This window comes from Orcinus orca, chromosome 15, assembly GCF_937001465.1.
Source record: "Orcinus orca chromosome 15, mOrcOrc1.1, whole genome shotgun sequence".
Lineage (NCBI taxonomy): Eukaryota > Metazoa > Chordata > Mammalia > Artiodactyla > Delphinidae > Orcinus > Orcinus orca.
This window is the reverse complement of record NC_064573.1, coordinates 9,391,844-9,463,932: the sequence shown is the minus strand read 5'-3', so window position 1 is coordinate 9,463,932 and position 72,089 is coordinate 9,391,844. Positions and strand designations below refer to the sequence as shown.

The 72,089-nt window shown below is 38.6% G+C and overlaps 1 protein-coding gene across 2 annotated transcripts; it reads right to left on the bottom strand.

Moving 5' to 3' along the window:
- Positions 1-16,807: 16,807 nt before the first annotated feature.
- Positions 16,808-33,839, bottom strand: DSEL (dermatan sulfate epimerase like). Of its 2 annotated transcripts, none has more exons than XR_007471693.1 (3): positions 33,455-33,839; positions 20,721-32,630; positions 16,808-20,253 (listed from the first exon to the last, which is right to left on the bottom strand). XR_007471693.1 is itself a non-coding variant. In XM_004268076.4 (3 exons), exon 2 carries the CDS (start codon positions 31,750-31,752, stop codon positions 28,114-28,116), a length of 3,639 nt encoding a protein of 1,212 aa, XP_004268124.1. In that variant the 5' UTR covers positions 31,753-32,630; positions 33,455-33,839; the 3' UTR covers positions 16,808-20,253; positions 28,105-28,113. The 2 variants fall into 2 exon arrangements, 1 of the variants encoding a protein (XP_004268124.1); XM_004268076.4 differs by having other exon boundaries at positions 28,105-32,630.
- Positions 33,840-72,089: the final 38,250 nt, after the last annotated feature.

Below are 72,089 nucleotides of genomic sequence, written 5' to 3'. Positions count from 1 at the left end.
GAAAGCTATTTGAACAAGTGGTAGAGCAGATTATTTGGAAAATTACTTCTTACAGTTCAATTTACTGGTGTATGCCTTGCTATTTCCTGACATATTTCAGTATAGTTAAAATACTATATAATGTTACCAACTTTCTTTTTAACTGACTTTAATAGGTTTCTAAAAATTTGTATTTATATTCAAACATAAATGCTCGTTTGTCTTTATCCACACTGGTTTTAACGTTTTTTTTTTTTTTTTTTGCGGTACGCGGGCTTCTCACTGTCGCGGCCTCTCCCGTTGCGGAGCACAGGCTCCGGACGCGCAGGCTCAGCGGCCATGGCTCACGGGCCCAGCCGCTCCACGGCACGTGGGATCCTCCCGGACCGGGGCACGAACCCGCGTCCCCCGCATTGGCAGGCGGACCCCCAACCACTGCGCCACCAGGGAAGCCCGGTTTTAACGTTTTGAGTGAAGAGATAGATTTGTATTTCTAATGAAATGGCTGGTCTTTGGGTGGAGAGGGGAATTCTTCCAACCCCCTGTGGTGGTTCCACGGGGAGGGGCTTTCACTGTGCCTGGTCAGTGGTTCTACTCTTACTTCTCCCCGCGGGGAGGTAGTGGATCTGAGAGGGGAACTGGCACATAGCCCACACTCTGTTGCACCCAAGAGTAGATGCTCTAATCTCTCCCCCCTGTGCCAAGAGTACTATCAGGGTGGATTCCCACGAGAGGTTTCCAACACCGCTTGGGAGCAATGGGAAACTTTGCCTGTATCCGGCCATAAGGATCAGGGAGCCCATTTCTCCCCATATTCCTCCAGCCTAGTCATTCTCACTAATAAAGCTTCCATTTCGATCTTTAGCTGCCTATTCCTCTGTTGACTCTCTCTCTCTGTCTCTCTGTTTCTCTGTCTCTGTCTCTCTTTCTCTCTCTCTCAGTAGAATCAGAACTTAAGCAGGGAAATAGAAATGCAGTGCCTATTCCTCTGTTGACTCTCTCTCTCTGTCTCTCTGTCTCTGTCTCTCTCAGTAGAATCAGAACTTAAGCAGGGAAATAGAAATGCAAAGTACGTCCCTCCTCAAGACTTACCAGTCTAGTCAATAAAGTTGCGTCCATGTAGATTAAACCTCAGGTTTTCACTGGACTGTGACCTAACAAAACCTGGGTCCTCTTGCCCACCCACTGCAAAGCCAGTCTACTGACACCAGCTTGTGGTGAAGGAAAGGGCAGCATTTACTGCAGGCACAACCAAAGGAATCCAGGCAGCTAGACTTAAAAGACCTGAACTCCCCTATGGCTTTCAGGGAAAGGTTTTTAAAGATGGGTGAAGGAGGGGGCTTGTGGAGTGTGTGATCAGCTTGTGGACACTGTTCTGATTGGTTGGTGGTGAGGTAATCGGGAGTCAACATCATCAACCTTCTGGTTCCAACTGGTCTGGGGGGTCCACATGCTTGTGGGCTGTGTACAGTTAACTTCTTCTGCCTGGTGCGGGTTTCAGCATCTGCGAAACAGCCTAAAGGACCATGGCTCGGAATATTATCTATAGCCTTTGAGGAGGAACAGAAGTTTCTTGACTTTAGGGGCTAAACTGTTAATATTTTGTCTTGCTTGACTGTTATCCTTTGTTCTGCATTTTCTCGCTTCTCTGATTAAATTTACTCTTTGGAACTCAGGGAAGGCCTGGGAGGCTAAAGTTTTTCTACAAACAAGAGACAGGCAGAGGATGGGGGAATCTGTCCCCAGAAGGCCCCATAGGGTCCTGCTTGGTTAAAAGACTTGATTAACACATTTACATATGTATATATGTCATGTGCGTATATGCATTGTGTAAAACACAAATTGTGGTGTGGAATGTCAGCAAACTTTCAAATATATTTACTAAGCTACAAATGGTGCCGCCTATTAAAACAAAATGGTGGAAGAGTCCCTGCTATCAAGAATCTAATAATTTATCAACCATGACAGCACTTGGGTAATGGTATTACATACAAAATAAAATGCATGGTGACAGGCAGGATAATGCCCACTTAAGATGTCCACATACCAACTCCAGAACCTGTGAATATGTTAGCCTATATGAATATGTTAGCCTATATGGCAAAGGAGAACTAAGGTTTCATATTGAATTAATGTTGCCAATCAGCTGACTTTGGGATGGGGGGATTATTTTAGATTATCCAGGTGGGCCCGATGGAATCCCATGGATCCTCAAAAGGAGAAGAGGCTGAGAGAGGAGGCAGGATTAGAGAGATGGCAGTGTGAGAAGGACATGGCCCAGTGTTGATGTCTTAAAGATGAAGAAATGGGCATATGAGTCAAAGAATATGGGTGGCCTCTAGAAGGTTGAAAAGGCATGGAAACAGATTCTCCCCTAGAGACTCCAGGAAGAAACACTGATCTGCCAGCACCTTTATTTTAGCCCCGTGAGACCTATGTCAGACTTCTGACCTCTGTAATATAAAGGTAATAAATTTGGGTTGCCTTAAGCCACCAAGCTGATGGTAGTTTGTCACAGCAGCAACAATAACCTTATACCTACACCTACAGTCAAACTTTTATGAAAGCACAGAAAAATGTGTACCCAGTCTTTCTTCGATGCTTCGTGAATATTGGCCATAATCAAGAGTCAATCACAAGCAGAAATTTTCTCTCATTTTAGGTATGATTTTGTTAAGAGTTTCACAATTACAAGCCTCATTGCCATTACAGATTAAAGGATTTAAATTCAAGTGGCAAGAATTTATAGATGGGTAATTTCTGTAACATGTGCCCTCTGGTTTTCTACACGACATGATTTTGTGTATCAGCTACATGAAAATAAAAGCAATTTGGGCACATCTTTAAAAAATGTTTAAGTAAACATTATAATTTAACAAACTCTGCTAGGAACTGTCAAAAGAAGCAAGAAAAATGAACACTTTTTAATACCACATTTGAAGTAGTTTCTCCTAGCATGAAGCCAAAATATATTAGTGACTCAGCACTGTGACAGCTAGCACCCTGAAGATTAGCTCTTTAAAGTGTAGAGACGGACTGAGGAAATTAATGGTATTTTTGTCTCATTCAAACTAAATGTCTGCATATAGAGTACTGCAATAATATTTCCTAGCACATAATCACATTTTCAAATTTAGTCAGATAATATGGTAAGGAATGCTAATTTTACTTTCAAATCTCCTGTCTTGCATAGCTAACTGATCAGGGCACCAAATACAGTTTTGCCCTGTACCAAAGTATTTGAATTTTTAAAATCATCTTAATACTTCCATGCCTGGAAGGAATTATTCACACACACTTACTAAGTGAATCTTGATTTTGCACATTTGTGAAAAATTATCACCGAACACAAATGTAATAGAATATTTTGAATTTTATTCTTTCATCAAATATCCACACCAGAAAAAAGATGAACTCCATTTCTTTTATCAAAGTGTAACTTTAATTAAAGTTTATAAGGTTTATAAGATTAATGGCCGGAACTCACTACTGATCAAGGATTGAAGATAAATTTTTAAAATACAAAATCACTTTATGTTAAATAAAAGTGAATTGCGTAAACTTACTGAATTCACTTCAAATTCTTGTCTTCCAGTCCAGTCAGCACACCTCTCTCTGAGACTGGCTTCTCTACTATGAGTTCTGTGAAATCAAAACATTGAGGTTGGGCTTCCCTGGTGGCGCACTGGTTGAGAGTCCGCCTGCCGATGCAGGGCACACGGGTTCGTGCCCCGGTCCAGGAAGATCCCACATGCCGCGGAGCGGCTGGGCCCGTGAGCCATGGCCACTGGGCCTGCGCGTCCGGAGTCTGTGCTCCGCAACGGGAGAGGCCATAGCAGTGAGAGGCCCGCGTACCACAAAACAACAAAAAAAAAACACTGAGGTTAACCTCCATGGGTGGTGATGCCATTTATCCAATCTAAATTATATCAATTAACAAGCAAAATGCAAGTTCGTCTGTCACTTTAAAAACATTATTGACAAACACAGAATTGATTCAAAATGTGCATACAGGAGTTTAGTACGGGGATTGTTAGTTCAGTAATAATCTTTGGTGAAAGTTGGAGGACAACAAAAAGTTACAACTGTAACAATATTTCCTTTATTAATTACTTATGTGCAAATTTCAATGAATAACGTGTATAGTTTTGCAACAGTTCTTTTTTCCTACTATATATTTGATTGGATTACTGAAATGTGATCTTATGTCTGTTGAGTCTAATAATAAAATGGTTCTGGTTTCATTTCTCTTTTTTTTTTTTTTTTTTGGTACACGGGCCTCTCACTGTCGTGGCTTCTCCCGTTACGGAGCACAGGCTCCAGACGCACAGGCTCAGCGGCCATGGCTCACGGGCCCAGACGCTCCGTGGCATGTGGGATCTGCCCGGACCGGGGCACGAACCCGTGTCCCCTGCATCGGCAGGCGGACTCTCAACCACTGCGCCACCAGGGAAGCCCTAGTTTTTTTTTTTAAGATTTCAAATATTGAGGTTTTTAGCTATAGAATTTCCTTTTATTTTTTAGTTTTTATTTCTCAACTGAAATATTCCATTTTTCAGGTATTGCAAATTAAGCTCCCGTTATGCCATGGAGCATGGTTAAAACAGCTGCTTTAAAATCCTAGTCTGCTAACTCAAAAATCTGGATCTTCTCATAGTCAGCCTCAAAAATATTGTCTTTAACTTTGAGTATGGGTCACATTTCTCTGTTTCTTCATATATTGTGCAATTTTAGATTGTATCCTATGTGCTATGAAAAGTATTTTGTTGGAGAATTTAGATTCTGTTACTTTACCCTAAAGAGACATTTTTGTTTCATTTTTAGTAGGCAACTAGTTTAGTTCTCAGATTGAAAACTCAGTCTTTTGAGTATCAGGTATTAACATTAAATACAAAATGGAGACCAGACTTGAGAATTCCCTGAGAAGACTAAACCATTTAAGCCATGCAGACAAAATTAAATCTATTTCATGAACATAAGGGAAACAACTTAGGTTATTTCCTGTAAATGCCTCTGACAATCATAAAAGAAACTTAAGTCATCTTCCTAAAAACAATATGAAATAATCACTCTTAACCAATCCCTTGCCATCTGGAAACCCCCGTTGTAATAACCAATCTCTGTAAAGGGTAAACAACTTCCTCATTTTCACGTTATAAGCCATCCTGTAATTTAATGAAGCCCTTTGAGCTTCACATCAGTTTTTACTTTTGAAAGCTCCTGGTTTGCAAAATGTTCTTATATGCATGATAAACTCTTACTAAAGACTGTGCATTGATTTAGTGGCTTTAATTCTGCTAATTTCTGGATTTTTGACACAGATCAAATCTTTGCTCCATAATTTCATTTTTATGTATACAGCCAAGACTCTGCCCTTAGCTCTTGTGGTTTAGGGATAGGCCAGATATGTAGGCAGAGTTTATGCATGTAATTTGTGCCCCCAATCTCTGGCACTCCCTTTTTCCAGTTTCTTCTTTCACTGGAAAGTGGCATTTTATCGTCTATTGGCATTTTAACTTCCGTGTATCGTGCAGGCGAGGCCTGCCTTCAGGTTAGAAGTGGTGAAATGAGAAAATCACTAGTGCCACTTCCTTTTTCCAATGGTGAACTTCTTTCAAGTTTCTGCTACTCTTGGATCACTGTGCGGTGTCTGCCAGTAGTTTTGTGTGTGTTTGTTTATTATTTATTTTTTAAATTTTTCTCCAGAGTTAATAGCTGCTGTCTGTGAGAGGGTTGAGGCGATCACAGCTTCCTTGGCCCTTATCAAAAGCGAACTAAGTATATTTTGGAGATTAATCCCTTGTTGGTCACTTCGTATAAAACAAGTCTATTCAATACTCTGTAATGACCTATATGAGAATAGAATTTAAAAAAAAGTGGATATATGTATATGTATAACTGACTCACTTTGCTGTACACCAGAAACTAGCACAACATTGTAAATCAACTATACTCCAATAAAAAAATTAATTAAAAAAAAATAAATAAACTCAGGCATGTAAATGTTGAGTCATAGTTAGAAAGCCTTTTCCTGTACCCAGGTTGAAGAAAAGATTCTAAAGTAATCAGATAACTCTAGCACGGAGACATTTATCCTAATGCTTTCTCAAATATTTATTTTCTCCAATTCTCATTACATTTTAGTTTTTTTAAGAATTTACAATCTATGCTCTTACTTTTTCCCATATTTATTGAGATGCAATTGGCATGTAACATTGTATAAGTTTAAGGTGGACATCATGACGTACATGTTTGAGAATATGTACATATTGAGAAATGAGTACCACGGTACGGTTAGTTAACACATCCACCACCTCACATAGTGATCATTTTATTTTTGTGGTGAGAACATTTAAGATCTCTCTTAGCAACTTTAAAGTATATAATAGAGCGTTATTAACTATAGTCCCCATGTTGTACATTAGGTTCCCAGAACTTATGTTATAACTGAAAGTTTGTACCCTTTGATCACCTTCACCCATTTCCCCCATCCCCATTCCCCTGGCAACCACCATCTACTCTCTATTTCGATGAGTTAGACTTTTCTAGTTTCCACATATAAGTAATATCATACAGTATTTGACTTTATCTGACTTATTTCTCTTAGCATAATATCCTAAGTTTCATCCATGTCATCGAAAATGGTAGGATTCCTTCTTTCTTATGACTGAATAATTTTCATATATATATATATATATATATATATATATATATATGTCGCATTTTCTTTATCCATTCATCTTTTGACAGATACTTGTGTTGTTTCCATGTGTTAACTGTTGTAAATAATGCTGTAATGAACATGGGGGAAGGGTGCATATTTCTCTTCGAGACACAGATTTCTTTTCCTTTAAGGCATATGCCCAGAAGTGGGAATGCTGGGTATTATGATAGTTCTATTTTTAATATTTTGAGGACCCTGCATACTGTTTTCTATAGTGGTTGCACCAATTTACATTCCCATCAACAGTGTACACGGGTTCTCTTTCTCCACATCCTTGCCAGCCCTTTGTAAGTCTTATGTTTTAGTAATAGCCATTCTAACAAATGTGAGGTGATATCTCATTGGGTGTTTTTTTGTTTTGTTTTGTTTTGTTGTTTTTGTGGTACGCGGGCCTCTCACCGCTGTGGCCTCTCCCGTTGCGGAGCACAGGCTCTGGACGCGCAGGCTCAGCGGCCATGGCTCACGGGCCCAGCCGCTCTGCGGCATGTGGAATCTTCCCAGACCGGGGCACGAACCCGTGTCCCCTGCATCGGCAGACGGACTCTCAACCACTGCGCCACCAGGGAAGCCCTCTCATTGGGTTTTGATTTCCATTTCCCTGATGATTAGTGATGCCAACTACATTTTCATGTACCAGTTGACCATTCTTCTTTGGAAAAATAACCTATTTAGACCATCTGCCCATTTTTTAAACAGATTAGTTTTTACTATTGAATTGTACAAGTTCCTTATATAGTTTGGATGTTAACCACTTGTCAGAGATATAGTTTGCAAATATTTTCTTCCATTCCGTAAGTTTCCCTTTCATTTGGTTGATTGTTTCTTGTGCTTTGCATAAGCTTCTTAGGTTTATTTAGTCCTGCTTGCTTATGTTTTCTTTGTTGCTTGTATTTTCAGTGTTATATTTAAAATATCATTGCCAAGCCCAATTCAAGGAGCTTTCCCTTGAAAAGGGAAAAAAGTTTTATGTTCCTCTTCTAAGAGTTTTAGAGTTCCACGCATTACATTTAAGTCTTTAATCCATTTCAAGTTAATTTTGGGGAGTGATGTAAAATAAAGGCCCAATTTCATTCTTTTGCATATGAATATCCAGTTTTCCCAACAATATTTATTGAAAAGATTATCTTTTCAATAGTAGCCTTGGTTCCCCTGACAAATATTAGTTGACCTTACATGCACGGATTTATTTCTGGACTCTCGATTCTGTTCCATTGTCTGTTTGTATGTTTTTATGCCAGTAACAATATTGTTTTCATCCCTGTAGCTTTGTAATATACAGTTGACCCTTGAACAGCATGGGGGATAGGGGTGCTGACCCACTCACTGTCAAAAGTCCGAGTATGGCTTTACAGTTGGCCCTCCATATCGTTGGTTTTGTGGATAAGGCTATGGTTTCAGCCAACCACAGATCCTGTAGTAATGAAATAATGTATTTTTTTAAAAACATCCAAACATAGGTGGACCAGTTCAAACCCATGTTGTTTAAGGGTCAACTTTAGTTGGAAACCTGGAAATGTGATGCTGCCAGCTTTGTTCTTTCTCGAGATTGCTTTGATTATTCAGGCTCTTTTGTGGTTCTATTTGAATTTTAGGATTTTTCCATTTCTGTGAAATATACCATTGCAATTTTGTCAGGGATTTGCACTTAATCTATAAGTGGCTTTGGGTAGTATGGGTATTTTTAAAATATTAATTCTTCCAATCCATGAACATGATAAACTATATCAGTTAAAGTCTTATTCATTTTCTATCATAAGCGGCTTATAGTTTTCAGTGTACAGATCTTTCACCACCTTAGTTAAATTAATTCCTAAGCATTTTATTATTTTATATGCTATTGTGAAAGAATTGTTTTTCTTATTTCTTTTTCAGGTATTTTATTGTTAGTGTGTAGAGATGCAACTGATACTTGTGTGTTGATTTTGTATCCTGCAACTTTACTGGATTCATTGGTCATTTTCAAGTTGTTTTTGCTGGAGTCTTTATGTTTTTCTGTATATAGCATCATGTCATCTGCAAGCAGAGATGATTTTACTCCTTTTCTGATTTAGATGCCTTGTCTCTCTTTTTCTTGCCTGATTGCTTCTGACTAGTACTGTGATGACTAGGAGTGGTGAGAGTGGGCACCCTTGTCTTCTTGTTCCTGATCTTAAAAGATCTCAATCTTCCACCATTAAGTATGACGTTAGCTTTGGGCCTGTCATATATAGACTATTAATGTTCTTGCACATTCCTTTTACACTGAATTTGTTCAGATTTTTATCACGAAAGGAATTGAATTTTGTCAAATGCTTTTTCTGCATCTACTGAAATGATCATATGATTTTTATTCATTCTGTTAATGTGGTATACCACACTTATTGATTTTTGTATGTTGAACCATCCTTGCTATCCAAGGATGAATCCCAGCTGATCATGGTATATGATCCTTTTAATGTGCCGTTGAATTCAGTTTGCTAGTATTTTGTTGTGAATTTTTCCTTTGTATCCGAGAGATTGCCCTGAAGTTTTATTTTCTTGCAGTGTTCTTTTCTGGTTTTGGTATTAGGGTAATTCTGGCCTTGCAAAAGGAGTTTGGGAGCATTCCCTCCTGTTTTATTTTTTGGAGAAGTTTGAGAAAGATTGGTGTTAATTATTCTTTAAATGTTTGATAGAATTCCAGTGAAATCATCTGGTCCTAGACTTTTATTTATTGGGAGTTTTTTGGTTGCTGATTCAATCTGATTATTGGTCTTTTCAGATTTTATATTTCTTCATTGATTCAGTCTTAGCAGGATACATGTTTTTAGCAATGTATCTATTTCTTTGAGGTTGTCCAGTTTATTGGTATATAATTGTTCACCATAGTCTCTTAGGATCCTTTGTATTTCTGTGGTATTAATTTTAATTTCTCTCCTCTTACTTCTGCTTTTATTTATCTGAGTCCTCTCTCTTTTTCTTGGTAAATGAAACCTAAAGTTTTATCAATTTTGTTTATCTTTTTGAAGAATTAGCCCTTAGTTTTGTTAATCATTTCTATTGTTTTCCTATTCTCTATTCCATTTATTTCTATACTAATCTTTATTATTTGCTCCTTTCTTCTAACTTTGGGCTTAATTTGTTCTTTTTCTAGCCCCCCTTGAAATATACTGTTAAGTTGTTTATTTGAGATTTTTTTCTTAATGTAGTCATTTATGGTTATAACCTTTCTTCATAGAACTACTTTTGCTGTATCCCATGAGTTTTTATATATTGTGTTTGTCTCAAGATATTTTTTGATATCCCTTTTGATTTTTTCTTTGAGCAGTTGGTCTTTCAGGAGTGTGCAGTTTAATATCCAGGTATATGTGAATTTTCCAGCTTTCCTCCTGTTACTGATTTTTGTTGATTGGTTCAGCTCTGCAGATGTGCATGGCCACTGGCTGGGATCTCTACTCAGATACCACTATAAGCAGGAATGCGGTCCACCAAGATCTGAACACTGGTTGCTGTTAAGTCCCACCCCTCTTCTCCATTTCTGATCCCCAGTTATTGAGCTCCACCTATTCCTCCAGTGATCCCCATGAGGTGAGACCAGAGTAGGCCCCCTGGAAAGTGCCCTGCAATGACAGGGAAGCTGGATATCCACCTTGGGCTTTTTTCCCCCACTGGATAGCTTGCAGGCCCAGGGCGCCCTCTTCATGCAGCAATGTGCCAGCCTTGGGGCCCAGTTATGTGGTCAGAGTGTAGCCTCTCCCCTTACCCTTCTAATGCTGTCCCTTTTCAGTCTCTGGAGTCCAGAGGGCTGCTTCAGCCTCTCCCCCACCCCAGTTCTTGGATTCTTATAATGGTATTTTGTCTACAGATCATTGCTAGTTGTTCTTCTTGTGAGACGGACTGAAGTCGGGAATGACCTTTGTCGTCACCTGCCTTGAGGACTGACTTGCAATGCACTGTGGTTGAGTCTCTGGACACAAATCTGGGTGGTGGTCTTCCTGTCCTGAGTGGCCTGCTGCCCTGCAGGCTGAAGTTGCTCAGCATGAGAAGGAGCTGAATTCCCTGAAGCAGAGGCTTGTGGCACTGTGTTGGCAGAGCCAAAGCTGGAGCCGAGCCAGAATGCATGGTTCTGGTGTTGCAGCTGCCACCAAAGGCCGCCATATTCTCTTGTTGACTTTTAGTACAAAACCAATTTCATTCAATTAAGAAAAGAAACATGAATACTTTTGCTGCTAGTTGCAAAAGTTCAATCTCTTTTTAACAGCCTTATGTTAATAGCTGAAAAGTAAGTTACCTGCTACAATGCCTTATAAAGTAATATTTCAGTGACTCTCAGAGATATCCTAATCACCAATAACAAGTTACCTAGGTTCATCTTTACTGAAAAATTTGGACAAAATATTATTTAGTCAATAATAATCTGTGCTCAGGAGGGCATGCATACATCATGAAGCCTCTAAATGATTCAATTTGGGAGTTACTTTTTCATTTATATGAAAGATGAAAAAAAAAAAAAACCTAGGAAACAAAAGTGGCAAAGTTAATGATGACACCTGGGATTCATCCTATTCCTTTGCATTGAGTGTTCCAGTTCTTTACTGATGTGAGAGAGTACTTTCAAGGATACTTGTTTAACTGGAGTCTGTTTGATTAGGTACGAGTCTCCATGCTGAATGGTCCCTAAATGCTGTGAATAGTTATCACTAGCATATCAAAAAAACCCCAAAGTGTTTGGGAGATTTTTTCTTTCTTTTATCTGCAGGTTTCCTCTGGAAGAGGCTGGTAAGGAGTATGTCCTGGGATATGAGTTTTATTTCAAGGTTACTGAAGTATCACAAGAGTGCAGTCAAATGAAAAACTGATGAATAATATTCAGAGGGCACTGACAGCAAGATAACTCTGTAGTTTCAGGAAACTTGAGAAATGGCGATAAAGAAACACTTTACATCTAGTTTGTTGTTAGTGAGAATAAAAATATATCTTGACAGACAACCAACATTTTTGTCCAAGTTTAAGTTAACTTATTTGTAACTGTCTAATTCACAATGAATACCTATCATTTTGTGGTAATAAAGTCTTATGTTCAAGAGATATGTAGTCTTTAAAACACAGATTTGTTGCCTAAAAAATACTATAAAATGAAATACATTCAAGACCATTTAGGATATTCATGTATTTTCCTTTAATAGTAAGTACTGGGGTGACTTTCAGGGCGTTCACTACCAGTTTTGTCATTAACAATGTGCCAGTTAGAAAGATCACTCATGTTACCTAGGTATTATTTTCTTACAGCCAGACTAGGTGATCATAAAGATTCTTTTCAACTCAAAAATTCTTTCCTTCTACTTTAAGGCTGTCTACTATTTACTCTTGTCTACTAAGTTGAAAACTCTAGTAAAGCAGCCGTAAGATATACGAATTAATAAATAATCGCACAAGAAAATAAATGAAAAAGCGAACATACATGTTCTCATCACTCAGCTTAAGAAAAGTAAATATTATTTTATGTTTATAAACCCCTGTGTGGCTCTAAGCAAGTTAGCCTTATATTCAATGGCTAAAACTGAGCCAGAAGCCTGCGTGTTTACTCTCAGCTGCTGTCAACAGCAGGGAGACAGAATTTGCAATTTGAGTTTAGCCAGGTTAACCTTTAAAAATGAAAGGTTATGTACTCCCTGTAAATTTAATCCTAGAAGAATAGGAGGGAAAATATATTTGAAGAAATAAAGGACAAAATTTTCCTCTATTTGGCGAAAGACATAAATTTACAGATTTAAAAAATTCATCAGTCTGAAGCAGAATAAATACAAAGAAAACAACCTGTACTCACATCATCATCAAACTGTTGACCATTAAGCTTAAGGAGAAAAATCTTCAAAGGAGAGATTTTTAAAGAACATTTTAAAAGTACATGGGAGAAGTGATATGAATGCAGACTTTACATCAAAAATTGTGGAAGACAGAAAACAGTGTAATAACATTTCAAGAGTCTAGAATATTTTTAACCTAGATTTTTATGTCCAGTGAAAATATCTTTCAAAAAGTAAAGCAAAATGAAAATATTTTCCAGTGAGAGAGAGAGAGAGAGAGGGAGAGAATGCTTTGTCAGCATATCTGTACTGCAGGAAATTTTAAGGAAATTCCACAGGCTGAAGAGAAATTAGTAACGATATATATATTATGAACTGACTTAACCTAAACAACTATAAAATATTTCACTCAACAGTGTCAGCATATTCATTTTTTCCAAGTGCACAGAGCACATTTATCAAGACAGACCATATTCTAGGCATAAAGGAATGCTCAGTAAATATAAAAGGATTGAAATCATACAAAGCATCTTCCCTAACCACAATGAAATTAAATTATAAAATAAAGGAAGATTAGAGATGAAAACTCTTAAGTATTTGAAAACTAAAGACACACTTCTAAATATCCTGTGGTCAAATAATGAATAATAAAGAAAGAATCAAAAAGTCTAAGAGCCAAGAGCACTTAACCTAGTCATGTCTGGGTCTGCTGCAGTGTAGCCCTTTTAAAAGCAGCCGACAGAGCACCCAGAAGTAAAAAGCTAAAGGAAGCTAGGACGGTAGAAAAATCCTATCCTAAGAACAAAACACAAAATAGTAAATCAGGAGTGACAATGGTTGTCAACTATATTCTTGATGTACTACTTCCTTTTTCATTCACAATACCTTAAAAAAAAATAAAACAACAACAAAAGTGACAACCTAGCTCATTTTCTGAGTTTGGTGCTAAGTACTTACTTTGCTTATTTTTGACCACTGGATGGGCTTGGAATTGGGTTGGGTTGTTTTCCGGCCATTTTATTTTTCTAGCTATTTCCTGGAATGATCTGTATCGATTTCCTTATTAATCTTTCATTTTATCCATCCATAATTGTCATTTCATCATTTCATAAATAGTCATTGAAAGAGGATAGGAAGAAAAAAAGAAGGAAAGAAGAAATTAAATGTCTCTATTTCTAAAATTTATAAAGAAAACTTCACAAGTCTAATTATCTAAGCTTTGAATTACTTCCTCTGAAATATTTTTATATTAATGAAATAGATTTATTTGGAACTTTGTATTGGAAGTGCTGAATGAAAAAGTATTCACATTTTTAAGCTTTTAATATTTATTGCTATTTATTATTTATGAAAGTTCTGTGAAGAGAAGCAGTATTTAAAAACCCAATTTGATCCATAATAATCAGAAGTGTGTGTGTGTGTGTGTGTGTGTGTGTATGTGCATAAAATGTTACTGTATAAATAGATAATATGTGGATATGTGGATATAAACATTAGATTGAATAATTTGAAACTACTGATATTTGATCACTGTTGACCTATTATAAAGACCATTTGACATAGTTCATTGGACTAGGTGGATATAAATTTTATTTAATATAAAAATAAGATCATTTTGTAGTTGTTTTGTAATCAATTAATTTTTTAAAGTATCAGGATTTTTCTAATAAGCTAGTATGCATCTTCACTGATTTTTTTTCCACCTTTAAGAAGTTTTCATGTCCTGATATTATAAATGATGCTATAATGAACATCCTTTTGTATACATCTTTCTACATTTTTTTTCTCTTTTGTTTTCCTATGGGATAAAATGCTTGAAATAGAAGTAGTGGGCCAAAAGGCAAGCTTTGCTGGTGGAAGAGGGGAATCTTGAAAATATCTGGCAAACAGCCAACTTGTTTTTTGTTTTGTTTTGTTTTTTTGGTACGCGGGCCTCTCACCATTGTGGCCTCTCCCATTGCGGAGCACAGGCTCCGGACGCGCAGGCTCAGCGGCCATGGCTCATGGGCCCAGCTGCTCCGTGGCATGTGGGATCTTCCTGGACAGGGGCACGAACCCGTGTCCCCTGAATCGGCAGGTGGACTCTCAACCACTACGCCACCAGGGAAGCCCCCCAACTTGTTTTTAATGAAGAATATACATGTATATTACCAAAGCAGTAGCCAATAATTTATTCTTTGGTATATTCACCAAAATGGATTTTCTTTTTATTGGTTTATAAACTAAGATACAATATTGATTTCTTTTTAAGTTAAATTTATATAGTTAATAATGAGATTTATGGTGTGTTCATATTTCTTAGTCAATTGTATTTTTTTGACTTTCCAAATTGCTTTTTATCCAGGCAGGTGTTGTTTTCTACTCCCATGCTGTGTAAACTAAAAAATAAACAAAAGAAACACAGTTTTGACATAACTTTAGAGTTAACATAAATTTGTGTCTATTAACTTGAGAGAAGGAAACTTTAGTGGGTTGAAAAAGTAAGTCCCTCACCTGTGGCTGGGTACCAGGCTGGTCACTGGTGACTGCTGATTTCTTTCCTGAAGGAGCGCAGGACATTTGTGGACGTGAAGTGACCTGTAACCAATCCCTCTTTTTCAAAATTTGAAAGTAGAGAGCCCTTGAAAGTTGGTTCAGCCTGACCCTCAAAACAATTAAGTGTGCAAGAAAGGACAAGAAAATATCTGAAATAATGTTCCCCTGAGAGGGGATTTTAGGCTGGTAATCCAGGCACAATAAAAATGTCTAATGGTTTTTGCAAGGGATAGGGTAGGGGGTGGGGGGGGTGATTTCTGCATAATATAGACCTAATGTAGGCAGCTTTTCTAGACCCAAGAACAGTGGACCAGTAGATTGTGCTTTTGAGAATAAAATTAAGCAAAAAAAAAAGGAAATAAAAGGTGAATTAAAATGAACTGGCCTTTTGTACACGGGTCACCAATGTGAACTGTGCAGAAACAGTATAAGCATGTGATTCTAGTCTCTGTAGAAAAGTGTCATTTGTTGAGTTGGGCAGGACTGATCTTCTACAGTGACACTTTATACCAGTGAGAAACAGGGAAAGTTTTGGTCACATGGGATTATATAGTTCTTTCTTCATTTGTTTGGAAGTAGTCCTAAACCTTTTGATTAAATCCCAAGTAATTTTAGACTTTTTTTTCCCCTGTATTTCTTTCTTTTTTCCCCCATTTATTTAGTAGTTGGAGGACAGGTCTTAAGTAGAAGTAATTTGGAGGCTGAGATATGAATTGTAAAATAAAAGGAAAGTGACAGTATTTGTACTCTGAATTGGTGAAACAGATTATCTGCTTTATGCATGTTCTATCGCTTTTAACTTCTCTCTTTTAAAGTTGTAATCACTTTTGCTTACAGATATGTAACATCTTTTCCACATTAAAGATATTAAATCTGTACTTGTGTATAGTAAAATCATGTTTTCTAATTGGTGCTCTTTTTTATTTTTTCCCGTTTTTTTCTTTTCTTTTTTTTTTTTTTTGCGGTACGCGGGCCTCTCACTGTTGTGGCCTCTCCCGTTGCGGAGCACAGGCTCCAGACGCGCAGGTTCAGCGGCCATGGCTCACGGGCCCAGCCGCTCCGTGGCACGTGGGATCCTCCCGGACCAGGGCACGAACCCGCGTGCCCTGCATCGGCAGGCGGACTCTCAACCACTGCGCCACCACAGAAGCCGAATTGGTGCTCTTTTTTAATGCTGTTATTAGTTTGTTTTTTGATATACAGCAGAGCAAAGCTGTACTATTTAAATACCTCTTACTGTAATAAACAATAAATCCAGTTTGCTCCTGGTGGTTTTGGCTGGTGGAGATTGACAAAAAATAATGGGGCATATAATTAAAGATAAAAAAGAGAAACAACAGAAGTTAGAGTAAATAAAGGAAATATGTAAGATCAGGAGCCAGTTATGCAATGCCAAATAAACATAAAATATTAGGTAAGAACAAAAAAGGCTAAAAGTTAGTCTCTGAAAAGGCAATTTAATTTATGTAACTTATATAGAAGGTAATTTTTGGCCTATTATTGTCAATATCTACCAGCCAAAACCCACCAGGAACAGAAAGAAATAAGGCACACATACTCAGTATTAGGGATGGAAAAAACATGTGTAGGGGATGAATATTTAGAGGCAACAGAATGCATTTTGAGCAAATTTAGGTCAATAAATGTGAAAAAATAAAAAAAAAAGGACAAATTCTTTAATAACATAACTTGCCAAAATAGGCTTCAAAATAAATACATGAGGTAAGTAATATAAGCCTATAACCACCAAGTAAAATCTTATATTTAGTTAAAATGTTCCCACAAAGAAAACAGAATGCTCAGATGATTTACAAATGAGTTTTAACAAACATTCTTGTATTAGATCATTTTCAATCCTATGCAAACTCACCTATAAAATATAAAAATAGAACATCCTCAACTTACTTTATGTGACAAGTATGTTGACTTCAAAATTAGACGAGTTTATTATGAGAAAAATCACAATTACAAATGTTGATATAAACATCTTAAATTAATTATTAGCAAACTCAATCCAGCAACAAATATAAATTTAATGAATCATTCCCAGGCTGGTTTTATCACAGCAAGCCAAGTTTGGTTTAATCTCAAAAGAAAAAAAATTTCACAAAATACACTACCTTAACAGATAAAGGCAAAGAAACATGATTATCACAATAAATGCAGCAAAAGCATTGAATAAATCTCATCATGCTTTGATGATAAAAAGTCACTTATCAACTGGGAGTACAAGGGAATACAACGTCCTGATAAAGTGAGTCTTTGAAATACACACGGCATCCATTCATTTGCTCAGTGGTGAAATGTAGAAGCACTCCATTCACATTAGGAACAGTACAAGAATATTCACATTACCAGACTCACTCAGTATTTAACAGGATGTCCTAACAAATCCAGTAAGAACATTAGAAAGTTATAAGATTAAAAGGAAGGAAATATATTCTCATTACTTGAAGATTATAAAAGCATCTGTATAAGTATTTTGAAAAAATTTACAGGTAAATTATTAAATTAGTAAGAGGATTTATAAGTTCCCTGATACAATATAAATACACAAAAATCAATCGTATTTTCTATATACTATCATCAGTTAGAACATATAATTAAAAATAAATATCCACTGTAATAACAATATATAAAGTGCTCATACTTAAATCTATCAAAGGATTAAGAAATATTGTATAAAAGGAGAGATATACCATGCTGATGAACGGGGATTAATGTAAAGAGGTCGATTCTCCCACAATTGATGTAATGCATTTACCATTAACATGTATTGTTGCTTGCTTTGGGGGACTACGCAAACTAATTCTAAAATGCACATAGAAGAACAAAGCCTAAAGAAATGAAGAAAAAGAAAGGAAAAAGCCTTGCCAGATTTCAAGGCTAACAAAATGACTATAGTAATTAAGATAGTGCGGTGTTGTCACTGGGTAATCAAATTTGCCAGAAGAATACAGTAGAGAACTGAGAAATCAGCTCACACAAAATATAAGGACCTGATACGTAGGGAAGACGGCATTGAAGATTAGTGGAAAAGAAAAGGTACTGAATCTCTTCAGTCTAGGACAGCAGGTTATTTATACAGAGAAAAAAATCTCAGAATAGACATAACAATATAAAGCAGATTAAATATTTAAATATAAAAGACAAAATCTGTGGCAGGGACACTCTAAAATAAGCCCGTTCTTCCATCTCCTGGGATTCATGCCCTCGTGAAGTCCCTTTCCTTTGGGTGTGGGCGTAGGGGGACCTCTGACTTGCTTCTCACCGAAGTTGACTGGGTGTCACTTCCATGATTATGGTAATGTGTTAGCAGTTTCTCTATTGATTCTCTCATCTTGGCTTTTATGAAGTTACCTGCCAATGGAGAAGCTCACATGGCAAGTGACTCAGGGTCTCCAGCCAACAGCCAGAAAAGAACTGAGGCTTTTAGTCCAGCAACCCACAAAGAACTACATCTTGCCAACAACCACGTGAGCTTGGAAGTGGATGCTTCTCAGAGGAGATCCCAGACCCAGCTACTTCACTGCAGCCACATATAAGAGCAGAGGACGCAGTTCAGCCACGCCTGGATTCCTGACCCACAGAAATTGTGAGATGATGAACATGTGCTGTTCTAAGCCATTACATTCGTGGTAATATTGTTTTGCGGCAATAGATGATGATGAGAAAATTAAAATGCTTGGAAGAAGATAGAGGAGAACATCTTCAGTGCCAAGACCTTAAGAAAGATTATTTAATAAGATGCAAAAAAGTACAAGTAATAAAGAAAAACACATATTTGTTTACATTCAAATTAAGAACACCTGCGTGTCAAAATATATCACAAAAGTCCTAGTAGAAAGATCATGAAAATATAAACCAAGAAGTTATTCAGGAGTATAACCAAAAAAGGATTAGTATTATTAATATACTATAAATGTCAATGAATCAATGAGAAAAAAAAGAATGCAATGGAAAAATGTATAAAAGACATGAACATGGATTCCATTTCACAAAAGAAGAAACACAAATGGAAAAAGTAAGGACTACTGTGTGTGTGTGCACGTGTGCGCATGAGTGCGCATGCTGCATGTGTGTGCCATGTTATTAACAGAACTTCAAAAAAAAAAGAAATGTAACATTCTTTTACCCCACTAGACAGAAAAACATCTAAAAGTATGAAAATGTCAAGTACAGGAGAAATTTTGGAGCAACACAAACTTTTCTACAATGGCTAGAGTGTCGATTTGTACAAACAATCTGTAAAAATAATAATTTGGTACCAAGAATAGTTGAGGATGTGCTTTGAGCCCTCAATATATATACTAGGCTGTAGTGCGGCTGGGTGGGAAGGTTCTGGGTACAAACAAAACACAATGACAAAATTCTTGTATGTGTGCATTATACAGCATCTATAAACAGTTTTATATATAATGTTTGAAATTGCAAAAATTAAAAATATTCCCAAAATCCAACAAGATGAAAGATACATAAAGTATGGTATTTCAGATAATAGCATATATTGGAACCTACCACGATGAAAATAAGTGATCTCCACCTACAAACATCAACATGCATTAGATAAAATTTTGAGCAAAGAAAAGCAAGTTGCACAAGAATATATGCAATATGTTACTGTTTACGTAAAGTATACAAACATGCAAAAATATACAATATGTTGATAAGGATAGAGACATATGTGGTGGAGCTATAAAGAAGAGCAAGGGGATGGTAAACACAAAATCCAGGATAGACGTTACCTCTGGGATCGCTGGTGAGAGCAGGAGAATACGGTAATGGAAGGTCAGATATATATGCTTTGTACCATATTATAGAGTGTGTGAGTATAGGAATTCTGACTCTAAGCCCCAGCTCTGGCCACAGTTACTTATCAATATCATAGAGGGGGGCTTCTGATAGGGTCAGCACATCTTTTCAGTGTCAACATATTGGCATAACTTATCTTGCTTATCCATAATACCTACAGTTTGATAAGTAGGGGGCAGTAGAGCTGGCATATGCAAGAATCAGCAAAATAGTGTCTTCTAATTTGCATACAGTGAACCTCAGCAGGGATGTGGACAGCAATATCCAAGGAAAACCAATGAAAGAAAGAAAAGGAATTTCTCTCTTCAGTGGTATGAACCCTACTATCATAGATCTGTGGCACCTGGTCCCAATGCAGAGGTGCATGCTCTCTTGCACTCCTTGCTGGAAGGCTGAGTTTCTGGCTGGAGGCTGTGGAGTTTGCTGCTCAGTTGTTATCTACAGGCATGGAAAAGAGAAAGCATCCAGACTTACAAAGCACCAAGCAGAATATAAAGGACCGTAGAATTTTACCCCAACCCAAAGAATATGTGTGAATGACACATGAATTAAAAGAAAATAATATTCTATAAAGATGAGATAATTTTATATTGATAAAATCATTTGTTATGTATGGTGTTAAGGTATATAATCATGATATGTGTAATTTGGATATGCTACCTCAGATTGGTCTGCACTTATTCCATCATAGCCAGTGGAGTAAATGTCATGTTCACACATAGTCTTAGACACCCCCAGCTTTTATGCATATTTCATAATAAATAAGTGGAAAAATTAAAATAAAAATACAGTGATTACAATCTATAAGATCATAATTATCTACTGAAGTTATGAACATAAAATTATGATTGTTATACAAATGGCACTTGTAACATGAAATAAAATTTCAAGTAATAGCATCATACTTAAATTCAAAAAAGTCTCTATCTCGGGCTTCCCAGGTGGTGCAGTGGTTGAGAGTCCGCCTGCCGATGCAGGGGACACGGGTTCGTGCCCCGGTCCGGGAAGATCCCACACGCCGCGGAGCGGCTGGGCCTGTGAGCCACGCCGCTGAGCCTGCGCGTCCGGAGCCTGTGCTCCGCAACGGGAGAGGCCACAACAGTGAGAGGCCCGCGTACCGCAAAAAAAAAAAAAAAAAAAAAAAAAGTCTCTATCTCAATAAAACTCAGAAGGAAATACGATATTCTCTGGAAGAACTCAAACCATACTCTAGAAATAATGAAGACATTGAAGTACATGAAAATTTGAATAAATTTTTCTCTTAAAACGTGAACATGAAAAAAGCACTATTTCCAAATTAATATATGAATTGCATAAGTGTGATTTTACATGTTTGTGCAACTCAGCTGATATATGGAATACTAAAATAGGTGTCTATTTGGTCTACATACTATGTATGCTCAAATTCTCTGGAAACATTTTTATATTTTCTTACTGGGAAAATGGTGCATCACATTACATATGGGTTTGATATATAATGAATTGGAGATGATCACAAAGAGGAAACACGTATCTTCTATTAATTTTCACGTGTGATTTTATTTAATCCTTATATCAACTCTGGGGGAGTTTTATTGGGGAAATGGAGATTTAAAATTAAGAAAATTGCCCAACACGTCACAGCTGGTCATTATTTACTGACCTAGGGATTTGTATTCAGTTTTATCTAATTTCAAAGTTCATATAATATATAAAAGTGTTGTGAATATAACATTTTTAATAGAAATCTCCCTCTTCAAATTAATCAAGGAAATGGGAGAAAGATGCAAACAAACCTTGTGAAAAACCCACCAGTGCAATCTGTTGTTTATACACAGAAAACCTTCCACCTCCTATCATAATGGAATCCTGCCAAGTTCTTATGTGTGGATACAAGCAAATACCTTTTTACTCATGCGTTCAATAATGGGAGTTTTGAGAGTTTTATAATTAATGTGGGGTGAAAGATAAAGTATAACTGAATATATGTACATTTCATTTTGGTAAATCTCGAGAGAAATAACACGAGTTCCTTGGCGCACGAAAGCCCACCGCAAGCGTGCTGTGCTCTAGTTAGCACTGAATTAGCCAGGGCACCCACGTTAATGTCTGGAGTAAAAATGAAGAGCAAAAATCACCTATTTTGTTTGTGTAGGGTTAACTTTTATTAACTGCATTATTTATATGCAGTTGTCTTTTCATGGGTATTTTATGGAAGCAGTTTCATCACTTCTTGGTTGTACTGTGTTCTTATTTTAAAATCCCAAGAACTTTAAACAAATCTACAACAAAATTAATCTTTTGAAACAAGCAATGGAATAACTGAATACATAATTAAAATAATAAATACTAATAAAATTGGGCAGTAATATTTCACTGTAGTATAACAAAGGTTGGGAGCATCATTTGCATTATGCAATGAATAAGGTAAGAAGTGCCTTCAGCGTTGTTCATAGAAGGATGTCAGATTTTAATGCAGAGATTAGAAATTTTATGTTGTTCATTTACTAAATGAGAAAAGTGACAGTGATGGGAGCTGAATTAACTTCCAAAAGAAGAAATGGAGAGCATCATGGGTGTCACATGTGCGTGAACGTTTGCTTCCTTAAATCATTAGGAGCAAGGTATATACCCATGTTTGGAAATAGAGAGGAAGACAATATATGGGAAAACACCACATTATCTAGGACGTTGGAAAACCTGAGACACTTATAGGTGGAATTCATCAGTGTTAAGACACTTGAAAGAAACATTTCATCTCAAGAGTCACAGCAATACAGAAGTAGTTTAAAGAAATAAAACAGAAAGAGCAATTGCAATGTACTGTAGAAAAGATTTGCTCAGATTACAATTTATCCTTTTTTTCTCAAGTTTTAGCTATAATAAGGTTTCAAAGAGATTCTTAAATAGTTCATACCATAATGAACACAATTGTTATAGGAATGATTCTCCTTGTGCACCTTACTTTGTGTTCAAATTTAGGTTCAGAGTTCCTTCCTTCCATTCTTTGCTCCTTTGTTCCTTCTTTCCTTCCCTCCCTCCTTCCCTTCCTTCCTTTTTGGTATTATTTACATGGTAGGGAACAGAACAGGTGGGATTTTTTTCCCAAAACGAATTCTTTTAAAATATATTTGATTGACTGTCAGCTCCATAGGTTTTGTTCACTGCTGCATTCTCAGGATCGGTTAGCTGTGCCTGGTAATGTGAATCTGGAGGTGCTGAGAGGGGAGGGAAGGGAAAAGAGATGCTACTGGCCAAATGGAGCCTGGATGAAATACACTGAGGTATCCTCCTTCGTAGTGTTATTACTAGCAGTGATCTGCATGCAGCCCAGTCAGACCGCACTCACACATCCTTTTCTCTTCAGGGCATCCCTTGATATTCAATTATGGACCACATTTCTTTGTGATAAATGTGCTGGGGTAGTTAAGTGAGGGGGTGGGGGAATTGGGAAAGAGCAAGTGTCAGCGGTTTTGTTCTGTTTGCGCTTCTCTTTTGCAAGGGCTACTCGTTGATGGGACATCCTGTGACAACTATAGAGTCAAACCTAATGAGGAAAAGCACAGGTGGTGACCTCTGTCCAAATTTACTGAAACTCCATAACTACTCCCTTTCCTCGTAACCACTTTTTCAGAGATAAATCCTGTCTACTACAGAGTAGATAACACTTTGCGGTGCCTTTCCTCGGGTGGTAATGGCTACCTGGCATGCCCTTCCTCTCCTTCTCTTCTTGATGAATTCTGGAGAAACCATCAGTTCTTTGGGGCAGGGTCAGAGTCAACCAGTTTTTGTGTTCTCCCCTCATGCTAATCAATATCTTGACAGTAGATACCCCAAAATTACTGTGAATAAGTGAATTGATAACAGAATTGTAAACCTGCTCCAAATTCCTTCACAAAAACATATTCCCTAGAGAGAGAATATGGGCTTCAGATTAATCTGTAAAATGAATACCAGTGAGTTGTTGTGAAGATTGTAATGATATACATGAAAACCTTACAGTTCTGTGCAGCACATACTAAGAGACTAATTCATGATAGATCCTTATCTTTCTTAAAAAAAAAAAAAAGTCTTCACTCTGCCAACCCTGTGCACCACCTACTAGAATATCTCAAGGGGCCTGCAGGTACCTTCCTTTTAGAGATCTCCTGCTTGAATAGATACCCCACCAGTGGCAGAAGGGGCAAATGTGGAGCACAGGTGCATAGTACGGGATGTTCTTGCCACTTAGTAAGTTGGGATGATGTACATAGAAGAGTGAAATGGACTGAGGGCAAGTCAAAGACAGGACTTGGAATTAAGATAAGGGAGTAGAGGCATGGCTCACCCATCACTAAGGGTGCTAGTGGCCGAAATTGTGGGACTGCATTTTCCAACTCAGCTCCGTACAAAATCCTAACACAATTACCCAAAGTCCTAAAGAAAAGGGCTGTTACAAATTATCCCAACCATAGCCAAGTTGCTTTTAGCTTTTTATTTGTTTATTAATAGAGGAGTTGTGTTATACATATAGCTTGAATAAACTTCATAAATGATCTTCAGTACAGGTTTTCTTTGCTGCATAACTGGACAGGTGTGAAAGAAAAACGAAAATCAAAAACAAAAGCAAAACCCCCATGGTGTGGAAGGCTTAGCCGAACCTATCTTTGGAAATAGAATTAAACATGTTACTTGGACTAAACACAAGCTCATGTAAATTATAGCTAAAGCAGCTACAAGTTAACTAGAGAATGTGAGAATCTACTGTTTGATGTTCCTACCATCCTTTGTGCAAAAAAAAAAAAATTCAGTTTAGTTCTTAAAATATTATTTGGATTTTTCTGCCAACGTGAAGGGAAATAGAGATATTAGTCAAGTACTGAAAACACTGCCTTAGCAGCTATTTTGACATACTTTGGTTTGCATTTAAATAAGCAGTAGGCAGCCCGCATATTAAATTCCTTGATCTGTCTTAGATTAGGCTCCCTTACCTCTGTAAGTGGTGTTATAACATACTGCCTTCTATTCACATTTTTTGCTAAATTAGTGATTTTTTGTAATTATGATCAGAGTTAAGTCAATCAAACAGATTCTAAAACCACTGTTAATGTTTACTTATAGGTAACTGAATGTGATAGACTTTATATCAAGAACGTCTAGGATCTATGATGCACCAAACTCTGCTGATAAATGACACCAATCAAAAGTCAGTGGCAGACAGAAGGGGTGGCGTTTCCACAAAAGGGAAAGAAAATGAAACATAACTAGTGTGTGTGTGGAGAGAGGTTTTTCTTCAAATATGAAGATATTTGTGCCAGATCCCATGCCATGGCTGGGTACTGGACATAAATAATGATCCCATTCTTGCCAGGCCACTTACAGTGCTAAGTCTTCTGTTTGTCCAAAGCGCCAGCCAATCAAATGTCTAATATTGCGGGTTTAGGCTGAGTGTGTATGAGTTGTTGTGCCACCTGCCTAAAACTCATGCCTTTCTGAGTTTCTAAAGATTAAATTTAAGTATAATCATAGATTTATCTTCTTTCTCCTGAACAGATTCTCCCATTTCCTTCCTTTCTGGAATTGACATTACAGTAAATTCATCTCTGGATATGGCCTATTTCATCCTAAGTGAGTAATTTGCATTATTTCAAACTTTTGAAAACTAGATCAACATTACCACTATATTTATGTTACTTTTGTCAGCAAAACGGACACATTCTTTCAAAATTTCAACATTTCAATGATATTATCTTAATAGAAGCTTTAATTCCAGTTGGGCCTAAGTTTGGGGAAGTTAATGAGGAAAGGAATTGATTTTATGGAAAAGACATTTTTTAAAGTGTTTCCTTTGGAAGTGTCACACAGTGATAATCGTTGTTTTAATTATTTTCAAGACGATCAGAATGAAAATAAGTGTAGAGTCTATTCACACTTCTTCCCAGGATAACACCCTAGGAATGTAGGACTTAGACGTTCTGAGATTATAATTGAGATTATAAGGCAGGGGCTCCCAAGCATGAACAAATGGATGCATATGCAACGGCTGGGCCGTCCCTCACCCGTGTAAAACATTGCTCAGAAATAGAACCTGTGAATAGAAGTCTTCTCCTCCAGCTAAGTTTCCCTTGGGGTGGGAGTGGATGAGTGGACAAGGAAATTCACCTTGACCTTGCTGTGTTGTAAAAGTTAAGATACACTGTGAAGATCATCTTAAATGTGTTCCTTTCTTTAGCTATACATAAGATCTTCCCATATTGTTCCCGTATCCATTCACAGAACTGCTCTTTCTTTTCCATTTTCTCCCCCCCAAGCTGCTCCATATACTCACCCTGGCTCTCTTCTGCCTGTGGGCATGTTTCTGTACAAAGTTAAAGGAAAGGCAGTGGTACAGTTTCTGTCTTCTCTGCTGTTACTTGCACACGTTTGTAATTCTTACCTTGATCAGGCCTAATATTACCTGCAACCCAGAGCCTTTTTATTTGATCTGATTTAAGATCACACATCCTGGGAATTGAAAACAAACACCGAGACTCTGACCAATAATGGAAACAGTGTTATCATCCATGTAGAAATGTTACATGCTTGTTGATAACCCTGAGATAGGACGAATAATCTTCCTTGAGAATAATAGTGTGGATTCAGGTCTTCAGTTGCCCTCTCAACCTGTATTAATAGGATTTTCATTCATTTTGACACTGTAAAGAGAAAGCAGGGAAAGCTACGAGAGGAAGCAGATGGGGTTGGGGGGCGGGAGTGGTCAGTCTGCTTTCACGCTGTAATGGAAGAAAAATGACAGCCCAGTTAGCTTTAGCTGGAATGTAACATATCCACAGCTTTATCACCCTGGAGGCACATTTTGACATAATAACAAACTACTGAGAAAGAACCACTTTTACCTAGGTCAGAATGACAGACTCCCAAGTGTTAGAGCATGGGCGACGGGGAGGGCGTGTGGAAACTACAGTCTGAAGCATTAGGAAGGCTGCAGTCTGTACAGAGATTTTCATCAGGTCTCCACACTGCCTAATAGTTTTCATCCAATACCTTGTAATTACTCCTCTGGCTTCTAATGGCATAGCATTTTGATTTCAGAGCCTACCAAAATAAGATGAACCATACTTTATGACGACTATATTTATAATAAGATGCAGATGGTAAAGGAAACAGATGCCTCTGACATCATCTCCCATTCGCCTTCAACTTTTGCCGACACTGGCAGTCTGTGGACTCATTCAAAGGGATGCAAGATAAGTCAGGCAGTTTTCCAATTCTGTTTCCAGTCTAAAAAAACACTGGCAGCAGTGGCACTGCTTTCTTTGAGTCATACAGTGATAATTCCACAAGGAGAAATCTGATTCTAAGGCTATGTCAGGCTTTGATGCAAAACGAATCATCAGGACAGAAAAAAAAAAAAAAATTCCCACAAATAGTGGGAGTTTAGCCATTAGTAACTACTGACTGTTTTGCGTGACAGCAACAGAAAGAAAAGGGTGGGAGTGGTGATGGTGAACAGCTACAGCTTCAAGGGAGCAAGAAAGAGAGCGTTTTAAAAAGACAAGCAGGTCTAAAATACCATACCGGTCCTTGGCAGCCACCGTTCCAAGACTGATTCTTCATTACTTCTAAATAAAAAACTTTGAGGATTTTCAGGTCATTGTTTCTGATCTCAAAAAAAAAAGAAAAAAAAATCCATTCTGTATTTCCATCTATATTTTCCAGAAGGGATCCTATAATTCTGATAGGAGTTTTCTCCATTTCCCCAGTGATATCAGTGAACATTATACACAGTAAAAGGATGTATGTGTGTGTGTGTGTGTGTGTGTGTGTGTGTGTGTGCATTCAAGATAAATGCATTAGGACACCTTCTGAAAACGATAAGGAACTTTTGCAGTCCATCTTGAAAGCAACAGACGCTTGGGTATAGCAGCAACTGCAAGGCCTTTAGCAGTGTGTGAGGTTCGAGATAGATCAGCACAGTTACAGATGAAGGAGAGAGTTAAGACAAAAACCTTTAAAATATTCCTATCTCCCCTGACCACTGTAATATAACTTCATCTACACCTCTGCAGCAGAAAACATTTTAGCAGAAAAAAATTCAGAAACAAAGGCAAGGAAAAGTGGTGACATGAAAATGAATCCTGCTATAGGCCAAACAGGTTGCTTATTTTAAACAATCTCTCTGTGCAAGGAGCAAGCTGATCACTCACTCCACACACACACACACACACACACATACACATACATACACACACACAGTACAAGAATATACAAACTCTTCTAATTCATATCCACAAACTGGGTTGGAAATTATTAGTGCAAATTTCTGCTGACCTGCAGCATTTAGTCCATAAACTTTGGATATCCTAGACGATCCATCAGTGTCCAGCAGATGTTTTCAATCAGTTTAATTTCATCTCTAGGCAAGTTCTGTTTCCAAACATTCGTATTAGTTGGTGATATTTCCCCTTCATAGGGAAGATAGAAAAGGTTCGTGGAGGTGGCAAACAATATTTGGTTTAAACTAGCAGGAGACAAAGGAATTCCAAGAAAGGCAAAAATCCTTTCAGTGGTTTTCTGAGGAAAATGCACAATATCTTCAAACTTGATCATCTGGTAGCTGGTAGGCAGCAGGTCTGTGTTTATCCTCAAGGCTGCTGCAGTGTTTGCTAGCCACACGTGAGCCAGCAGAGACACTGCGTGTGGCTTGGATTTTGATAATTCTTTCCTCAATGATTCATACTCGGAAGCATAGCCCGAATTTAAGTTACATTTGCCTTTACCTCCCTCTATTTTAAACAATTTAGCTAAGTGCTCTGGTATATTCTTCAAAGAGTAAAGACTTGGTTTACTACTGTACAGCATCGAATAAATCCACGCCCGAGGGTCCCTCACCACGTACAAGGCCCTCATCGAAGCTCCTAAAACTTCGTGGAAGAAATGCAGCTTTAAGGTCCAGCTCCCACTGTTCAGGCTGAGCACGGGCCGCGCGCTGGGGTAATGGACCAGGTGTCTTCTCAGAGCCCGAATGTATTCAGCGTCTCTATCAAAGGCGCCTTTCATTCTGCTTCTTTGTTCTGGCAAAGACTCTCTCCTTTTCAACTTCCTTTTTTTGTCCTTATTCGTGGTAAAATATTGGGCCAGTTTACCCCTGCTGGGTTCATGCAGATGGATGTTTTGCAGATGGAGTTTTGTGTCTTGGACCAAGGACTGCAACCAGCCTCGGAGTAAACGGAAATGCACACCATGGACATCCGACGCCTTCCATTCACAGGCATCCACAAAGGAGTCGATCTCAAAGTCAGTTTCAGGGATGTCAATGTAGGCTGTGGGAACCCTGATGTAGAGAAAGTCACTGCTGTTGAAGAAGAGTTGTTTGAGAATTTCAGCTCCTGAGCCAGGAAGTGAGGTAATGACGATGTCAGGAAGATCGATGCGGTGCCCTTGGGGAGACAAAGGCTTTGGGCTCGCTTCGGCCTCTGGCCTCGCCCACTTTGCACAGATGGGCTGAGTGCAAGTGCTCCACACATCCACCAGCTCAACGAACCACAAGGCAATAACAAGGGTGAGGATCCACCGCATTAGCTTTCTAAAAGAAAGGTAAAACCGCCACTGAAAAGTTAAGATCACCAAGCTGACGCACAGAATCAACCCAACTGCTACATTAAATTTAAATCCAAAGGGAAAAATCACTCTGTCACGTCTTACGGGCTTCACTATGGCTTGAGTGCCCAAACCAAATCGGGTTATTTGGACCTGATCAGCCACACTGGCAAAGCCGCCAAATCCCAGGTAATCGAACCTTGTTTTCAAGTTGTGGTAGTCAGTTACAATGGAAACAACGTGTTCAGTATTATTGACATTGAGAGAAATCTGAAGTCCAGAATTGGAATTATCAATAAATCTGCAGCTGGAAACATTGACATATGGCCCATAAAAGACATATACGATTCTTGTGATTGTGGATTCCATCTGAAATGTAACATTAACAAATTGAGTCCACCGTTTCTTAAATTCAGCGGCTTGCTCTGCTTCCTGTATACTAGCAATGGGGCTACTGCCACGATGATCAAACCAAAACATTTTGTAATGTGCATCCCACACATCCATCATGGCGCCGTTATACCTGTTCATGAACCTATATGGGATGTACTTAAAATCAATATCCAGATTATGGAAGAAGGCACTGACAGATTTTATTGGGGAATCTTCTTGCCTCTCGACATGATCAACAACTAGCAGAGTCTGAGAGTTTAAGAGAAGCAAAGCCCGATACACACTTTTCAGCTTCATTGCTGAGGAATAAGCTGACACTGCTTCCCCACTCACAAATACCATGTCCCCATGTTGAGAGGCAGTAATGATTTCCCCCGCTGCATCACCAACCTCCTCGCCGGTCCACTTAAGCCACTGTGCACATTCTCCCAGCTGGCCTTCCCAGGGCTTATTACATTGGCTTGTGGGTGATGGTGCAAACACCAGTACGTTGTTCAGGTGGCTCAACTTGGGTCCATAGAGAGCTTCGGAAACAAATACCTGCCCATTGGGGGCAAAAGTGAATGAGTTCTGATCTGGATGTTCATGTCCTGGGTTAAAGCTTCTCCACCCATCAATCCAGGAGTATGGCTGGAAGTGAACTATGTCATAGACAGCTCGCCCTCCTAGCTTCCCAGATTTAAAAGACACAAAGGTATTGGTCTGTGTGTTTGGCAACCCAGCCCCATAAGTGACAACACCCCAGTTAGGGAACGTGTGCATTTTTGCAGTACCATATTCCGCAGGAGGCCGTGGGGTGAGCTGGGGATCATACCAGATGTATTCAGTGTGAAGAGTACTCCATCTCTGGGCAGTGGAGGGGACCATCGGTCCATCTTTAGGCCGGTGCCTTCTGATTTGCTGAGCTAACCAATTGCCAGCTCCGTTCTTTAAGATGAACTTATCCAAAAAAACTAACTGGCTCTCGGGACCATAAAACCAATTATAATTGGAATCTGCTATACCCACAGTTCTTTGGAAGCCTGGCAAGAGGGTGGCGTAATAGAACCAAAAGTGCATTTTTAACCAGTTATTATCCAAGTTGTTGATATTAAAATGGCGCTGGGCCAGAAAAACGTACTGTGTGACTGACTTAGCCGTGTAGCTTCCATAGGCAACACCTTCATCCAAAGTACCATCGACAATATGATTCAACAGAAACATCATCTTTTCCATCACATCTACTACAACCTGTTTCCATAGATTTACTTTAGATCCTTTATCCACCCCAGTCACCAAGGCCCCAGTGAGTAACGCTATCATATTAGTAGCTTGGTGGTTATGAAGAAGTTGTTTGCCCCATGAGCGGACCTTGGAATACTCATACATTTCCTCAGTAATAACCCATATTTTTTCTAGGTATTTTTGCCTTCGATGATCATCTAATAAGTTATATAAAAAGTCAAAGGCAGTGGCAAAACCTGTTAAGGAATGGCCAACTGGAACCTCATCCCCTGGTGCATTCTCCACCAGCCAGTCTTTGTAGCCCACCATCCTGTCCATATATTCCAAAACAAATTCAAAGGCAACTTTGTCTTCTGGGCATAACAAACAGTACAGTGCTAAAGGGGGCAGATTGTTACCATAAATTTCATTCCACTTGGCAGCAAAATCAGCATGCTTGGGTGGAGGTAGGTAGTATGTTGGGTTGGACAGCATAACCATCACTGCACTTCTGATAGCTCTAAAAAGATGCAAATGGCTTGTGCGAGACTTTTGCCTCATTGCTTGGATCTCTCCAGCATCAAAATATAAATGTGGATGAAGCATAGTTTTCTTCAGCTTTTGGTTGGGTCTGAAATCTTGCACTTTCTGTGTCTTAAGCTGATCTATGTCATCTGGGAAAACTGCCCAGTCAGAGTAATTGCTCACAGATTCTTCAAAAGTAGAGAAAGCAAACATCACTAACAGTAAAAATAAGAAATGTCCTGTAAACATTAACGCCATGATCCATCGGGGAGCTCCTTTCCTTAGGCATACATGTCAAACACAGTGCTCAATGTGTTTCCCATCTGCTGAGTATAAAACATACATTTAAGGCCTTGATAAAACACAGACTGTAAATCGGATATGCTGTGAAATCCAGCTGACATTCGGCTCATTCAAAGCAAGTACAGTTGCCAAAAAGAGAAAACTTACACTGTGGATGTGTTTGCCTGATGCAGTGTTGCTTCCAATAAAACTTCAAGGAATGTTAAAACCTCTGATTTTCCAATATCACACAGTGAACAGGGGTGGAGATAGTCAAAAATACCATGAATTCACAATTTACTTCCTTGACATAAATCTACCTAACACAAAGAGTCAAAAAACACACATTGTAAAAAAAAGAAAAAGCACTCCAAAATCCACGTTAAGAAGTCATTCCTGGAGCAGGAAACCATCATCATACGTGTCTGATGCCTTTGCCTGTGTGTGCTCAGAGAAGCTGACAAAGTACTGCAATTCTTGGAGCTGACTGGGTTGTTACTCCTCTCAGCTTTTTACACTTTTTGCTTTGAGAATTTTTTCTTCCTCCATTTTTGGGGCAAAAACATCCTCAACAAGTATTCAAAGTCCTACTTGGTTTTAAAACACTCAAGATTCCTGTCCTCATTTCAGATCTTTTTTCAGGCTTACTTACTCATCAGCCTATTATGACCCAGAGAAAGCATTTTCCCATCTTCTTTTATCAGCTTCATCGGTACAGCTATGAAAATCTAATCTCTTCAGCCACCTAGGTACTTCTCTTCCAATCATGAAGTAACCACCAACTGGGAAAGAAAACTCCCCTTTCACCAACAGTGACGTGTCTTTTCTGTTCCTTTTTCATGACATACTCCTTTCTGGGGGAAAAACAAAACAGAAATTCTCTGAGGCTACAAGTATGCTGGGAGTGGACATAAACAGAAGATTTAAATGTTCTAACGTCTCCTGATAGAAATTTTAGCATCACAATGAGATCTGTTAATAACTACAATCTAGGTTAGACCAAATGGTTCTTTTTTCTTATACTTTTCAACGCATATATTAGGATAACAATGGTGGCAGAAGACAAGCGGCTACAAGATGTAACTTTCCTAAGAGTATTTATTTTAACTGTGGCTTGCTTTAGTCATTTAAAATGTTTTTATTCAAATGCAGTTAACAGAAGATGAGTCCTGCTGTCATTCTTGTTTTGATCACAGAAGACTCAGAGACAAAAAGCAAAAGTTTAAAGGACCATTATGATTCCGGTTGAGGGTTTAACGTTCAAGGGCTCAGAAGGTGTCTTTGCCAGGGGAACTAGTAAGAGCAGTCACTTTTCTCGAAGGAGAAATCATGACAGTGTGTGGGAGCGAGGAACAGCGAGCGGTCCTGCACCAGTCTCTCTCCCGTAGCCCGGTTTTCCATCCTTACAAGAAGCCACCAGAGGGAGCTCAGACCCACACTCAAGGAGCAGCTTCGCGGCTGCCCGTCTTCGGTTCTGAAGAACCTAACCAAGTTTCAGTCTTGGACAAGTCTCCTCGCTGCAGGAAACATGAACGCTAGGAGTTCCCTGATCCGCTCAGCCTGTTGCATTTTTTCATTCGCTTCCTACGAACATGCCAACTCCATCCTCTGCTCCTCACCCCCGACCTCTGGCTGTGGTTTGGGGATAAGAGACCCCTCAAGGGCCAAGTACGCTTACCTTGGCAGGTCCGGACGGGGTCTCCCGGCAGCGGTGGGCCCGGAGGAGACGGAAGTGGAGAGTTGGAGAAAACTGCTCTGCGCTGGGAGCCGGGCCGCGCGGCCCCCCGCAGGGCTCCTGGCGCCCCCAGCCCGGCGCCCCCCCGCACTGCAACAGGCTGCGGCCCCGCGCTCGCGCCCCGGCCGGCGCCGCGCGGACACGCCCGCCCTCGGGGAACGCCGGACGCCCCCCGAGCAGCCCCGGACCACGGAAGGCAGATCCGCGCGCCCCGGGCGCGCTCGTGTACGCCGTGTCCAGAGGGGCGCTGGCGTGTCCAGAACGCGATGCCGCCGCGGCCGCCGCTCCTCGGTGCCAGCTCCGGCCGCGCGGCCCACGGAGGGCGAGAGAAGGCTAGGCGGGCCGGGGGCGGGGCGGGAACGACGGGGGCGGGATCAGGGGCGGGGCCTCGGGGCTTCGGGGCTGGGGGAGAGGGACAACAGGAGGCTCAGGCTGGGAGTCGAGGGCGGGGCTGGAAGGATGAGGGGGCGGGGCCGGAGGAGGGGCCGATCGCCCCCGGGATCAGAACCCAAGGGACTCGGGGCGCGTGTGTTTCCGGCTGCTGTGGCGGCCTCGCGCTCCCGCACGGATAGAGCCCGAGGAGGGGGAAATTTGGGAGTGCGAGCGTCTGAAGACGGCTCCCTGCCGGCCGAGTCCCGCTTCTCTTATCCCTTCGGTTGTGGGGAGAAGGCCAGTCTAACAGGGCTAGGAGTGGGAGGAAGATAGAGGAGGTTCTGGGCCTGATAACAAACGATGGGGGAAGCGGGGGCGGGCGGGGTGACGCTGTGGGATGTCATGGATCACACTTGAGGAACAGCAAGGGCTGAGAAGGGGAAGAATGTAAGGCAGCCTGGCTGAGGTTGCTGTCAGTCAGAAATGCAAAATCAATATACCGGATTAATGTGAGACTGACTTCAGGAGCACAGACACTAAAGATCAGGGGGAAACAAAAAAGACTAATCAGCTTTATTGATCGGAATAATTTCTCCGGCAGTATAAAGATGGAAAGGTATGGGACAAACAGGTGGAAGGAACCGCTCATTAAAGAAGTTAAACCTGGAATTCAGTGAAGACCCACAGGCAGCGAAGACTGTGTGGCTCAGTTATGTGGCACGTGTGTGCAGTTCCAGACATTGGAAATCGTACAGCAGCTGTGATTCCTGTGGTACTGGACATATGGAACTTCTCACAGACATCTGAGATTACACTTGGGCAGGAGTCAACCTAAGGTCTACCCTCTGCTATCACGAATAACTTAGTAAGGACAGGAATACAGTGAAATATCAGTTGTTGCAAATAAACAAACCCCTCCCCAGTTGGAGATTGATGACGCCTTCACTTTCGTCCTACTCCATCCCATTTTGGGAAAATGGACAGATATGTGTATTAAAAAAGTAAATGTCTTGCTTAGATCACTTCCTGGTAAAACCAAACCGTAGACCGTTGCTAGCAGAATAATTTCAAAATAATTTACCTTGGGCGGAAATGTGACCTCTACCTTCTCATCAGTCTTCTATTTTATCCCCTTCGGAACCCAACCCCAGTCCAAATGGCCAGTCTTGCTTTTACTTTGCTGCTTCCATAACTGTGCTTATCCCGTTCCTTCCTGCATAGCATCCTCCACCCAACACCCCCATTTACTAGGTGAAATTGTTTTTGACTCTTGATGTTCTCTTATCATACTTGTCTCAGCTCAGATGCTTCAATTCTTCTGTAAATACACCCTAGATTTTTCCCTAACGACAATGAACTACTTCAGCACTCTATGATTTATATCTATATTCAGCCTCAGCTCATTTGTTTTACGCTTAATATTTTCCCTGGCTCACTCCTGTGCTCTATTCAAAGCTCCTTCAGGTCATGGGCATTCACTCAGCGCCCACCCCGATAAGGGCTGTACCTGTGTTTGAAATGAGTTGAACCTTCAACAGTTGGGCTCACGTAGAGCATTGTCTCCTCCACTGAGATTCATTGTGAAACAAGGATCCTCCTTCAAACTCCAGAGGCAAAACTTCATGTAAACATCTGGACTGTCCCCGTATGTGACCCACGGTGGAGAAAGATGACCCATGGCTTCCAGCCTCACTTACGGGAGAAAGTAGATTTGGAGGAAAGAGGACCCCAAATGCACAGATTCTTATAATTTTCTGCAAAGAGGAGCTTTGGAAACCGACTAGGAATTCGTGTTAGTAAATACAGTGAGTAAACATGCAGACCATTTCCCAGAACAAAATGTGTGCGTGGGACGCTTTCATTCTGTGGTTGCAGAGTGCCTCACGACATGAGGGTAAAGTGAACCATAGAGAATTATTATGAGCACTGACATCTGCCGGGGGAATATTTCAACTTTCATCCAATCCTTTTCTTTTTTTCTTTTTTTTCGGAGTTAACATCAGTATGATCATTTTTACTGTACAGATGAATGCATTCAGGTACAGACATTGTGGCTTTCAGGTCTGCCCCATGCATCTGCGCTGAAGCTGTGGGATGCAGCGAACCTCTCAGCATTTCTAGATGAGCTTTCAGGCTAATTCACTTTGAACTGGCATCGTCTCCAAGTTGTGAGTCCATTGAAATAAAACAGGAGCTATGGCTGAACAATTCAAGTCATTGGCAGAAAGGGTGGTAGGTAAATGGCACTATGAAAAATGAAGAGCGTCTTGTTTCTGTGAACTAAAAATGGATAGCTCCAATTATTGCTCCTTCCACACATGAAGATGGTACAAAGTTAATTATAAATATTGCATCCAGCCGTAGAAGGGATGAGCTGTATGTTATGTTATTGCGCATTAAAAATCTTTATGAGTGTGGTAAGAGATACATATACCAACAGCTGATACATTCAGGATCCTGGAGCAGTATCTTATTTTAATGTAAGTGAAGACCCATACAGTCTATTGCTCTAGGGATTTCCTGCTATATCCTGCTATATAAAAAGATCTTAAATCTACATGAGATATTACTTGTGATTTCAAAGCACTTAATGAAAATCTGTGTTTTTTTTAATTTGAATATCTTTCAACCCTACCCCCAGCCACCCTGCTTACAGCAGAGATAATGCTTTCTCGACTAGATTCCCCAAGGCAGGAGGCTTCCTTTCCTCCTCCCTTCCTCTTTCTTTCTGTACTTTTTTCTTTTCTGATCTTCTCTTTTCACTTATCTTCTGTTTTTAAATTCTTCAACACCTAGCTCAGAGCCCAGCAGTTTGTGATGAGTGTGTATTGACTGTTGAACATGAATTACCACCCTCATTTTAAGGCAGAAGAGGAAGAAGTTATAAACCTCTGAACCTCTGGTTGCTGAGTTCTGAGCAGAATCAGAAGCTCCTGCTCTTCCCACGGTGCTGAGGAACTTGCCACCGCACAACTGGCGTCGGAGCTACATCTTGGGGGTGAGTTAATTCAAATGAAATTTCAGAGGGAAGTCGGCCAACATTTTAAGGAGAATTTCTGCAAGAATTTTATGTCTTCAGATAGGTAAAAATTCAAGTTCAGAGCCTTAGAACATAAGGTAAATATTACTGATACATTGCCTTATAGAAGGGTAAAGTGCAAGCAATAAAACAAGGCAAGACACTACAATAAGTCCCCTTGACTGAAATCACATTTGTCCATGATCTGTTATTCTGATGGACTCTTTAAGAACTGGGGCAGGGATGTCTGAGAACTAATTGCTGTGCATTCAGCAACTGACTGTGCACGGATCTCCGAGGCACAGGCTTGTGCGGAGCTCGGGCATTTGAACCTGGGGAAGACTTAGTTATTCTTCCCTTAGCATATCTCTACCTGGACATGGTTTTGTCTGTGAGAGCTCAGATGCAGATTTCTTGAACCACTTATCAAGGCCAGAGGTATATTATACTGATCTATGAGCACAGTTAGGACTAGTTTTGCCCCAGAGTTTGGCGAGATACCAGCTCTGATGGTACAGAAACAGACACCAAACTTGAGCTGCAAATGTTATTGCACAATTGGCCAGCAGTAATAGGCAACACCAATAATAAAGACAAAAGCACAGATTTAAAGCAGGCAGTAGAATCTGAAAATACTCTTTCTGCAATTGCTTTGAGTACAAAACATCTCAAAATGACAGGGACTTTGCCTGCAGAGTTGCTAATGAAGATGTGGCTGAGAGTGTTCCCTGAGTTTGTTTATCCAGCTGTACAAGAGTCTGTATGACAGTAACTGGATTTACGCAAATTTAAAAATACCAAAGCCACCTTCTGAGGAAAGAAGTTTCCCCATAAGTCCACTAAAACCTTGTCTTTATAAATGAGAGGCTTTATTGCTACCACATCTGCTTACATATAGTTGTGCTTTTACTATGAAAGAAAATTTTAAACTAGGTGAAACTTACAAGGGGAGCACATGATGGGGTCCTTCCTCTCTCCCTCCCCCCTGTCTGTACCATTGGTCTCTATGGGGGCAGTTTTGCCCCTCAGGACCTTTGGCAATGTCTGGAGAAGTTTTTGCTTGTCACACTCAGGGATAAGGAGCTGCTGGCATCTAGAGAGTAGAGGCCAGGAGCCCTGTTCCACATCTGACAATGCACGGGACCACCCCGCCCCTAACCCCAAACAAAGAGTTTTCCAGCCCAGAATGTCAATACTCTTGAGTTTGAGAAACCCTGCCCTAGCTCAGTGACTCTAAAAATTGATTATGTGCAAATGGTCGGTAGTTGTTCAAATCAAGACTTGAATTATTGCCTGCGTTTTCAATCAGCTCTTTGTCATTGGTTCCTGAGCCAGATGTCACCTAATTCGTTCACACATGGCTTTTTGTTTAGCAGGTACTGGGTCCGTTTGTCTTCTCTTGACCAAAGACACCACTAAACCCAGCTGTTTCACCTCAAATGAAAGCCTGGGCTAGGCTTCCAGGCACAACTGGCAGTAAATCGATGCCTTCAAAGCAATAAGGGAAAGAAGTGACTTCAGGGTTATCAGAAATCCCCTTCTGATGTTAAAAACTCATACCCTTCACCTACACATACCACACGCACACATGCACTCCTCAAACATTTTTTTAATTATCTGAATTTTTTTCTTTGGGACAGTGCTTATCAAATTAAAATTCTTGGACCCCCCAGTATCAGAAAGACCAAGGTGTTGTTAAAAATGCCACTTTCTGAAATCTGTCCAAGCCCTATGGATTAAGAATCCCTGAGTATCCAGTCTGGTAACCCACACCTTTAAAATGCTCCTGGGAGGCACGCCAAGTTTTGAGTTACTGTTCTAGGACAAGGATTCTTTTCTTCCCCACACACCTGTGCATGTGTCTCTGCCGGTTTGTTTGGGTATGTGACCGAAACATCCCGAGGCTGACAGGACCACAGGGACTAACCAGGGATAGAAGTCGGTGTTGTAGAATAACCCAGAGACATGTGGGTAACTATTTCACAGCTAGTTTAATTATTTTACATGCTAATTGTTTATTCACATCTGAAAGAGTGAGGTAAACAGGATTGCTAAGACAGGAGAGAAAAATTAAGACAATCTGGGAACAGTGGAGCTTGTATTGTACATTATTGGGGCAAATTGATTGACTGGAAGGTAGCAGAGAAGTTTGTCCTGGGTCCTTGAGTGGCCAAGGTGCAGTTCTTTAAGGATTCCCCAGAAAGCAGTGAGAGTTTAGCCGTGAGCAGATGTGACAAGCTGTCCTTGTCTGATGTCAGCCAGTATCTTCCACTCAGTGCTGTCACCTGAGTCAGATTCAGCCTGCACGATGTCCTCGCTGGAAAGCCACTAGGAAGTAAGGTCCCTCTCTCCTTCCATGCAAGGCCAGGCAGGAGGCGTTTCTCTTTGCTTCTGGGCATTTGCTTCATTTTTCTGCTTTTCTGAGGATCAGCTCTACCAGATCCTTCATGGGGATCTGACTAAACCTGGCTGCCCCTCAGCAGACAAGTTTATACCATCTTGATCCTATCAGCAGGCAGAAATAATTTCTCCTTTTTGAACTCCAAATTCGAAGTCTCAGGAGAGAAAAGATGACTGCACAACACGGTCAGGGTTCTATCACAATGCACACAAGAGATGGAAAGCAGTTCAGGGTCACGTCGTTCAAACATTGCTCCAGGGGCTGACACTAGTGGGTTTAGGGTATCAGTCATCACAAGAGAACAGAACTGGCTCATATCTAAAAAGTATCTACCAGGAAATAACCCGCCAGAGGGCCATGCTACCCTTAGAGGCATGTAGAAAGGAGGGGACTTGAGGGCGAGTCGTGGAGGTGGAGGTGGGGATGAGACAGGGGAAGGCAGGGTGGGAGGTTGGCATTTGTTGTTCAAAAATGCCCACACGTTGTATAATGCAAGCTGACTCCTCTTCCTTATCCGTCTTTGAAAATTATGGCTTTGACAGAGTTTATTAAATTTGCGTGGTTTTTAAGAATCACCTAGAAGCTGCTTGTTAAAAATGTCCAATGTGAGATCTGGGGCCCTACTCTAGAATCATGAGGGTAGGGTAGGGAAGGGGATCCAAAGAATTCGTATTTGTAAATGCCATTTTGATCATGCAAAACTGGCAAATTACCCTTAAAGAGCTAACCCATATAAAATATTGCCAGGTTCTTACAAGAGAACATAAATTGGTTTCAGATTTAGAGAGCAGAGTTTGATAGGCAGAGAGGGGAGGAAAACTAAGGTATGTTTGAGAGAAGCTTTAAAGCTGTGTGGTCCAATATAGTAGCTGCTAGCCACGTGTGGTTAGTTAAATTAAAATTAAAGTTAAATGAAATTAAAGATTCACTTCCTTAATTGTACTATCCACATTTCCAGTGTGCAATAGCCACTTGTGATTAGTAGCTGCAATATTGAACAGCACAGATCCAGAACACTTCCTTTGCTGCAGAAAGTTCTAACGGATAATGACACAGAGGAGGAGTCAAGGAGGGAGAAAGATGGTGTAAAACTTATGTTGGTGTCCCCATCACAGGCCTATGCAGAGTTCATACGTAAGTGTCATAATGTTGATGATGTTGACATACTCAGGCTGATGATAATAATGACACTTACTGAGCATGTGTTACTTGCAAAAGCCTCTATTGTAATCCTCCAGACAACCTGAACACTTACTGTGGTACCAAACTGTCTCACTAGGTAACATATGTGGGTAACTGTTGATTGTTGTCATGTGGAATTTAGGACCCCATATAGCCAGATGATCTGATTTTGCAAGGAAAGCCAGAAACCTAGATTTTTATGTGAAACAACTTGATTTTTTAAATGGCTTAATTTTTTTTGACAATGCAGTGAAGACCAAACAAAATATGTCTGTGAGATGGATTCAGTTCATGTAATGCAAGGTTTTGACGTTTTAGAAGCTGGATGCACTGAAAATTAATTTCCTGATTTAACTATGTTCGCCCCAGCAATGCAACTTCCACTTTAATGCTGGAGAGAACACTACCATTCTTTATCTGAAGTTATCTACTCCTACAACCCCTCTCAGTCTGAAACAGTCCAAGACCGATGACATATTCAAATAATCTTATTTATATCTGCAGAAATATGTTAAACTTTATTTCTTCCATTTATTCAATAAATAGTCACTAAGTGCTCAATAAGACATTCTGCTAGGAACTGTTTGGGAAACCTTTATGAGAAAAAAAAATCCTAACCAAATGGAGCTTATTGAATCTTATGGACAGAAAAGGCATAATGGAAAGTCATGATAGCTGTGAATTGCTACTTCGTTTTCTGTATTTTAATCACTACTTCATGAGATTTAAATACCTTTTGAAGAAGCCTCTATGTCTTGCTGTCCATTATTTTGGATAGCACATTTAAATTGACAAGGATGGAAGATTAGTAATGACTCAGGAACTGGGAAAATGGATAAAACCCTTAATTTTGTAAGAAATCTCTAGGCTGTTTGCATTTTTTCAGAGCTGCACCCCTTCTGTTATAATACCTGGAGTCCAGCCAGGCACAAAGCTCGCTGGCTGACTACTGCAGAAAGGAATCCTGGAACCTCTCTTGCTGACCTGTTTCCTGACTTTCCAGCACAGCTAGCCAGAGACTTCCTATAGACAATGAGGGAATTCAAAAACAATGAATGTGGTAGTTCAGCTATTTATCTGGGGACCACTGGGGATGAGACTGAGCCATTTTCCTGCAGCTGGCCACGGAGGAGGCTCGGGATGAAAGAACAGGGCCATGCAGTTGGCATATGTCTCATTCTGGGCTAAAGCTTTCTATCATAGGATTCAGTCAGACCCAAAATGCAAGATGAACATCATCTCTCTCGTTGTTACTTATAATAAATAGAAAAGAGATGGACAGATCATGTTTTCCAAAGGTGCTTGATGATAAGAATGACCAAAGGCACTTAATAATTCCCTGTGCTGGAAATGCAGATTCAGGGTCAGGGATGGAATCAGGAATTCAGTGTTCTTAGTGGGTACATTAAGTGATTGTTACCACCAGAGAAGTTAGGAAGTACTGGAATGGAAGGATAAAGAAGGGTTCTCTCCCTGTAATGGTATTATTCCCAGTCATCTATTGTATATCAGCTTTCACCAGTTTATGGTTACATGCCTAGACTTTGGAGTGAGATGGTCCTGAGTTTGAATCCAAGCTGTGAGGCTATACTGTCAGTTGCTATGAGACATTAGGTCACTTATGTAACTTTTCTGAATATAGATATCCTCATCTGTAAAGATGGGGTTACACTATTACTAACTTCGTTGTGGAGAGTTGAGAATTTTAAATGAGAAGAGGCAGGTAAAGTCCTTAGTACAGAGTCTGGGGAATGTTCACTGGGCACTCTTTACAGTTAAAAAGCAATTTTACATACTTGTCTCATTTGATCCTTTTACCAATCATGTGAATGATACATGATTAACTCAATTTTGTATACAAAAACTGAGGAAGAGAAATTCAGTATAGAAAACATTATATCTATATATGTTTGGGCTAGTGTGACAAAAATAGTACACTGGTGTCTAGCAACTTGCTTTCTGAATTTGTCTAATTTTAAAGACTGAGAATATTTTTAGGAAACATTTCGTTCATTTCTCTCACTTTACAGGTGAAGGATCTAAGACTAGTGAAGTAAACTAATTTGTTCAGAGTGAGAGAGAGAGACAGTCCTAAAACTGGTACCAGAATCAGGTTTTTAAAGTACATCTTGCAAACCTGTCATTGCATTGTTGAGGATGTGATTTATCTTTAAGCAAATCCAGTGATACATATTTTAGATCTGCTTCTTTGACATTAAAAAACATAACTCCTAAATCACTATTCTATATGCATCTTAAAATAGAGCATATTTTCAAGGGATTACCTAGTGTACAGTTGTACCAAAATTCTTTCAGAAACCTTTTAAATACATAGGTTCCTATGTCCACCAGAGATCCTTTTTGAATCAGAATCTTGATGGGGAATGAGAATTTGCGTATTTAAGTTTACTAATTAAAGTTTGAGTACTAGCTAATTAAACTATTAATTCCTTGAGATCAGAAATTACGTATTTTCCTTCTTCTGTATTTCCATCAGTTCCAGCCAGAATTTTAGGCAAACACTCTGCACTCAGTTAACTCCTATTGAATTGAACTGTGATAGAATCAAATTATGGTAAAATGTTTGGATTATATAAAAATCTGTGAGGCACATGTATGGATGAATCATTTCCAAAGATATCATTTATAAAATTTGACCTGAATTAGAAGCATAATTCTCTTGCCAGATATATTGTTTGTCTGGAGAGTATATGTGTGTGTGTATGTGCGTGTGTGTGTATATATATATATATATATATATATATATATATATATATATATATATATATATACTCTTTCTTTCCTATATATATGAAAGAAAGAGAGAGAGATTGGAGAAAATTAACCTTCAGACAAATGAAATCGAGTTTAATGGAGAGGGGGAAAAAACCCAAATATCATGCCAATTTTGAGGAATGTTAGCTTGGATATTAGTTATCTATTGCTGCATAACAAGATATCTCAAAACTTGCCAGCCAAAAATACACAAATGTTTATTTTCTCCCAGTTTTTGAGGATTAACAGCTGGCAGCTGGCCAGGGTCTCTCAGGAGACTGTAGTCAGGAGGTCTGTGTTTTAACCACATTACCTTGGCTGAGGTATGGTGAGGCCAGACTCGGATCAAGAGAGAGAAACTGGAAAGAGCTTCAAGTTTTCGTTACTCTCAGCACCCTGGGGAGAACCTAGCAGGCCCCGCAGGGCCATTTGGAGGAGCAGCGGGCGGGTCACAGGGAGGGGGAGCAGGAACTGTGGGCACGAGCCTTCAGTGTAGCTTCTGGGGGAAGGGACGGCCGAGGCAGGGGTAGCAGGTTTGGGATTGTCCAGTTTAAATCATTTCGGCAGGTGCTGGGCTGAGGAACTGTCTCTGGTTGTCTGGGACCTGGCCCTGGGATGATTCAGGTGGGTGCAAAGTGGTCCTGAGCGTGAGACCCCAATAAGGCAGGTAGTTGGAATGTGGACTTAAGCTGCTGCTTAATGGGAACTGACTGGCTTCTAGCCAAGACCTCAAAACGAGACAAGACAGCATTTTAAAAGACTATGTTACAGTTTGTCAGAGCGTCAGTCTTTCTGAGGGCTTGAATGGGGCTGAAGGGTCTGCTTTTAAGAAGGTTCACCCACATGGCTGTGGACATGAAGCTTCAGTTCCTCACTGAGGATACCAGGAGGTCTCGGTTCCATTACATGGGTGGCTCCAAACATCGTGTGACTGTCTTCACAACATGGCAGCCAAAGTCCCCCAGGATTGGTGGGTCCAGAATGAGAGATGCGAGGAGACAGGTACACTCCTTTTATGACCTAGTCTCAGAAGTCATGCCCCATCATTTCCACCTTACCCTGTCGATAGAAACAAGATTTTTAGTACAGCTCATACATTTTAAGCCGCACAGCTCCATTGGCAGAATTGTTTCCAAAAAAAGTGATAAGAACATTTTCTCTCAGATTCCTAAGGCAATGCTGACTGGGGGAAGAAAAAATGTTCAATTTATTTTGTATGTATTTTGGTCAGTATTTTGATTCCATTACATTTTGGTATAAAAAAAGTCATGGTTGCCAAAAACAAAGGTCATTTCTTTCCATAATTTTCATTTGTGATCAGAAGGTAAACTCTCGAATAACATTATGGATTGTCATATGAAAACAGCAGCTTAAAAAAAAAGCCATATGTAAAATGATTTGCCCAAGAAAAACGTGAATATGTCATGTTTATTTGTTCATTTATTTAACAAGTATTAATAGAGTTCCTCTTACGTGCCCAGCTCTAGAGTAAGCATTGGCTAATAGAGTTCCTCTTATGTGCCCAGCTCTAGAGTAAGCATTGGCTATACAACAGGGAAAAGAGATCTGTGCTTCTGGTTCTCACGGAGTTTCTGTCCTAGTGCAGGAGGAAAAGTTCTATTGAAATATTCCAACTAATGTTTGTATAATTAAAAACTGAATTGCAGTGAAAAATGTACATGATGCTATGAAAGTGGATGAAGAATGCAGAAAGGGAAGGCTTCCTGGAGAAAGTGGCCATTAATCCTTGAGCTGTTGTCTGAACAATGAGCTGGGAAGGTGATGAGGAAATCGATTGAACTTTACAGCATATATTCTGTAAGTTAAATAATCTCAATGAACAAAGAGGCCCTGAGGGTTTACTATCTCAGACAAATGATAGGACCCTTTTAAAGATCTTCAGTATTTTACCCTCCTGTACCACGCATAACCTATTTATAAATCTAAAGATTTTACTGGACAAATACCATGGCCTCTTTCAATATATGTTATCAGAACTTCTCACTTGGCTTCCTGAGCGTCCTGGGGTGCATCCTTCCCTGATGGCCACAAGGAAAATTTGGGGGATCTTAGTTATACTTACATATTCATGAAAACTTGTCGTTTCTTTGGTTAGTGTACTTAGGTGTGGTGGTCTGGTCCCCACTGTGAACAGTCACCTGTCCCTTCCCTGCACTGCAACTATTATACATGAAATATCTTTTTTTAAATAACAACCCAGGACTTCACTGGTGGTCCAGCGGTTAAGACTCCGCCCTCCCAATGCAGGGGCCCAGGTTCAGTTCCTGGTCAGGGAACTAGATCCTGCATGCCTCAACTAAAAGATCCCGCGTGCTGCAACCATGACCCAGTGCAGCCAAATAAATAAATAAATATTTAAAACAATAATAACACTGAACCCATGGAGTGTTTCCACAGCAATGACTGGGGAGAGGGTCACATTTCTTGTGCGTGGAATAGCAAGTGCAAATACCTCTAGTGGGAGTGGGGTGGGCACGTAAGGGAAACAAAAAAAATTGTTTACCTGGGAAGGAGAAAGCTTAGGGTAATGTGATGTGAAAGAAGAAGGAAATGTATGAAGTAGATAAGCCAAATACGATCTAATATATAGGGTAATACTCAATCCCATTTTGCCCAAGGCAGTCCTATTTACATTAGCTCTCCCAGCATCATGGTAAATAGTACGGCCCATCAATCTTGAGAGCCTCCTGGGGTTGGATGATGTATTTTATGATCACACTATTTGAGTTAAAGATTTTGGTCTTTATCTTAATAATGATGGGAAGCCATTAAGAGTTTTGACCATAGAATAAAAGGAATAACAGATTTTTGTTTTTCTGATATCTGTCTGGCTATAGTGAGTAGAATGAGTTAGCAACGCAGAGTGTACAGGGAGACCATCTACTACTGTAGTTCTGGCAAGACGTGGCAGCTTAGACTGTATTGGTAGCAGTGAAGATGGACGGAGTGGCCTGATTCAAGAAACGGGCCATCTCTCTGCATTGCAGTCCTTCTGTACACCTCTGGTCAACTGACTTTTTCTTTTTCCATGACATTGAGTATAAGCCTTTTTTTTTTTTTTGCGGTAAGCGGGCCTCTCACTGCTGTGGCCTCTCCCGTTGCAGAGCACAGGCTCCGGACGCGCAGGCTCAGCGGCCATGGCTCACAAGCCCAGCCGCTCCGCGGCATGTGGGATCTTCCCGGACCGGGGCACGAACCCATGTCCCCTGCATCGGCAGGCAGACTCTCAACCACTGCGCCACCAGGGAAGCCCTACAAGCCTTTTTAATTCGCTTACAAGCTAGGATTCCACCACCACTTCCGAACACCTTTCTCTTTACTCTCGGCTGAAGAAATTGTTCCCTTTTCATTGGAAACTAAAACCAATAAACAGAATCTCTCTCATCGTCCAGCTATAAGATCTGCAAATTTGCCTACAGACACACAAAAGCTCTCTTCTTCTCAGATTACACCATGGATGGTATCGCTCCTTGTACTGAAAGCCAATAAAGCCTCCTCTGATTTAGATCCTGGAAATTATCCTCTCTCCTCTGCACAGCACTCAATGTCTCGGTTTTCTCACCTCTCACTCACTTTTGTAACCCATTCTATTCTGCTTCCTTCCCTTGCTGTTTCCTGAAAGTGTTCTAAGGACAGCAGTGGCATCTGGAGATCTTTTCCAGGTCTCATCTTACTTGTCCTCTGGGCAGCAGATGATGTTGCCTCTCCTTGAAACCATCACTTACACTGGCAACTTTCCCAATTTTTTCCTCTACCTCTTTGCAGTCATTACATGTTGGAGGACCTCAAGGCTCCTGGACCATCTTCTTACCCACCTCTACAATCTTATACACGTCCATATCTCTAATAACTATTCATAGATTGTTAATTTCCCATAACTATATATCCAGGTCAAGGAAATCAAATAGTACCAACTGAAGGTCTTACAAGTGAAACAAACATTCACAAAGCCAAGCTCAAATTTGTGATTTGCTCCTATGCGAAACCTGACCATCTTCCTCACTGGTGTTTTAAGGAGTGTCATGTACATATAGTCACATAAGTCAGGATACCAGTCATCATTTACCCCTCCATCTCCCTTAATTTATCTTTTACCAAGTGATGTCAGTTTGATCCCCTGAATACCTAAAATAATGATGGTTTCTCTATTCTCTTATTTTCTACAGTAGCAATGAGTTGCGTGGGTACATTCACAGAGAAAGCAGATTATAAAATCAACCCAAGGTTAGGTTTTGCCTTGAACACAGTACAAGAAGACTGGTATTTATGGCAGTGCTGCTGAGATGATGCATGAGTCATTAATCTAGCTGCATCCAGAAGGAACGATGGACGTGGCAAGCTTCTATATTGAAGTTGAGATGTGACTGACAAATGGCCTTTAGAGAAGTAGCTGTACAAGTGAGCTGGAGGAAGAGGGGTTTTCAGGAAGGAAGAGTCTTTCCTTTTCTTCTTCTTCTTTTTTTTTTGGTTGTTATTGGGGCTTTTTGATTTTGTTTGCATTCACATTTTTTATTCATTCTAGCTAGGTTCAGTGCTAAAGGCTGACCAGTGAATCAAACAAATAAAACCCCTGCCCCTAGGGAGGCTTATGTACCTTGGAGGGGCACAATAAACACTTAAACAAATAAACCTATAATGTTATATAGTAATAAATGCTAAGAAGAAAATAAAGCAGATTGAGGAGTAACAGAAGCACTGGAGTGCTAATTTAGAGCTATCACCCCTCTCTGAGGAGTGATATTTGAGAAGAGACCAGAAGAAGGGATGTAAAAAGGATAGAGAATTACAGACCAATGGGTCAGCTGGTGTACAGGCCTGGGGACAGGTTGCTGAGGCAGACCAAGGATCAGCCAGGATGTGGGGTATGGGGATTTGAAGACACAACCGAGCACCGGACACAGTCTGTGGCCCCTGGTGTGGCCCGTGGATTGTGTTCTCTGTGTGATGGGAGTCCATGAGAGTATTTTGAGAAGAGACTGGAAAGATGTGAGCAATGTTTCAAAGGAGTTTCTCTGACAACCCTTGGGAGAATCGGCTTTGGTGGAATAAGAATGACATCAGCAGAACCATAGCAGGATGTAGAAATTCATAATTTAGTACGATGAGAAGGTCTGGAATGTGACCATAGGTGGAGATAAAAGGGTTCATTTATTGGAACAGCTGAGAGGCCACGGAAGGTTCATCACATGGATTTTTGCAGGAAACAGGCTAGAATATCCCACAGATGAGGAAGAATCACTGTGATGTTCTTAGTGACAATACAGAGGGGTGAAATGTCATAGAGGTGAGCAGCGTGATTTTAGATAATCCTAGAGCCAATTATAGCTCTTACATGAAGTTGTACCAAGAGATCAGGTGTATCTCAGTAATAGTATCTGAGAACTAAACAAAAAAGAGGAGACACTTAACATGATGAATAATGTTGAAATGTGATGAAGTCTGCCTATTTAGAACACCTGCCTCCCTGCTAGAAAGAGGAAGAGAGAGGATGTTAGGACCATTTATTTAGATGCTTAGAGCTGAGGCACAGGTTAAAAGTAATTCCAGTTGTGTTACTGTTTTGTCAAGTACATTTACTAAATTTTTAAATCATATAGTATATTTAAATTAGACTAGATTTTATGTTTCTCCTTTTACTTTAAAAGGGGGAAAAGAATCTTTATGTAGAAGGATCTTTGATAAAAGATGTTGCAAATACTAGAAAAATTTTAGACTCAACGTCAAAAAATTAATTCAACTCTTTTTTCTAAAAAAGAGATAAATATTTAGGTTTAATAACTGCTTTTGTTTTGTAATTCATGCTACTTTTAAAAAATGAAGTTCAGTCTCATGTAGATTAGCATTTTATTGTTTCCCTTAAAATTAATTTTAATGCTATCCTTAACATCATTTTAAGTCAGCATTTTTACTGTTCACTCACAGATTTTTTTTCCCTATTACGCACAGATTTAGTATTACTCTTCTGTCATTCATTAATAGTCTGTCTAAAGAGATAGGCATAAAAATTCGACAGAAAATATGACCACCAAAGTTTTCTGCCCTTGTGGAAAGGATGTCACCTTGGCCTGCAGTAAATTATCCTTAGAGGCTTTGCCAGAACCTGGTACCCAGAGTTAGGAGAGGTAGTCTGGCTCCTGCCTTAGAGCACATGCTGATGAGAATCTCCCCACGCTGAGGTCAACAGGGTGGAAAAAAAGGTCCTGCATGAATCCTAAATTTTGAAATTATTTTTCACATGTCTCTTGTTTATGTGCTCCTTTTGGCAACTTGAAAAACTTCTCTCATTCTTTCTGAAAGAGTAAAGAACAGTTATCACAGCAAGAACTTTACACTAACAGGGGATTATTTCTTTTGAACTTTGCTGTTACAGAGTTTCCAACATCTCATGAAAAACAATGCACTTCTTAGAATGAAGGTGTATTCTTACCCTGCTGCCTTTGAACTGTTCTTCTGTGTTACATAGTAATTTAGAATCAGAAATTAAAAACTTCTTATATACATAATTTAAAAAGTCATGGGGTATTTAAAAATGGATCCAAATGATCACTTTTTTCCCATTCATTTAGTTAATTTAATTTCTATTATTCTTTCCAGATGCCATTATCTTTGCATTTCATACTTGTGCTATGAATAGTATTGTTCAATGTGCATTTAATTTGGACTCATTTTTGCTTCTCGAGTACATATTATTTTTTAAAGCATGAAACCCAGTGTAGTTCAATAGCTTCAAATATTTCATTTTTTATAATTGCTGTTCAAGTTTTTAAAACCTTTTAAATTATAGAATCAAATGACTACAGCAAAGGAAAAAAACCATGATTTCCTCATTTTCTACACATATATTCTTCTTTTTCCATAAGTCTTTCCATAAAAGACTTGTTAATCTGTAATCGAACTGAATCACATGATCTTTATATTGTCAAATTAATTACATCACTTGCCCTTGTGAGGATCTAAGAGTTTTGGATATAGTGGAATTAAATAGATTGAAAAAAGTCAAGTGAATTAGAAACAAATCAAATAATTCATCAGAGACCTTAAAGAAAACTACATGCGCGCACACACACACACACACACACACACACACATATATTAAAAAAAACTCTTTACTTGTAAGACTATGAGCATATTCTACAACCATACAGATTATTTGGAAGCGAAAGGGAAGAGCTTGGTGTAAATAGATTTAATTTTTTAAAGTGCCTCTGTATAATTCCACTGTTTGGTTGGCATTATATGACTCTTGCTTTCAAAACCTTGCACATATAGTGAACTTAATGGTCTAAAATTAAAATAGTTTAAAATTAAATTTACAGTGAATCATACAAATGTTATATTTTACCTAATCAAACATAAAATTAAACTTCTATAAATATTTTGTATTCAATCTATTGTTAAATAATATGAGGATGTTTTAAAAATAAATAGTTTTATATCACTATTACTGAGCATCTTTTACTATACAGAAAAAGTTGGCTTATTCAAGTTACCTCAAATGCTAGGACCTTAGGGTATATATAAAAATACAGAAGTATAGAAAGTATTTTGTGAGCATCACAGGAAACTAGAATTTTGTTTAAGGTCCCATGAAGATCTGGAATTTAGATATATTGACAATTCTGATCTCCATTTACTGGCTTTCTGCCATTATTTTTCGATGATTCTGCTTCTATGGCACTTGACATTAGCAGCTCACTCAGTCCTCTATATTTGGCTCCTATTAAATGAACTCCCCAACCACTGTATTTCACTGAGTTATTCTGTATGGGGACCCCTATAGCCAGTGCTCTCATCCAAGTCCTATTTTAACTATGCTGGCCAGTCAGCTGTGACTGAGTGGACAGAGTTCTGTGGTCAAAATGGTGATGACTTGTTTGAGGACCCCTTGAAAGGGGTCTGTATATGCAAGCTTCTTGCATGACTGTGTTATAGAGTAGCCCTAGCGCTTTTGCTGATTCTTGATCCCCAGAATTTAGAACAGGAAGGGACTTTAGTGGTAATATAAGCTAACCTCTTATTTTGTACTGGGGAAATGATCACGGTTCCACTTGCTGATCTTACCATCTTTGCAGAATTCAGAAATTCTAAACTATCATTATTTCAGAGGCTGCCTTTGCAATGTAAAGAATGAAAAGGGATTATAAGAAATAGAGAACTTCAGGAGTAATAGCAACAGTAGACTTTTAACTAAGCAATTGTTAGCGATTAAGGAGAATCAGTACCTATGATATAAACACCACACCACAGTTAGACTTTGGGGTAAGGAGAGCAGCAAAGGAAGGAAGGACCCAGACCCCTGGATACTCTTGGATTCAGCTCAAGGAAAGTGTGCTTCTGGACAAAGCACTGGACTCGCTCAAAATGCCATCTACAGCCTTGCCCAGTTAATACTGTAGGGATAACAGAGGTCAATCTATTATAGAAAAGTGTTCCTTTGGAGCTATTTGAATTACAAAGGGAGGTCATGCTAATTATTAAGGTTTATGGTATTCTAGAATCCTTGTGAAGTTGGTAATATTTTTTATAGTAGAGCCATTTCTAAGCAAGGCAAATTCATTTGCTGAGTGAGATTGAAGAAGAAATGGGAAAGGAGACAAACTGCTATCTGATTTACATAGCAGCATTTCTTTCTTTTTTTATAATGCCAGAACATTTGAAAACAGAAAAAAGTGAAGAACACATAGGCAGTTTTGCAAGAACAGTGTCAAGTTGTGTTGTTTTTTTTTTTTTTTTCTCCACCAAACTGACCAGATGTTTTTGTATTCTGGAGAAACTACCTCTATAACAATATCTATTCCAGTCAGATTAGTTCAAACAAAACTATAGTCCATGCAGATGTCTAACGTGGTGGCAAAAGGGCATGGGACTGAGTTGATTTAACAAATATTTATTGCATGACGAAGATGTTCTAAACAATGCAGTATATTTGTTATCACTAGATTTAGAGAAGAGATTCCTAAGATGAGTAAGTCATGGTTACCATCCTTGAAAAAGTCACTGTTTATTCAAGGAAGAAAAATGTAAGCAAATAATTACATTTGTGGAAATAGTGCTATGTTACCAAGCTAGATCCAAAGTGCTGAGTTAACCATTGAGTTTTAGGATTGAATATAGTTATTTTAAATGGGGAAGAAGGATGCAAAGATAGTAAATTCAAACAGTGAAATTAACAGTAGCTTTTCAGAACTTATAAGCATTGTAATATAGTCTATCAAATGATAAATTCATTGATAGAATCTATAATTCCTGCCAGAGAAATTTAGGAAACCCAGCCCCAAACTGAAAATCATTCTTAAGGAAAGAATATGGATCAGCCAAAAATATATATAAATAAAAGAAAACGTAATTAAAAATTATTATTTGGGGACAGAAAGAAATTATATATGTATGACTTATTCATTCACTCACTCATATTTTATTTACTCATATTTCATTTATTCATTTATTTATGCATGACATTCATTCACTCATATTTCATTTTATTTCATTTCATTTATTTATTATTTCATTCATATATTTCAGTTATATATGACTTATTTATTCACTCACTCATATTTCACTTATTTAATGTTGACAAAATACTTTAGAGACTGACTTCATTTATTTTTAAGGGTCAAATAATTAAATGTTCTAAGTGATAAGAATACATACTCTATAAAATTGTATTATTTTGCAAATTCTCTGCTGGCCAGTCTGAACAGGCAATATTTGATCAGTGGGCTGACAATTTTTATCCTCAGATACAGAATCAAAAGGTTAAATAATATAAATGTTATAAAAATATAAATCTAACAAAAGTCCACATGCAAATATTCTACTTGGTTTTATCACTGACAATAAAGGCTAGGAAGGCATTGATGTAATGCCTTGATGGCTAGTACAAGGACTTTTAGAAAAAGTTGAAATCTAAAGTGTTTACATGTTAACAATGATGTCACATTGTGTTGAAAAATACCATGCGGAATAGTAGATAAAGGTATGAGATTAAATACCAATGCCTAATTTCCTCCCTCTTGATACTTTATGCAAGTTTAGAAATAAAAATGTTTTGCAACACAAGATCAGGGGAACTAGAGACAAGATAAGAACAACAAAATTTTGAAGTAAGAGTAAGGGTTTCAACACGAGGAGATTTGTTGTTTAAGATGCTGATTCACTGTGTAAGAAAGTTAGTTGAAACCTGGACACATACAGACTGAAAGTGAGGGGATGGAAAAAGATATTCCATGCAAATGGAAATCAAAAGAAAGCTGGAGTAGCAATATTCATATCAGATAAAATAGACTTTAAAATAAAGAATGTTACAAGAGACAAGGAAGGACACTACATAATGATCAAGGGATCAATCCAAGAAGAAGATATAACAATTATACATATATGTGCACCCAACATAGGAGCACCTCAACACATAAGGCAATGGCTAACAGCTATAAAAGAGGAAATCAACAGTAACACAATAATAGTGGGGGATTTTAACACCTCACTTAAACCAATGGACAGATAATCTGGACAAAAAATTAATAAGGAAACAAAAGCTTTAAATGACACAATAGACCAGATAGATTTAATCGATATTTATAGGACATTCCATCAAAAAACAGCAGATTACACTTTCTTCTCAAGTGCGCATGGAACATTCTCCAGGATAGATCACATCTTGGGTCACAAATCAAGCCTCGGTAAATTTAAGAAAAATTGAAATCATATCAAGCATCTTTTCCAACCACAATGCTAAGAGATTAGAAATCAATTACAGGGAAAAAAAAACGTAAAAAACACAAACACATGGAGGCTAAACAATACATTACTAAATAACCAAGAGATCACTGAAGAAATCAAAGAGGAAATCAAAAAATACCTAGAGACAAATTACAATGAAAACACGATAATCCAAAACCTATGGGATGCAGCAAAACCAGTTCTAAGAAGGAAGTTTATAGCAAAACAAGCCTACCTAAAGAAACTAGGAAAATCTCAAATAAACACTCTAAACTTACACCTAAAAGAACTAGACAAAGAAGAACAAACAAAACCCAAAGTTAGAAGAAGGAAAGAAATCATAAAGATCAGAGCAGAAATAAATGAAATAGAAATAAAGAAAACAATTGCAAAGATCAATAAAACTAAAAGCTGGTTCTTTGAGAAGATATACAAACTTGATAAACCTTTAGTAAGACTCATCAAGAGAAAAAGGGAGAGGACTCAAATCAAAAAATTAGAAATGAAAAAGGAGAAGTTACAACGGACAACGCAGAAATGCACAACATCATAAGAGACTACTACAAGCAACTCTATACCAATAAAATGGAAAATCTGGAAGAAATGGACAAATTCTTAGAAATGCACAACCTTCCAAGACTGAACCAGGAAGGAATAGAAAATATGAACAGACCAATCACAAGTAATGAAATTGAGGTTAAAAATCTTCCAACAAACAGAAGTACAGGACCAGGTGGCTTCACCTGTGAATTCTATCAAACATTTAGAGAAGACTTAACACCCATCCTTCGCAAACTCTTCCAAAAAATGACAGAGGAAGGAACACTCCCAGACTCCTTCTATTCAGGCCACCATCATGCTGATACCCAAACAGGGCAAAGGTACTACAAAAAAAAAAAATTACAGACCAATATCACTGATGAATATAGATGCAAAAATCCTCAACAAAACACTAGCAAACAGAATCCAACAACACATTTAAAGAATCATACACCATGATCAAGTGGGGTTTATTCCAGGAATGCAAGGATTCTTCAGTATACGCAAATCAATCAACATGATACACCATATTAACAAATTGAAGGAGAAAAACCATATGATCATCTCAACAGATGCAGAGAAAGCTTTCGACAAAATTGAACACCGATTTATGATAAAAACCCTGCAGAAAGTAGGCATAGAGGGAACTTTCCTCAACATAATAAAGGCCATATATGACAAACCCACAGCCAACATCGTCCTCAATAGTGAAAAACTGAAAGCATTTCCACTAAGATCAGGAACAAGACAAGGTTGCCCACTCTCACCACTCTTATTCAACATAGTTTTGGAAGTTTTAGCCACAGCAATCAGAGAAGAAAAGGAAATAAAAGGAATCCAAGTCGGAAAAGAATAAGTAAAGCTGTCACTGTTTGCAGATGACATGATACTATACATACAGAATCCTAAAGATGCTACCAGAAAACTACTAAAGCTAATCAATGAATTTGGTAAAGTTGCAGGATACAAAATTAATGCACAGAAATCTCTTGCATTCCTATACACTAATGATGAAAAATCTGAAAGTGAAATCAAGAAAACACTCCCATTTACCATTGCAACAAAAAGAATAAAATATCTAGGAATAAACCTACCTAAGGAGACAAAAGACCTGTATGCAGAAAATTATAAGACACTGATGAAAGAAATTAAAGATAATACAAATAGATGGAGAGATATACCATGTTCTTGGATTGGAAGAATCAACATTGTGAAAATGCAATCTACATATTCAATGCAATCTCTATCAAACTACCAGTGGCATTTTTCACAGAACTAGAACAAAATATTTCACAATTTCAGTGGAAACACAAAAGGCCCCGAATAGCCAAAGCAATCTTGAGAACGAAAAACGGATCTGGAGGAAACAGGCTCCCTGACTTCAGACTATACTACAAAGCTACAGTAATCAAGACAGTATGGTACTGGCACACGAACAGAAATATAAATCAATGGAGCAGGATAGAAAGCCCAGAGATAAACCCATGCACATATGGTCACCTTATCTTTGATAAAGGAGGCTAGAATATACAGTGGAAAAAAGATAGCCTCTTCAATAATTGGTGCTGGGAAAACTGGACAGCTACATGTAAAAGAATGAGATTAGAACACTCCCTAACACCATACACAAAAATAAGCTCAAAATGTATTAAAGACCTAAATGTACGGCCAGAGACTATCAAACTCTTAGAGGAAAACATAGGCAGAACACTATGACATAAATCACAGCAGAATCCTTTTTGACCCTCCTCCTAGAGAAATGGAAATAAAAACAAAAATAAACAAATGGGACCTAATGAAACTTAAAACTTTTTCACAGCAAAGGAAACCATAAATAAGATGAAAAGACAACCCTCAGAATGGGAGAAAATATTTGCAAATGAATCAATGGACAAAGGATTAATCTCCAAAATTTACAAACAGCACAGGCAGCTCAATATCAAAAAAACAAACAACGCATTCCAAAAATGGGCAGAAGACCTAAACAGACATTTCTCCAAAGAAGATATACAGATTGCTAACAAACACATGAAAGAATGGTCAACATCATTAATCATTAGGGAAATGCAAATCAAAACTACAATGAGATATCATCTCACACTGGTCAGAATGGCCATCATCAAAAAATCTACAAACAATAAATGCTGGAGAGGGTGTGGAGAAAAGGGAACTCTCTTGCACTGTTGGTGGGAATGTAAATTGATACAGCCACTGTGGAGAACAGTATGGAGGGTCCTTAAAAAACTACAAATAGAACTACCATATGACCCAGCAATCCCACTACTGGGCATATACCCTGAGAAAACCATAATTCAAAAAGAGTCATGTACCAAAATGTTCATTGCAGCTCTATTTACAATAGCCAGGACATGGAAGTAACCTAAGTGTCCATCATTGGATGAATGGATAAAGAAGATGTGGCACATACATACAATGGAATATTACTCTTCCATAAAAAGAAACAAAATTGAGTTATTTGTAGTGAGGTGGATGGACCTAGAGTCTGTCATACAGAGTGAAGTAAGTCAGAAAGAGAAAAACAAATGTGGTATGCTAACACATATATGTGGAATGTAAAAAAAAAAAAGGTCATGAAGAACCTTGGCGCAAGACAGGAATAAAGACGCAGACCTAGGAGAGAATGGACTTGAGTATATGGGGAGGGGGAAGGGTAAGGTGGGACAAAGTGAGAGAGTGGCATGGACATATATACACTTCCAAACATAAAATAGAGAGCTAGTGGGAAGCAGCCTCATAGCACAGGGAGATCAGCTAGGTGCTTTGTGACCGCCTGGAGGGGTGGGATAGGGAGGGTGGGAGGGAGGGAGACGCAAGAGGGAAGAGATATGGGGACATATGTATATGTATAACTGATTCACTTAGTTATAAAGCAGAAACTAACACACCATTGTAAAGCAATTATACTCCAATAAAGATATTAAAAAAAAAAAAGTAAGATGACCCACATTTGAAGTTATAGGACTTGAAGTACTGTATCACTTGATAAAAGCACCCAGATAATTTCATGGAAACTGAATATTCTAATTTTTTTTCCAAGATGATCCTCACTAACTTTGACTAAATTGATTCATTAATTTAAACTAACTATCTGACTGTTGAATGGAACAGGTTTTGGCTTAAGTAGTTCTAATTGTTCAGTCATGCAAACCAGACAGTATAATTTTGTTATACATAGTAGCTTGTATTGGCCATAGTATCTTGTATTGTATCTTGAATTGCCCATTATAACTATTACTCAGTCTGTTACACTAATGATTGTTTTCTTGTGTTTCAGTGTCGGAAAATGGCTTTTATATTGGTTTAGCACGTTTTCAATGAGTTAAATGAATCGAATAAGAAAACATGACCAGTTTTTAATTATATGACAAATTTAACTTGAAAACTCTTGTTTGGAAATCAGATTTTCCAGTTTTATACATAAAATACATACTTTTATTATATATAAAGTTATTCAATGAACTGTGGTTTATAGGGACAAAGTTCACTATTACAATCATAATTATTAAATTATAAATATCAAAATTAAGAGGAGTTGTACCACTTAAGCAAGATATACATTTTATATCATTTGAATAGAAAATGGAGATGGCAAGAAATTAATCTTATGTATCTCAATAAGAATGAAGGCATTGACCTAGTAGAAAATATTTTTTTTCACAACAATTTGATCTGCCATACTCTAATCTGAAAAAAATAAATCAGTTTTGAGAATTTAAAAACTTGATAGCTGAAACTGATTATCAGTTTCAACATGCTTGTTGATACACTAATGCCTTGAGTAAGGAAATGGCATGTTCCTTATGTCAATTTGGTAACTATTTTGCTCCTGTAGAAAGTGGCTATGCCATAGGGACTTCCCTGGTGGTCCAGTGGTTAATATTCCACCTTCCAAAGCAGGGGTTGCAGGTTCGATCCCTGCTCGTGGAACTAAGATCCCACATGCCTAGCGGCCAAAAAACCAAAATATAAAACAGAAGCAATATTGTAATAAATTCAATAAAGACTTTAAAAATGGTCTACACCAGAAAGAAAGAAAGAGAGAGAGAGAGAGAAAGAAAGAAAGAAAGAAAGAAAGAAAGAAAGAAAGAAAGAAAAAGAAAAACAAAATGGCTGTGGCATAAGTGAGTGTGCAGGGACTCTGGTTTTCTCAGCATCCTACAGAATCTCATACTGATCCACTGCATTATATTATCTTGATCTGGAGTGTGTGAAGCCTGAAATTTCAGGAACCTATCAGGATCTACCCTCCAAAGTTAAAGACCAAATACAAATCCTTATAATCCTTATCACGTATAATGATGTGTAAAAATAGGTGGGTCTGGGTCACATTGAATCTTGGAGAAACATATCACCCTTTGGGTGTACTACTCCAAGCCACCCATCAGGGTATTAGTAGTAAGCCTCATCTATGAAGGAGACCAAGAGAGAGAAGACCCTAGCTTATCCACCTGTAATGCAAGCATCTTGGATCCTTGGTCCACTCACACCAGCAGACCCAGTGCTGCTTGGAGTATCTGGAGCTGCTTGGGATGCTATATGGAACCTGTGGCAAAACAATAGGGTTGCTGCTACAAAGTGAGGGTAGGAAGGAGTGTGCCTTGAAGTCAGGGGATCCTAAGGATGCCTCTCAGTTTTGCCATGTTCAATGCTAACCGTTAATATAAGACTATAGTTAACCTTGGACAGGCAGGACAACCATGCATTTAGATAGACTAGGGGTCATAAGTCCAGGAAGTGGATACATGGAGTGGTTCGTGGAAGAATTAAATTATAAATAACAACCATGATATCCTGACCAACCCACCGGAGACATGAATAGTACATTCTCCTCATTTGTTCTCATTTCTTTACTGTGTCATATATATGCATTAAGTAATTTCTTCACTCTCTTCCCCTAATTATATGTAGGGCATTTGTGGAGTGGTTAAATTTTCATATTTTTCTCATGTTACTGAACCTCAAAGTACTAACATGATTGAACTAGATAAGGAAGAAATAATTATTAGACATTCTAATAATTATTGAAGCTGATCCAGAGGTTGATGAAATGTGGGACCTTTCATCAGAAAGTGAACTTGTTGGGCTTCCCTGGTCGTGCAGTGGTTGAGAGTCCACCTGCCGATGCAGGGGACACAGGTTCGTGCCCCGGTCCGGGAAGATCCCACATGCCGCAGAGCGGCTGGGCCCATGAGCCATGGCCGCTGAGCCTGCACGTCCGGAGCCTGTGCTCCGCAACGAGAGAGGCCACAACAGTGAGAGGCCCGCGTACCGCAAAAAAAAAAAAAAAGTGAACTTGTTTTCATTTTTATGGGAAATTATATTTTCCTGGGATGGGGAAGTGTAACCTATTACTCTCATTTTTTTGAGTATAGGAGAGTGTTTGTCTATATTGGGGAGTTTTAAGTTTGGGCTAGTTAAAGTCTGTTGGAATCCTTCTTTGTATTTTGAGGTTTCCATACATCTCCTGCAGAGAATCTAATATACTACGTTTCCCAGTTTCCCTTACCACCAGAGTTTATACATGTGACTTGGGTTTTGCCAAACTAACATTCCATTAGGTAACTCAGATTTGCTAATACGTTATTGAGGAAATAGGACTTGAAGGATCTTTCTGGTCTGAGTGGTCTCAGGGCAGCAAGCTCGCATCACGATGGTGGATGGCAACACTGCCTTCATGTGCTTCCTTCCATAGATTCTGCTTTCATTGTCTCTTCCAGATAGGATTCCTCAAGGATAAGAGAAGCTAAGCTTAATTTCTTTTCCACAGTTACCTTCTAACTACTCTGTGTAGTCCCTGCTACTCAAAGCAAACTTTCCAGAACCATGCTCAAAGTTATTTAAAAGTAAAAAATTTTAAAAACTCACAAGAAAAAAAAAAACTCAGATATTTAAAAGATACAAACATCATGGTATTTTGTAGTGCAAGGGGAAGAAACTGGCCACATATGACCTCGTGTGAGTTCTTTAACCTCCTTCAACAGTTCTCTCAACCGTGAAGATAAATGGAGCTGTTAATAAATACTTAAAGTCATTATGTATGGCAGAGCCCAAATAGAGGTGCTTAGCAATGATCTTGGCAAACAGCTCACCTTCTGTAAATGTTAGTTCCCTTATCTTACCTTTAGAATCAATTAAGAGATTATACATCCGTTCCAGAGCTTAATTGACATAAATAATAGGACAGCAGAAAAAGTACATGAGTAAGAAAGAGCATGAGATGCAACATTTCTTCTGACTACACAAAAAAAGGGGAAAAGACTACAGTATAACAGAGTCTTGATTTTCCTGTCAATGAACTGTACCATTTTGGGCAAGCCATATACTTCACAGGCCCCTAATTTCCTCTTCTGAGAAGTGAAGCATTTGGGTCATCTGATGCCCAAATCTCTTTCAGCTTTATGAAATTATATTGATTAATAGTAAAGATAAATTTCTCTATAGTAACTTGGATTTATTTCTTAGAATATGGAGGTATAATTTAATTCTTATATTTGCCTTGTATTCTTTAAAACTGGATTTTGTTTTTACAAGATTTTAAAAATCAAATTTATATAATGTAGCTTAGAAGTCGGTATCCATCTAGTCTGTGTTATTCTGAGCTGGCCTGAATTTTTTAAAAGATTCCTCATTTTTCCTGCTTTTTATGGAGAGTAATATCACCATATGGTCATTTTGTAATGATTTTTTCAGGTTTCTTGCACAGTGAAATCATTAGAAATATGCTGAAAATTACTATTCTTTCCTCACACACTCAAGTAACTATTCCTTTGGCAAGTGTTTTATGAATAACTCCCAAGTATTCACCCTGCTTTAGAATTGAGGGACAGCCTTGCTTTCTTCTTCATTAAGTAAAAGAAAGCTTGCCAGACGTTAAGTACCTCAACTTCTTGTCTCACCTTTTTAACAACGCTATGAGCATCTGCGCTACCTTTATGTAATTTCCTCTGGTCTTGGAGACTCTCCCTTTCAAGATAAACCTTCATCTGCCCTCCTGCTTAATCACATCTCCTCTGGGACTTCATTCATTATCTCCTCTCTCTCTAGTGGGACGTAGTTGTGAGTTTGTTAAGAGCCCAGATTCAAAGTCAGCCTCTCTCACTACTAGCTGTTTGGACTTGAGCATATTATTTAGAATTCTGTGCCTCTGTTTCCTCAGCTATAAAATATGATAAAAATATAACTTCCCTGTTACGACGTTTGGTGAGCTTTAAGTGAGATACTTGTAAAGTACTTAGAAGGAGGTTTCAATACTTGTTGGATCATTTTCTCTTTCACCTCTCCCTCTCATGTCAGCTGAACATATTATGCACAGTCTCTTCCACCAGAAGCTCTTTTTGCTTTTTTTTATTTGGATGCTGCCTTAAATTGCTCCGTTCATTCTCATCTAAGTAATGGAGAATTTACATTTGCTGGCTTCACCCAATCACAAAGTCCTAGTGATTTCACGAACTATTTCTCAAACAAATCTCCTCCTCTCTATATTACTGCCCTAGGTAATGTTTTTTATCATCTCTCACCTGTTCTAAGCCAAGAGCCTCATACCTGCTTTAAAATAGAAGTGCAATTTTTTCCGAAAAAAATATATAATTCAGTGAAAGAATAAAGTCACAAGAAAATGAAGATATGGCCTTACACATCTACAATGTTAGCATTAGTTAAATGAATTACAGGTTTGATGACCTTCTATTACTAGGTAATTCTGAAAAAAGAAAAGAAAAACCATGATGACAGATTCAATCAAGTGCTGGTAAATTGTTTCTTTATTGAGTCAGGAGGCAAACATGGATCGTCTGATATTACCCTTTATTGGAGGACACATCATTTCCAAACATTTTAATGCAATTTGCCCTTAGAATTAGCAACATTTATTTTGTTTTTATTTTCCTTTACTCCATAATGTTTTATTTATTTAAGAAACAGACCATTTATTTGGTAACAGGAGGTGCTTTCCTTTGTGACTATTCACCATAGCATATAACAGTGAAGACAAAAAAATGGCGATCATTCACCAGAGGAAGATTAATCAATGGATTAATAAACTATGATCCTATTAATAATTCTGTTGTAAAGAATAATTTTTATTGATTTTAAAGGTAAAACTCCACATCTTTAATAATATTAATGGCTGCTTCAGTGTGAGACATATTGTTAGTTTTTCAGGTCTTGCATTTTATTTAAGTGTCTTATTAGAATCATTTTATTTTTATTTATTGGTTCACAAAAAATTCCTAAAATTGATGATCTGTATCCATTGCCTCTATTTTCCTCCACCCATGCATTAAGCCTTTGAAATATGAATTTATCTCCAACACTTTAGTAAAATGGCTCTGTTGTATTAAGTCATTTAAATTCTTCTGTCTTTCTTGGGTAATATGAAGCCACCTTTTCTTGATCTTGTCCTATCTCTCCTCTTATTGCATTTTGATTTCTTGATGTTGGCTTATTTTCTCCCTCATGTTCTCAAAATCAGGGTCTAAGAGGAGACTAACGAATTCTTTTCTAACACAAAATTCAACATTTCTAAAATTTAGTACATCATGCATCCTAGCAAATGCCATATCTTTCCAATTTTTCAGTAAAGAAAGTTAAGACTTGGAACTGCAGATTACCGCAAAATGGATATAAGATGATTAAATAATAAATTCCAAGTAGTTTCAGGCCAAGATGGAAAGGGAATGAACCATTTGGATATGTAGGAGTGCAAGGACTTTGGCTGCATGCAGAGTCAAGGTCGGCCCCATTTTGTAAGCTGTTCCTGACAAAAAAATCAGGAACCATAAAATCATCCCACCAACAAAGTACCACAAAAGACAATTATAAGGGAACTGAAGCGAGGACAATAAACCATGTGCAGAAATAAATCGAGGCACTCAGGGATGTGACAGACTGCTGAGGGAGGTGCAGAGCAGAGGTCGGAAGCACACTGCAAGTACAGAGAAGCTATTCCTTGTCATAAGGAACTGGCAGCGGTCACCGACAGCATGAGGACTCCACTTAAATTGTGCTTTAGAGGAGAGAAGCACTTAGAACGGAAAAGTACAGCTAATGCCAACTGTGAAGCTCATATGCCAATTACAACCAAGGACATTGAGAATTTTCGGTAATTAATAACAAATATTCTTTTCATTCAGTATTCTCAGTTGGAAGCTACAGAATCTACTCTAGCAAGATTGAAAAGCAAACTTGTACTAAAGGAAATTAGAGAATAAACAGAATTATCCAAGAGGGGCAAAAAATCAGGCTTGGTGCTACTGGGTCTAGAATAATAGAGCCAGAGCTATGCTAAATCACGTAGTGAGACTGTTCTAGTAAAAACACCATCCCTACCGCTTGGCATCGACAAGGCTACTGATTGAACAGAAGTTCTGACACAGCCCCCAAAGAACCAGCCGTCACGCCACTGTGCTTGCCCAAAGATCAGTCTGCCTATTTGTGACCATTCACTTCATGCTTCCCCCTCCCACATCCAGTTCTCGTTTGAGTGCATCTATTTGGTATAACCTAGATAACAGACCCTCTCACCACCAGTTGGAAATTTAGGATTTAGATATCTACTTTGGGAGGGTTGGACACACACTACATGAAACTATCAAAGTATTGAGTGGAGTTTCAAAAAATGCTGGACATTCAAACACAACAGATGGCCACCTAATTCCTGACACATGGAAATGACCATTCTCCTGAAGGGTGTCCATAAAGGCACCCCAAGTGGACAGAAGGCAACCTACCTGTGGGTGATGAGAGAAGTTGAAATAAACTAGACTAGTGGTCCTTGACTTTAGTGTGCATGGAAATAATCCGGAGAGTTTGTTAAAACACAGATTGCTCAGCCCCAGCCATAGGTTTTGATTCAGGCCTGGGCTGGGACAGGAGATTCTCCAGTTTTAACAGACTCCCAGGCAATCTTGATAATGATAATCCCAGGACCACACCCTGTGAACCACTGGCCTATGAGGCCATAAACTTTTCCTTCAGTAGCAGCTGGTTAAAATTTTCACAAATTCAGTCTTGATGCTGAAATGAAAGTCAGTAGCAAAGGCACAATTTATGTTATTAATAATTTTGTATTTTCAAAATAAATATACTTAAATTAACTGTATTTTTTAAAGACAATTTTTTGGAGCAGTTTTAGTTTCACAGTTAAATTGAGAAGACAGTACAGAGCTTTCTCATGTACCCACTGCCCCCGACATGCATGGCCTCCCTCATTATATATATATCTCTCACCAGAGTGACACATTTGTTACAGTTGAAAAACTTACATTGACACGTCATTATCACCCAAAGTTTACCTTAGGGGTCACTCGTAATGTATGTTCTATGGGTTTGGACAAATGTATAATGTATACATTTCACTGCCTTAAAAATCTGTACTCCACCAATTCATCCTCCTTCCAACCCCACTCTAATAACCAATGATCTTTTACTGTCTCCATAGTTTTGGCTTTTCCCGAATGTCATATAGGAGTCATACAGTGTTTAGCATTTTTGGATTGCTTTCTTTCACTTAGTAATGTGCATTTAAGGTTCCTCCATGTCTTTTCATTTCTTGATAGCTCATTTCCTTTTAGTGTTGAATAATATTCTATTATCTGGATGTACCACAGTTTATTTTTCCATTCACAAACTGAAGAACGTCTTGGTTGCTTTTAAAATTTGGCAGTTATGAATAAAGCTACTATAAAGATCCCTGTGCAGGTTTTTGGGTGGACCTATGTTTTCAGTTTCTTTGAGTAAATAACAAGGATTGTGATTTCTGGATCATATACTAAGAGTGTGTTTGATTTTGTAAGGATCCACCAAGCTGTCTTCCAAAGTGGCTGCACCATTTTGCATTCCCACCAGCAACGAATGAGAGTTCCTGTTGCTCCACATCCTTGCCAGCGTTTGGTGTGGTCATTGTTCCAGATTTTGGCCTTTCTAATAGATATGTGGAGGCACCTGATGGTTGTTTTAATTGCATTTTATTGATGACATATGATGTGGAGCATATATTATTTTTTATTTAAACTTGTTATTATCTATTTAAATTCTGGGGTTAGAGGGTTCCTTCAAGGAATACTAAAGGTATATATCTAAACTGCATGTTTTCAATCTGACGGTAGCTCTCAGAATTCAAGAGCATAGCAAAAGCAGGCCAGCTGTGTATTCCTACTGGGTACATTACATGTCACAGTATGAAACTTTGAAATAATTTGTTATTTAGTGTAGATTTTAGTAAGTCATAAGAGGAAAAAATTGGAGCCAGCACGCCCAAGTGTTAATTTTAAAGATCTTATGAATTTTGGAAACCATGTTATTGAGGGAGCAGGAATATTTAAAGACAGTGTACCAGATGGAAATGAATATGCTCTATTTTCATTTGTATATTTTGTAAATAAAAGCTGATATATCTGAGGTTCCCTCATGAAAATGAAACATTTCTATTGACACACAATTTGCCTAATAGACACAGAAATTTGTATCTAGGGACTAAAATGAGGGTATGATATAATGAAAAATATCCTCAGTAGTTAACTACTATTTTTATTATTTTTTTCTTCCCTCTAGTTTATCAGTTCAGAAAGCAAAAAACAAAACAAACCATTATGGTGAGGATTGGTGCCTATGTTTTGGTTGATATTGTCACATATTATTATAATTACACTTTCGATGGTCCTAAACAGTAATAACGCTTCAAAATCACATATGACTATATGCCAATGAATATATTTCTTCTTTTTTCATAGACATTATTTTTCTGCCTTTAATTTCTCTGAGTCGAGTGCAATTATTTCAAAGCCAAGAAATCCCTCATTAAAAAAAAATTCCTCAGTAAATTTTGAGGTTTAAAAGTTTTTTTTTCACAAGTTTGAGAGAAAAATGCCATTTTTCAAAGCATAAAATTCTTGATCAAATGTTCTAACTGGATACATTCATGTTTTCTATTAGGTACATAGGCATAGTAAATTATGCATTCATATTACCTATAATGCTGAATTTCTGCACCTTGAGAGAATAGGTAGCCCCTGGTGATAATAATTACACAACAGATGGCTCTTCCTGAAGCAGAACAACACATATCATGTGATTTAACCATGAAGAAAATGAAGAGAGGAGTTATAAAAATAAATGGAGATAGGCATCTGATTAAGTGACAGTGCTTAGCAATATGTTGAATCAGACACAGGCAAACATTTATTTTTTCCCCCATAAATTTGGCTGATTTTCATAGCTCCATCCTAGGTAAGGATTTAAACAAACCTATCGGGCTTCCCTGGTGGCGCAGTGGTTAAGAGTCCGCCTGCCGATGCAGGGGACCACGGGTTCGTGCCCCGGTCCGGGAAGATCCCACATGCCGCGGAGCAGCTAGGCCCATGAGCCATGGCCACTGAGCCTGCGTGTCCGGACCCTGTGCTCCGCAACGGGAGAGGCCACAACAGGGAGAGGCCCACGTACCACAAAAAAAAAAAAAAAAAAAACCTATTCTGATTGTATCTATCATCATGTACAATCTGTCTTTGTGAACATTAAATATATTTTAATATGCTTTTGCCATAGTTTTTAAAATATGATCTTAGGTATTTTAGGTTACTGAAGCATGAACAATACCTTTTTTAATGGAGGGGACTCAAAAGATATTTGTTTTGTTTATCTGGAAAAGTCAAATGCCCTCTCTTTAACAGCGTCATTTGGATATAATTCATATACCATAAAATTCACTTTTTAAATGTGCAATTCATTGGTTTTTAGTGGATTTATATTTACCGTGTTTGTGCAACTGTCACTGCCATCTGTCGTTTCAACACCCCAAACCACGTAGCCATCCGTAGCCACTCCTCACGGCCGCACATACATTCAACACCCCTCCCCTCCCAGGCTGAGACAAGCAGTCATACACTTCCCGGCTCTACAAATCTGCCTATTTGGATACAGGGCAAAAATGGATTGACACAACGTGAGCTCTTTTTTGACTAACTTCTTTCGCTTAGCATAATAGTTTCAGGGCTCATCCATGTTATAGCGTGTCAACGCCTCATTTATTTTTATGGCCTAATAACACTCCATTGTATGGATAAACCAAATTTTGTCTCTCTGTTCCTTAGCTGAGGGATAGCTTTGGCTATTATGAATAGTACTACTGTGAACATTCGCGTACAAGCTTTTGTGCGGACATAGGTTTTCAGTTATCTTGGGTGTATAGCTAGGAGTAGAATTGCTGGATATTATGGTAACTCCAATTTAAAATTCTGAGGAAATGCCCCAAATTTTTTTTTTTCCAGAAGTTTCTGCACCATTTTATATTCTCACCAGCAATGCATGAGAGTTCCATTGTCTCCATATCTTCACCAACACTTGTTATAGACTATTTTTTTTTAACTTTAGTCATCCTAGTGGGTGTGAAGTGGTATCTCCTTGGGGTTTTAACTTGCTTTTTTTTTTTTTTTTTTTTTTTTTTTGCGGTACACAGGCCTCTCACTGTTGTGGCCTCTCCCATTGCGGAGCACAGGCTCTGGACGTGCAGGCTCAGCGGCCATAGCTCACGGGCCAAGCCGTTCCGCTGCATGTAGGATCTTCCCGGAACGGGGCATGAACCCGTATCCCCTGCATCGGCAGGCGGACTCTCAACCACTGCGCCACCAGGGAAGCCCTTAACTTGCATTTTTTTAATGAGTAATGATATTGAGCATCTTTTCACGTGCTTATTGTATATCGCACTTATACATTGTATATTGTGCTTATTTGTATAACTTCTTTGGACAACTGTCTCTTCAAATGCTTTGCCCAGTTTTTAATTGGGTTATTGGTCTTTCTAGTGATGAATTGTAAGAATTCTTTATGTATTCTATATACAAATCTCTTAGGTGTATGATTGCAATTACTTTCTCTCATTATGTGTGCTGTGTGCACTTTCTTGACCGTATTCTTTGAAGCAAAAGGTTTTAATTTTGATGAAGCCAAATTACTTTTTTCTTTTGTTGCTTTTGCCTTTTGCTTTTGTTGCTAAGAAAGTATTGTCTAACTCAAAGCCACAAAGATTTACTCCTCTGTTTTCTTCTAAGAATTGTATAATTTTAACTCTTCAGTTAGCTTAAGTCAGTGATTCATTTTGAGTTAATTTTTATATACATATGAGATAGCGATCAAACTTAATTCTTTTGCTTGAGGATATCTCATTATCTCAGCACCATTTGCTAAAAGGCTATTCACATTCCCTGTTGAATTGACAATTGCTTCATGATAGATGGATGCTATGAGGTTCTTATACAAAAGTTTATATGTAGAGAGTAGTGAGAACAGAAACTAAGTAGAAAATAATGCAGGTGTGCACAACCTTGGCCTTTTTGTTCCCAGATCCAATTGTTTCCTCTCGCCTATTTCTTTTGGGCTTCCCAGGCTTCCATGCCTTATTATAGTCAAAGACAACAACAGAGACCATAAGATGGGAGAAAGGGATGAACTCCATCCTGGGCAGCATCTCTGGCAGCAGTTAAATCTCCTTCATGTTCCAGGTCTTGATGTACACAAGTGCCCTGATTTCCACTTCTTCTTGGTTCTGGTAACACTGGAACCACTCCCTTACTTCCAGTAATAGTTTTGTCTTTCCATCTCAGGGACAGCAGCAGCTTCTTGCTTTAGTTAATATCTAGGTAAACTTCTTTTCCCTAATTTGGAGTTTTAGCTCTTCCATGACCTATGTAAGCAATACCTTGTATTGAAATCCTTCTGCTTGAAAATGTAGAGTAGTTATCTTTTCTTGTTTATACCCTAATCATGCTGCATCTGCCAGAATAGAAACCAAGGGGCTAAGCTCAGAAGACAAGTTTCCTTACATGTCTTATCTGATTCCTTATCCCACTTGTGTCCCTTATCAAGATGGAGCCAAAGAAATTTTATCTGAGGCTCAATCCAACCTACAGAATGTGGTACTGATTCCATCCAGAGTGTAGGCATTGGATGAAATCTACCTTAAGACCAAGGAAATGCACTTCTGTGTCAAGTCCTAGTTCAATTTCAGCTTCGCCTTTGCTTCTTTCATGTTCCTGATACAAGCCCTCCCCAACCCACAGAGCATCTCCCACACATTGTCCCAATTTGTACACCAGTTCCAATACCGAACTGCTTTTTATGCCTATTGCCTGTCCCTAGACCTACCTTCATGAATTTTTTATATTAACATAACATCTTAAAGTTACTGGTACTTCTAATTCAACTCAAATTAATTTAACTTAATTTAATTCAATTTAATTTAATACACATTTTAAGCCATTTAACATATGCCAGGCTTTGTCTTTAGCTCTGGGAGGTGAACATTTACTGCTCGTGAAGGACCCACAGAGTAATGGGAGAGGTAAACAAAGCAAAAATTACAAAAATATTATGTACTATGACAGACATAGATCTAAGGTCTTAATGATACAGCAACTTTCAACAAAGTGAAAGCTACTTGTCTCTCTTTTTTTTAACATCTTTATTGGAGTATAATTGCTTTACATTGTTGTGTTAATTTCTGCTGTATAACAAAGTGAATCAGCTATACATATACATATATCCCCATATCCCCTCCCTCTTGCGTCTCCCTGCTACCCTCCCTATACCACCCCTCTTTGCAGCATTACTTACAATAGCCGGGACATGGAAGCAACCTAAGTGTCCACTGACAGATTAATGGATAAAGAAGATGTGGCACATATATACAATGGAATATTACTCTTCCATAAAAAGGAACAAAATTGAGTTATTTGTAGTGAGGTGGATGGACCTAGAGTCTGTCATACAGAGTGAAGTAAGTCAGAAAGAGAAAAACAAATACCATATGCTAACACATATATATGGAATCTAAAAAAAAATGGTTCTGAAGAACCTAGCGGCAGGACAGGAAGCTACTTGTCTCTTAATAAATCATTATCAATATGGATTTTTATCTTCCAGTCTAGGAAAACTTCCATCCTTTGTAGTTGGGTAACACTTCAAACCCTGCAAACCTATTCTCTCTCCCTCTCTCTGTCTCTGTCTGTCTCTCTCTCTCTCAGAGAGATTGCTAAGGCCAGCCTTACTTAAGGATGAAATTTAGTACAATGGAACTAGGTTTGTGATTCTAAAAATCTAAAAGCAAGCCCACTTTTAGCACCTGCATTCATTTTATTCAGCACAGACCTTGCTGTTTAGTAATTATAAAAATACACAGTTGAAGATCACAGCCCTCCCAAGCCTGCTTCATTTGACAGTTTTACTGGAGTGTCTGTTTTTTGAAAACAAGTATTGTATTGAATGACTATCGCATGCATATGATGTATTCTTTTTAATCACTGTTGAATTTCAGCTTCCTCCTCTAGGGATGAATCGTCTCAGTCTAACAGAACTTTTTTTGACTTACCATGGTGTATATGTTATCAACTTTCATATGCACATTTTCACATCAAAATGTGCCAGTTTTAAAACTTAAGTTGCAAGTATGTTATTCAATATATATTGAATAATATATATATAATATAATGTATATATAATGCATATATAATATGTATGTGAGTTTGTACAAAAAATAGCCACTTCACATGTCAGCTATCCAACTTTCGTCACTTCATTACACATTTAATATTAGGTATGCAAAATGATTTTCTTCACTTTACCAATTTAATATTTTTACTTCTCCTCTAAATTGCTTTTAACTTTAATTTTAATTTTTGATTTCTATGTTATCTTAGAAACAAAAATAAAAAATACTAGAATTCATTCACTGTAAAATTATTTAGGTTAATATTTTTGTTTAAAAATTATGAAAGGGAATAATAGTGATTGTTATAATTATTATCATAAAAATCTGTGATTACAAGTTGAGATTAGAGTTCAAATTATAAAATTAAAGCTTTTATGTAAGGCTATAAATTTTAATAGAGGATCACCATTATTTTATTTTTTCTTTAGATACTTTAAATGCTTTATAATTTATGTTAATTACAGCTTTTAATACTATAGATATATCCTTCCTTCCTTTCTTCTTTCCTTCCTTTTTTTCTTTTCTTTTTTCCTTTTTCAGTGATTTTTTTATTGTAGATAACAGTAGGCAGCCTCAAAAACAATCATTAGGGCTTCCCTGGTGGCGCAGTGGTTGAGAGTCCGCCTGCCGATGCAGGGGATATGGGTTCGTGCCCCGGTCCGGGAAGATCCCACATGCCACGGAGCAGCTAGGCCCGTGAACCATGGCCGCTGAGCCTGTGCGTCCGGACCCTGTGCTCCGCAACGGGAGAGGCCACAACAGTGAGAGGCCCGCGTACCGGAAAAAAAAAAAAACAATCACTAACATTGACTTTTTTTATCATTCTTGGAAACATCTTTATTACAAGTTCTCTTCTGTACTTCTCTGCATGTATTACAGAAAGGGTATAACTCCATTGACTGATGTGACACTGTTCTCAATGCAGTAAGCAAGTAGCACTTTTAGAAACATCTTTATTGCAAGTGTCTTTAAACACTTCTCTACATGAATTGCAGAATGAGTATAACAACTGACTTACTATGCAATACTCATTCCAAACTGTGCCTCTGGA

Bases quoted from the DNA above. Each gene is read 5' to 3' on its own strand.
- DSEL (XM_004268076.4), bottom strand. From the start codon at position 31,752: ATGGCGTTAATGTTTACAGGACATTTCTTATTTTTACTGTTAGTGATG.